The sequence below is a fragment of the Panicum virgatum genome, chromosome 5K (genome assembly GCF_016808335.1).
Source record: "Panicum virgatum strain AP13 chromosome 5K, P.virgatum_v5, whole genome shotgun sequence".
NCBI classification, from domain to species: Eukaryota; Viridiplantae; Streptophyta; class Magnoliopsida; order Poales; family Poaceae; genus Panicum; species Panicum virgatum.
In genome coordinates, this window is record NC_053140.1 from 53,299,600 (window position 1) to 53,354,131 (window position 54,532).

Below are 54,532 nucleotides of genomic sequence, written 5' to 3' on the forward strand. Positions count from 1 at the left end.
CTTATATGTGTGATAAGTATAAACATGTTCACATGTTTTATTTTACTCCTTAAAGTCATAGAAATATTGCTAGTTTATACATCTAATTTTGGAATTAAAATATACCGAAAATTGCCTAGATGTCTAACAATCCAAAAACCTGATTATGTTAATAGGCTTTCGGTATCTAGCTTTGCTGCATCAATCAAACCATCACCTTTTGATGGTTCAAATTACAAACGTTGGCAAGAGCGGCTTATACTGTGGTTAACACTATCGAGAGTGATCCATGTGAAAGAGGGTAAGCCTGAACAATTCTCTCCAGAGGAAGGGAGTGCGTTCGATGAGGCTGATATCCTCTTTCGAGGCTTGATCATTAGTGTTCTCGGTGATAACCTGGTGGATTCTTATATCCGGCTGCCAACTGGCAAAGCTTTGTGGGATGCTCTTGAGGCTCAATATGGAGTATCTGACGCCGGGAGTGAGTTGTATATCATGGAGCAGTTCCTTGAGTACAGGATGGTCGAAGACCGTTCTGTAGTGGAACAGGCTCATGAAATACATACTCTGGCAAAAGATCTCAAAAATTGCAGCAAAGAGTCCCCATGTGTGTTACCCAATAAGTTTGTGGCTGGAGGTATAATCTCTAAGCTGCCACCTTCTTGGAGGGACTTTGCTACTTCTCTAAAACATAAGAGACAGGAGTTCACAATAGATGGACTCATAGGGACTCTTGATGTTGAGGAGAAGGCGAGAGCAAAGGACATACGTGGGAAAGGAGTTGTTGGTGCTTCAAGTGCCAATCTTGTTCAGAAGAACAACTCCCATAAGAACAAGAAAAAGCCACCGCAGAACCAACCAAAGACTAAGAAGACAACCACTTTTAAGAAGAAGAAGAAGAAGACGGGAGCTTGCTATGTGTGTGCCAGTACGGATCACTTTGCTGCAAAGTGTCCGAACCGCAAAGGCAACGACTCCGCCAACATGGTTATTAGCGAGCCTGGAGGAACTTCGGGGTACGGTAATTTATTACCTACTGTTCTTTCAGTCTTTGGTTCACCCGAGTGGTGGGTTGACACTGGTGCTAATATTCATGTTTGTGCTGATGCTTCTTTGTTCTCTTCTTACCAGACCGGCGGGACTTCCTCCTTGCTGATGGGGAACGGATCACATGCGCGTGTTCTTGGTGTTGGTACGGTAAATCTGAAGTTTACTTCGGGGAAGACCGTGCAGCTAAAGAACGTGCAGCATGTCCCCACCATCAAGAAGAATTTAGTCAGCGGCTCTCTACTGTGTAGAGATGGTTTCAAATTAGTCTTTGAGTCCAATAAATGTATCTTGTCTAAGTTTGGTACTTTTGTTGGAAAAGGTTATGAAAGCGGAGGTTTGTTCCGTCTTTCTTTATCAGATGTTTGTAATAAAATTGCATACAATGTTATTAACGTTGATGAAACAAATGTTTGGCATTCGAGGCTTTGTCACGTTAATTTTGGTTGTATGATGCGCTTAGCTAATTTGAGCTTAATTCCAAAGTTCACTTTTGTCAAAAATTCTAAGTGTCATGTATGTGTTGAATCAAAACAAACTCGTAAGCCTCATAAGACCGCGGAGGCAAGGAGCTTGGCACCCTTAGAATTAATTCATTCCGATTTGTGCGAAATGAATGGAGTGTTGACAAAAGGTGGTAAAAAATATTTCATGACTTTGATTGATGATAGTACTAGATTTTGTTACATCTATTTGTTGAAGTCAAAAGATGAAGCTTTACACTACTTTAAAATCTATAAAGCTGAAGTAGAAAACCAACTTGAGAGAAAGATCAAAAGAGTTAGGTCAGATCGTGGTGGCGAGTATTTCTCAAATTTATTTACTTTATTCTGCGAGGAACATGGTATTATTCATGAGAGGACGCCTCCCTATTCACCTCAGTCAAATGGGGTTGCCGAAAGAAAGAACCGCACTCTAACGGATTTGGTTAACGCCATGTTAGATACAGCGGGACTTTCCAAGGAATGGTGGGGTGAGGCTATATTGACTGCATGTCATGTCCTAAACCGTGTTCCTACAAAGAATAAAGAGATAACTCCTTTCGAGGAATGGGAGAAGAAAAGGCCAACACTGTCATATTTACGTAAATGGGGTTGTTTGGCAAAAGTGAGTGTGCCAATAACCAAGAAACGTAAGCTTGGACCTAAAACTGTGGATTGTATCTTTCTAGGTTATGCTATTCACAGCGTTGGATATAGATTTTTAATAGTGAAATCTGGAGTACCTGACATGCATGTTGGTACTATAATAGACTCCAGAGATGCTACATTTTTTGAAAACATTTTTCCCATGAGAGATGAAACAAGTTCATCTAGGCAAGAGTTCATCAAGGATGATGGCTCTGCTGAGCCGATAGAACACAATGAACATACACTTGTAGAAAATCCTGAGGATAACAATGATGCTCCGAGAAAGAGCAAGAGACAAAGGACTGTAAAGTCTTTTGGTGATAATTTCATTGTATACCTCATAGATGATACACCCAGAACCATTGAAGAGGCATATTCATCTCCTGATGCTGACTATTGGAAGGAAGCAGTAAGGAGTGAGATGGATTCTATTATGTCTAATGGAACCTGGGAGGTCGTTGAACGTCCTTATGGATGTAAACCGGTTGGATGCAAGTGGGTGTTCAAGAAAAAGCTTAGGCCAGATGGTACTATTGAAAAGTACAAGGCTAGGCTTGTGGCCAAGGGTTATACACAAAAAGAAGGAGAAGATTTCTTTGACACTTATTCACCAGTTGCCCGATTGACCACAATTCGAGTGTTACTTTCCTTGGCAGCCTCTTATGGTCTTCTCGTTCATCAGATGGACGTTAAGACGGCTTTCCTCAATGGAGAGTTAGAAGAGGAGATCTATATGAATCAGCCGGATGGGTTTGTATCAAAGGGTCAAGAAGGAATGGTTTGTAAGTTGTTAAAATCTTTATATGGTCTCAAGCAAGCGCCTAAGCAGTGGCATGAAAAGTTTGATAGAACTTTGACCTCTGCCGGCTTTGTTGTGAACGAAGCTGACAGATGTGTGTACTATCGCTATGGTGGGGTTGAAGGAGTGATTTTGTGCTTGTATGTGGATGACATACTGATCTTTGGCACTAGCCTTAATGTGATTAAGGAAGTCAAAGAGTTTTTATCTCAAAATTTTGAGATGAAGGATCTGGGAGAAGCTGATGTTATCCTTAATATAAAGCTGGTAAAAGAGATCAATGGTGGGGTGATTCTTACACAGTCTCACTATGTGGAGAAGGTGTTAAGTCGCTTTGGTTATAGCGACTATAAACCTGTCTCAACACCATATGATGCCAGTTTAATTCTTAGAAAGAACAAAAGGATAATGCGAGATCAGCTGAGATATTCTCAGATCATTGGTTCATTAATGTATTTAGCGAGCGCTACAAGACCTGACATCTCGTTTGCTGTAAGCAAACTGAGCCGGTTTGTTTCAAACCCGGGAGATGATCATTGGAAGGGTCTTGAAAGAGTAATGCGCTATCTGAAGGGGACAATGAACTATGGAATTCACTACACCGGGTACCCAAGGGTACTAGAAGGGTATAGTGATTCAAATTGGATTTCTGATGCTGATGAGATAAAGGCCACAAGTGGATATGTGTTTACACTTGGTGGTGGAGCTGTTTCCTGGAAGTCTTGCAAGCAGACCATCTTAACGAGGTCAACTATGGAAGCAGAACTCACAGCATTAGATACCGCCACTGTTGAGGCTGAGTGGCTTCGTGAGCTCCTTATGGACTTGCCGATAGTTGAAAAACCGTTACCGGCAATCCTAATGAACTGTGACAATCAAACGGTAATTGTCAAGGTGAATAGTTCAAAGGATAACATGAAGTCATCTAGACATGTGAAAAGGCGGTTGAAATCTGTCAGAAAATTGAGAAACTCCGGAGTTATAGCCCTGGACTATGTTCAGACGGCTAAAAATCTGGCAGATCAGTTTACAAAGGGTCTTTCACGAAATGTGATAGACAATGCATCTATGGAATTGGGCTTGAGACCCACGTGAGTCATTCTATAGTGGAAACCTGTCCTATCTGACTGTGAGAAGAGAACCTTTGTGAAAAGGGCTCATTCCGTGTATAAGGTGCATTTCTCTTCTAATCTGTATGGCAGGTTGGTCTATACCTTAATGTGTGCCAGGTGGTTTCTTTTAAACAAATGAGTTGTTTTCTTGAAACAAAGATGTTGTCCTACAGAACATCTGAAAGAAACACACCTATATGAGTTTGACCACTGTTCATGGTCTATGAGAATTGGGTATTCTCTAGAAACTCATGAAGGGCCTGGAGTATGACTTATAAGCTCCAAACCGCGGGGATGCTTTTGCAGCCTAGTACCAGTGTAGGGCTCTGGTCAAACTTGTTTGCACAAAACTGGCAATTCAAGGCATAGTCCATTGCACAGTTGTGAATAAGTGTAGCCTTTGTCCTAGATGGAAGTTCAACTTAACAGTCTCTGTCGAATACTGGTATATCAATGAGAGAATGAGGGTATTTCTAGTGTGGCTTGAATTTCTTGGTGGGGATTGTTGGAGTAATGGGCTTGGCCCATTTATTCTAAAGCATTAAAAGAATTTAAAGCCCACTATTAATGCTAGGGAATCAATGTTTAATTCCGTACCGGGAATTGAGGAGGATCTCAACCGACTTAAAAGGTGGACTTCTTGTACACCACTTGTGAAGCCGGTAAGAGGAGGACGGTGAACCACACGCGCGCGCGCTCGCTCGCCTCGCCGAGCCGGGCCGGGCCGGGCCGGGCCAGGGCCGTGGCCGTGGCCGAGGCCGTGGCCGTGGCCGAGGCCGAGGCCGAGGCCGAGGCGCGGCGCGGCGCGGCGCGGCGCGGCGCGGCCGGACGTGCGGTGCGGTGCGCCGCGGCGCGGCGCGGTGCGATGTGATGGCTATTTTGCCGTTGACAGCAATTAATCGTGCGATTAAACGTGCAATTAAATCTGTAATTAATGGCCATAACCGCATCACCTAAATGACTCTGATGGTGTCCAGGTTCAACGATCCTGAGCACCTGAGTCACTATATAAGGAGTGCCATTCCCCTCATCCATTCGGCACCAGAGCACTGAGGCAACTCGGCTCCTCTCTTCTCCCTCTCCAGTTGCAACAACTGAGTTCCCCAACGCTAATTTCTGCGCGCACAGAATTTGCGTGAGCAGGCCTCCGAAACCTTGCTCGCCTTGAGATCCTGCACGGGATAGGCGGGCAATCAGGTTTTTGGGTAACGCTTTAGCGTGACTGCTCAAAAATACTAAGGCTTTGCCCGATTGAACGACTACTTCCTGGTGGACGAGCCGAACGACTACGTCGACTACATTCTGGTGGCCGAACGACTACGTCGACTACATCTTGGTGACCGTTCGCGGGACTGCACTGCGAACTTCTTCCTGCACCGATTTAGTTCGACTACTTCGACTGAGGCCAACCGAGTAGATGTCTACTCCAGTTGGTAACAGCGCAGCCAATGCCTCCGGCAACGGCCCCGCTTTAGGGTACTCCCTGAAACTTTGGTTATTTATATTGTTTATGCTTATATGTGTGATAAGTATAAACATGTTCACATGTTTTATTTTACTCCTTAAAGTCATAGAAATATTGCTAGTTTATACATCTAATTTTGGAATTAAAATATACCGAAAATTGCCTAGATGTCTAACAGATTTCCCTCCCTTATTAGTGTACTTTTTGATCAGGTGCGAGTGGAAAAGAAAAAAAGGGGGAGAAATCACCGTGACATTCTCCCAGGCTGAGAAGATCTACGCGGCTCCGAGAACCGAGGCACGTCGAAAACGTTCGGCCGGGGGGGCTTGGAACCGGAGCGGAAGCTGCCGGGCGGCAAGCTGCACCGGCACGCCGACCCCGGGCTGCGTACGCACGTACATGCCCTCGCGATGCCGCCCAAATCCGCACCCGCTCGAAAGCCGAGGGCGCTGCGCTCCGGCGCCCCTGCAGCCCAGCCCGGCGCGGCAAAGCCGGCGGGCATGCCGACGGGCAGGTCTCGCCGCCGCGCGACAGGCCGATCGAGGAGGGGTTTTTCCGCGAACAACCCCCCACGTCGGTCGCCCGTGCGATCTCGCTTTCGGGAGGTGGTGGTGGTGGCCGGAAGGCGAGAGAGATTTTTGGGCGGGTGCAGAGGGGAGCAGCCGGATCTCTGGGGAGCTGGAGGTTTCGGCGGGTTTGGAGTTTTGGACGCAGCCGCGCTGGACTGCACGGCCGGGCCCCGGCACACTCGTGTCGCGTACGAAAGAGCTAGCTAGCTGCTCCGTCGGAGTGGTGCGTGCGTGCGCGGGTAGTGCTGACGTACCGTGGTCCGGGGCACCGGCTTGATTTTGCTCCAAGATAAGGGTGAGATGCGGCTGCCACCGTGGCACCGTACCAGCCTGGTTTGGAACCGAGAGGTACGTACGGGACGACTGGCTTAGCGTAATCATGGAGTTTGGTTCGCGGTGCAATAATAGCTGAATTGATGTTCGCGTAGATTTGTTTGTTTTTTTTTCATGAGAAGATGCTGGCAAGGAAAGGAACGCGAAGGTACGAGTTAGTATAGCTGTTTATGTTTAATCCAAAATTGAATTGTACGTCTACTCATTAATTCCATCGACTGAGAATCAGCAAGTTCTAAGCAATTTAAGAAATCTAATTCTCCCTCCGTCAGTACATACGACATTTGGAATAGCAAATCTATCTATTATCTTAATACAATAGTGTTAAAAGAAACCACCACGTTTGCCGAGAGGACTTAGAAATTCTCACGTTAATCTAAAAAAGAGAAGGATTTGTACCGTTGGATTTTATGAAGATCTAACGGTCTAAAAAACTCAAGAATCCATATCAAATATAATTAATAAATAGTTAATTTCGAAATTTAAAAATAAGGAAATTAGAACATGACCGAAGAGTCCATGCCCAATACAATTACTAAATAGTTAAATTCGGAATTAAAAATTAAAGAAATTAATAGTCGGCCAAAGAGTCTATATCAAATATAATTAATAAATAGCTAATTTCAAAATTTAAAAATAATAAAATTATAACATGACTGAAGAGTCCATGCTCAATACAATTACTAACTAGTTAAATTGAGAATTAAAACATAAGGCAATTAATAGTTGACCAATATGTCCATATCAAATACAATACAACTAAACAAATAACTGTTTAAAAAACTCAAGAGTCCATATCAAATATAATTGATAAATAGCTGATTTTGGAATTTAAAAATAAGGAAATTAGAACATGGCCAAAGAGTTCATGCTAAACACGATTACTAAATAGTTAAATTCGGAATTAAAAATTAAGGAAATTAATAGTCGGCAAAAAAGTCCATACAAAATAGAATTAATAAATAGCTAATTTCGAAATTTAAAAATAATAAAATTATAACATGACTGAAGAGTCCATGCTCAATACAATTACTAAATAGCTAAATTGGGAATTAAAAAATAAGGCAATTAATAGTTGACAAAAATGTCCATATCAAATACAATACAACTAAACAAATAACTGTTTAAAAAGCTCAAGAGTCCATATCAAATATAATTAATAAATAGCTGATTTTGGAATTTAAAAATAACGAAATTAGAACATGACCAAAGAGTTCATGCTAAACACGATTACTAAATAGTTCAATTCAGAATTAGAAAAATAAGGAAATTAATAGTTCACCAAAAGTCTATATCAAATACAACTAAATAAATAGGAAAAAATAAAAAATTAGTAGCTAATTTGTATAGCCAAGAAGCAAATTAGAAAGAAAAATAGCTAAAGAAATACTATATTCTATGTGTTATATTAGTAAGTGGCTGTTAAAAGAAGACACCACATCCGTTGAGTGGGTCTAGATATTCCCATGTTAATCTAAAAAGAAAAGATTTACACCATTGAATTTTATGAAGATCTAACAGTCTAGACTTATTCAAAGAATCCATATCAAACACGACTAATAATACACATATAAAATTTTATCCAAATAATTCATATAAATTACGAATTATATACATATACAAGTTTAAAATTTTAAAAGTAGAAAAAAAAATCTATCAAATAGAAAGCTAAATTTTGAATTAAAATCGAGTTCCATGCAAGCATACAAGAGTGAGTGAAGACGTTGGCCGTGGTACTTCAGATGCAGAATCAAGCCAAAACCAATCACCACCACCCATGGTTTGGTGACCACACGAGGAGGTGACAAAATATTAAGCGCAGTGGTCAACCTTGCATGCTAGCTTGCGTTGCATGAGGTCATGACATCCTTTGCTGGCCATCGAGACAAGATATATAGGGGCTAAACCTGATAGGGGAAAAATACGGAATAAGATACGAGGAGAGGGAGCGAGATTGAGCTGGTGGAATTCAACGCATCCGAGCTGGTCATATGCGTCGATCGATGTTCTGTGATAAATATACTATGCCAATACCAAACTGACATGCTAGAACAAGAGATGCACATGACTGTTGTAGCATGTATGGTGCTTGATTGGTGGTGATAGCACTCACGCTCAGATATTGGTGACATGCCTTTTGTTTTGATCATCGTCAAGCTTGCAACCGCAAAATTGGATGGTTACTTGCTCGGTGATTTGGGAAGCTAGGACATGAAATTTGACATCTCTGCGGTCGTCGTCATACTGGTAGCTTTTGGCATCTAGACATAGGAATGTCCACAAGTAGTTCAGGGATCTGTTTTGTGGCCAGAGCGAGAGCAAGCAACACGAACGATTCATTTGGCATTCCAAGTATATCAAAGCAGACTTTGGAAGGTCAAAAGCAGATAGATGAATCAGGGTTGTTGGAGTGGCAAACTTTTGGTCAAATGAGTAAGGACAAAAATAGATTCGTGATGAACTAAGTAGAAGTCCCAAATCTCATCTGACCAGAAAAAAGCTTTTTTGTAACTTTGATTTGTTTTCATCTCACGTTTGTGAAGATCTCACAGCAGACCCTGGCAGGTGGCTTGGTGGGTTCATACGAAGTGACAAGGCTCACATACATGCTGTCTAGACACCTATTGGAACATCAGCGGTCAGCCGACCAATAACAACAAAAACATAGTGTGGCTGGGCAACTGTGGTAGTTGCCACATGAAAACGGAGTTTGCGTGGATGCCATATCAATTCATGCCACCGGCCAACTAGGGAGATATATGGTGCAAAAATATGCATGAAGGCAAGGCACAAGTGGCACAATTTTTGTCCTTCACGCTCCAAAAAGAAACTGCGCAATGGAGGAGAGAGAACACCCTGCTGATCATTATATATGGAGATTGGATATAGTTTTTTGTTGCGGCCATAGGGTAAATTAAAGAGGTCGTAAGTATAGGATTCGAAAGAAGCAAGACTTTAGACATGGGATGATCATTACAATGGAAGCTAACGGCTTATGGACTTTGAAATTTTGTTAGCCACGTCCATCTTTCCACAATAAGACTGTAAAATTCCAGTTAGTAATTCAAATGGTAACCATTGTATCTTTCATTTATAAATAATTTAATCATTTTCACTAAATGTTTTGATATGCCAACCCCTCTCAGCAATAAAACATGTAATATAAAAACTGTTTACTCGGCCATTCTTCTTCATAAGATCTAAGCATAATTTAACACCGCAGCTAAGACTCTTTGACTAAAATTAAAATTACAAGATGTTTCTTTATATTCTCTTTTAGCATGAATTCATATTGCACAACACATGATGTGGTGACAAGAGAAAAAAGACCACACCTCAATCCGGACAATTTAGACAAAACAACAGCAATAAATTAACAAAACCAAACTATATAAATAATATTATTTTTTAAAAAAATAAAAAATTGAAACTAGCTGCCGCGCTATTTGCGCGGGTCACTGTGCTAGTTAATTTATACAATAGTGCATACTAGCTAGTAGTGTTTTTAAGAGACATAAATATAGGAATTTGTGAGAAAAATCAGAGATAATAACCAAAATTTCAGGTAATTTATCTGTCAATTTAGGGGTTTCTACTTTATTTTCAATAATAGCATATCCGAACAACCTGCATGCAAATTTGGAGGTTATTTTAGTTTATTTTTAATAGTGGTATACGTAAAATTTTGAAGGTTATTTTACACTATTTTAATAATGGTATACATAGGTAGTTTATATGAAGTTTAGTGTCATTTTAGGTTTTTCATCATAATGACAGAGATGAATAATTTATACATAGACTTAGGGGTTACTTTAGAATAGTTTTGTAACAATAGAGGTGGGTTAATTTTTGTAAACATAATAAATCCAATAACTGCTATTTTTAATGATGATTAGAGGCCGGATAGTTTTTTTTTTATAGTTTTAGGATTTATAATATATATTTTTTGTAGCATGTCTCATGAGGATTAATGTTGACACTCCAAAACAAACATCTATCTAACTGGTAATACTAGTATGCGTTGTACATTCAGTGGTAGGCGACGTTCCCGTCGACAGCGAGGCACATGTGGTGACTTCGTCAATCTCGAGGATTTGCCGGCTCAATCTTCGAAGATGCTCATAGGGGTAGGGTTTGCGTACGTGTGTTCATAGGGAGTGAGTGTGCATGTGTTGTGAGTGTCTGCGTTGTACTCCTGTGTAATCTAAAAAAATATGAGGTTAGACTAATTAGCCTGTTCTAGTAATATCTTACATTTATGGACTGATGGGGCATGTTTAAGTATTGTACGGAATTGCATGGTTTTCTCGTGACTCGAATACACATACATACTCATCGGCTCGTCGCCGAACGCGTGCAGTGCCGTGCACCGCAGCCGCGCCACTGGACAAGTAGCCCCGCCCCCACCATGTTGCCTGCCCCCCCCGCGTGCAGACGCCCGTTGCGTCGTCCATCAAGAGCTCGTCCGGCCCATCCATGCGGCACCCCGCGTGTATCCGTACGAGCGGCACCCGCGCCGCGTCCGCTCGTTCCAGCCTTCCAGCTCCCGCGCCCGCTAGATGCAGCACAGGCATGCGTCCAAGTGCTAGCAACGTGCAGCGCAGTTGGCAGCCGGGGGAATCCCCAGATCAGCGATCGCCGTGTGGAAAACCTTAAACCCGGTGACCTGACCGATTCACCCCGCGCTCGCTACCTGTCCGTCAGCCAGCCAGGCCGCGACGCAGCCGCGCGGGCGAGGCCGTGAGTGACAGGTGGACCCGCGGCGCGCCGGCACGTGCGCGCGGGCAGCTCCAAATCGCTGGAGATGCCGGGGCAGGGGGCCGACGAAGCCGCGGCGAAGCTTCGCGCGGGCTCGGACTCGGAGGTGCATCCAACCGCCTCCGTACCGGCACCGACCGCCTCGCCGTCGTCCTCGTCGTCACCCGCCAGAATATCAAGCACGGTGTTCGAGATCAAATCCACCCGTCGTCTCCCGCCACCATCAGAATACTCCATGGGAATCCACCGTTTGCGCCAGGAGGCGGGCACTATTCTACTTCTATCTATCTATCCGCTCCGCCGCCCCGCGTCTCGCGGAGGAGACTGCTCGATCGGGGCCGGGCCGTGGGCTGTTACATGTGGCAGCGGCCAGCTTGCTTGGGCGACCAACCTGGCGAGATGTGAAGGTGTCAGTGGATTGGCTGTACGCCTGTACACTCCACTGTACTTTACTGTAGGTAACAGCGGCCCGCCGTGTGGCCACCGTCTCTGGCGGCCTAGCTGGCCGTGCGTGGCCGTGGGCATTTGGCCTATAAAATAGTTCTGCCCTGCACCGTGAGGCAGATGAGATGCCCTGTTCTTTCATCTTTCCCAATTTTTCTTCTCAAGCGATAAGGCCCGGTACTTTTGCAATGCCCCCGGATCTCTGGTTCTGTCTCGCGATATCTGGATGTTACTGTTTTGGCTTTGGATATGTTTTAGTCGGATGAGTCTCCTCTGCAGTACTGCAGGGCCCGTAGGTCAGTGGCACCGAGTTCCTCCGCAGTACTGCAGAGGAACTCCGTTTTAGTCAGTGGTCCAGGGACGGGTCAGTGAGAGTGTGGGACAGCATATTTAGGTTCCTGATAAAGAAGAAAAGAAGGAAGCCGTCCTGCGTTTGATGGTTGATGAGACTTGGGAACTGGATTCGTGCGGCAGCGGCGGCACCAGCCCACTGCACGGGTGGGTGCCTTTCTTTGGCTGCACGGGCGTGGCGGTCTGATGGATTCCTGGCGATGTATCTGAAGGAACAGGTAGAACCTACGCACGAGGGCGTTGATGCCCCCATTGTAGGAGCATCGTTCTTGTTGTCTGAGACTTTTGAGCGAAGAGTGATCTGATTCTCGACGCACCATCGGTCCACAACCTCCTCTGTACACGTACACGTACGCAGCGCGCAATCTTCTTCCCATGGTCTATTTGTAGAAAAGGGTGGGGCCCTGGGACGCCTGCCGATAATTGCATTGCTCCACACATGCGGTTGGAGGAAGAAATGCCGCGTGCAACAAGGCAAGGAGCGGCGGCGATGTGCCCCAATGATTTACCAAGAAAAACTCTTCTGAATTCGTCATTTGTAGTTTCAGATGAGCCTGAAAAAGCTGTAGCTCGCGGCGTTGGGAAGCCAAAGGTGGAAAACAATAAGTGCATTGGGACTGCTTGCTTTTTACGCCATATGCTATACCACAGGATACATCAGACCGTGGAACAATCCGCTCAGACAGGAAAATTTTACATGTACTCTGAATTCAAGTGCATACAAGGTTCTCACGGACGACAATTCTGATCCTTGACAAACGCCAATACCCATGATTGTTCTTGGGTTGAATTTCACGTGTAAAGATGCTGTACAGGTTTCAAAATCTCTACTCCTCTGCGAATGTACAAACAGTATTCGCCCCATAAGGGTGTAAAAATGGCTTTCACAATGACGTGACAGTCTTCAAATCTTTGCTCTTCAGAATTTCAGATTTGTCGCTTCACGTCATGCAACGGCTAAGCTTCAATCTTTGCTCTAAGAAGACTTCTCATCTATATGCCTGTACGACTGTATCGTGTACGTTTTGTTACAGAAGGAGCTGCTCTTTGTGTTGTATGGCCACACCAAATTAGGCCACGGCCATCGTGTCATGACTATGTCAAGTCATTTGATTGGTTGGTGCTGTCATCCACATTCTGTACATCTGTTGTGCCACATTCTAGGAGTGGCATTTCAGTTGAGTTTGGAACCTCAGGAGAAGGTAACTCTTTCTTAGTACTCTGCACACCTGTAGCTCGTGCAAGATCGATCCATTGCTGCAAGAAACATGGTGTAAGTAAAGCAAAAAGCAATGCAACTGCTACCATGCAATATGTCTATGGAGTTGGAGACTAGAGACATCAAATCCTTTTATCGTAAGGTTTTGGTTTCCTTCCCTAAAGATATTCAATAGAATTTATCAAGGAAATGAATTACTCAGCTGTAGTGAATACTGATGGCACCCTTTACCTCAATTACACCAGGACCAGCCTTAAGATCAGAAAGAAATGATGAAAAGGATAGGAATGCTTGAGGACTGAATTGCCTCCCATCGAACAGTCTTGGTTAGGAGTATTTCGACAACTAATTATGCCTACAAGTTGGGCCAATTAAGGCCCAGTTTGTTTTAGCTTTGCATATTGTGGATCATTGGAGATCGTTGAGATGAAGCAGATTGTTGGGCTGTGACAATCTGGCCTGTGGATTGTTACAATCCTGTTTGTTTCAGCTTGGAGATTATAACAACCTACAAGGTGCAATCGACAATCTGCAACTGAAAACAAACAGGGCCCAAGTAGTCAGTCAAGTAGTCAGCCACCAATTAATTGGAACTGGAGATCTCCCACTTGCATGTCTTTGGTCATACTATTGAGTTGCATGCATCAACGAATTCAACCCAAAAGCTTAAGCTGGTCGGGAAAGGTGAGCAATTCACTTATACTTCAACACTTTCTCTCACGCGTAGGCTCCGCTAGACCTCAAATGTGGAATAGGAGTCAGCTGCAATTATTTTATTTAATCGCGCCCGCCAGGATTCGAACTCTAGACCTCTAGTTCTGATACCATATTGAGTTGCATGCACCAACCAATTCAACCCAAAAGCTTAAGCTTAGGGAAAAGTGGGCAGATCACTTATACTTCAACACATATGCTAGAAACAAAAAAAGAGTTCTCATTTCAAGAAATAGAAAACTAGTTTGTGCCAGCCATCTTGAGAAGGCAAATTAAATACTAAAACATTAACGGCTCAACGTAAAGTCTAGAAGTGGCAAACCTGTGTTCCCCAGTATGAATTAATTATCCTTGAAACAAAGGATAATAAATTAGCAAGAAGTGGCTGGTTATAGTGGGCCATCAGATCCTCTCCTAGCCGATGCTCAATCAGACCAGCTATGACCTGAAACATGTTTATATCGGAAAAGTTTAACACACTGAGAAAATGGAGGAAATGATAAGCTGCATTTACTTGGAAATAATACTTGAGAAACACATTTTAACCATCACTAGCATGCGCCCTGATCTATGCATCAAATGGAAAAATAGCTCTTCATAACCAACCACCACTTATGTAAACAGAGAGATGCCCTTGGCAAACTACCTGATATCGCAGGTTGGCTGACGTTCCAAGGAAGCAACTATAAACAGTTGCTGCTTTCCAAATTGGAGATCTTTTGCACCCCACTTCCATGCTTGCAGAAGGTTTCAGAATTTGACGAGCACCATATAAGACATCTGAAGCAACTCCAGCTCCAATACTAGAAATGAATCCAACACCGGCAAGTTTAATACCACCCATAAGCACTGATGCAAATCTCTGGTTAATGCTCCAATTCTGCCCTACAATACCCTTTTGAAATGCATTATCTGGCAGTGTCCCTAAAAGTCCTTTCAGAAGCTCCACGCTCTCACCAGAGCCATCGTCGGCAAAAGATAAGAGTGAAATAGTAGGCGCAGGAAGCCACACTGTAAAGAAGTCAACAACAGAACCTCTAATTGTATCAGTGAGAACATAGTCGATCTCTTCAAAAAACTTTCCCTTCCGTTTTTCATATTGCGCTAGAAGAGTCGTAGTTATTGATATGCCCTCTTCAATAGCTAATCTATGCAGAAACTTGGGATCTGCCAGCAACCTTTCACGGAAACCCTGCAGAAAATGGCCAATGTTGAGTTTCAACAATTTAACCATGCTTATTGTCATACCAGCATCTCGAACCATTTCTTGAAGGGGAAGAAAGAGTGAGAGATAAAGAATACAGGAGCTTCTTACTTGGAATCGGTGAATCAATTCAGCCATAACAGGGTATTTTTCAAGGTCAAAAAAGTTCTGCAATATCTCAGGAGAAACTACACCGAGATCTATTCCTTTCTGAAGATCCTGTCATAAAAATACAGAAAGTTCTGTCAGATCCAACATAAGAAAAATATGACTACTTATCATAGCAAGCAGACTTAGAAAAAACAAGCAGACTTAGAAAAAATTATCATACTAACAATCATTTTCTGTTTCTTTAGTTGATATACAACAATTTCAGTACTGTTTACATTTGCCTCTAGACCTAGACTAATAACTATTCCCAACATATTACACTAAGCAAGAGATATATAGAACAAAGACCAAGTAAGAGCTAGTGATTACCTGAGGTAAAGCTTCACGTCGCCTACCAGCAGCATTCATAACTCTAGCAATTTCAGCACGATCGAAGCAATTTCGACTGCATGGCTTGGCAGCAGAGTACCATAAGAAATCAGCTACAGGGATTTCACCTTCTCTCCTTATACTTTGTCTCTCAGGATCAAGAAGTATCACAACTTGGTTTTTCTTTTTCATCTTTTTAGATATTCTAGCAGGAACACCAACTCCTCGAGGCCCGTACATAACATGACTGGCACCAGTTACAACAACGAGCATCCCTGAAGGATCGCCATTAGTAATTTCTTTCATTATTGTCTGGGACATGGTATAATCATCAACTACTCTTGCCTGTGCCGATAAATATGAGCTTGGGCCAAAAGGGGAACCACGAGTTGATGAAATTTTGTCTATCAATGATCGGCCTGAGATGGATGTAAAGCCAGAAATGAAGCCTGAGCCAGCTGGAGGAGCATATAGCTTTCTTTGAGCTTTTGAAAGGCCTCTAATTCCTTCCGCTAGGACAGTTCTTACCACCTAGTCAAGAAAAGCACTAGATAATTTAACCAAACAATGTAGAGAGTAGAGTAAGCCAAGGTTACATATTAAATATACATCAGATCAGAGATTTACTAGGGAAGGGCTCAAAAAGGATGTAACGGAGGTTCTTAAGCAGGAGAATTAGAATACATGGTAATGGTACAAGAAGACACTTGCCCATTAGAACAATGTAAATCAATTTCAAACTATCACAATTTTACGATGTTAACTGTCCACAATTCAGAAGTATAAATGAGCAAGATTAATGACGATTCAAATATATGCCTGAATCGCATACAGTTTTGCTGGGGACCATGTGAAAATCAATTATAAATCACCTCAAGTGGAGTTCCACAGGCAACAAGCTTTATTCCATTATCACGGCAGTAGTTCAGAAGAGGTTCGTACTCCTGCCATCGCTCTGGTGCCCAGTGAGATGTATAAAGCCTTAAGGTGTTGCCATCAATTCTGCATAAGCAAAGAATTGTTACAAGATCATCCACAATAAGCATTCAAAGGCTTATAAAGTTTACTGTCCACACCTAAAAAGATAAACAAACATAAGCAAAAGAGAGTTAACATAGGACTTTGGTGAGCTTATCCTGTTTGGAAACCTACAGTCAAAATAGTAGTAGTCTAGTAGATACAAATAATTCTAGCAAACCCTCGATGACGAATATACAACTTACAAGACAATTTTAGCTCTTCTAGCAAAGAAACAGTTTTTCTCTTGCCAGAAGCTATACTCCAATCCTAATTCTCCACATCTATGAAAGGTGCAAATAACAAGCACTGATAACTCAACTTACATTTGAAGTTAACAGGTTAAAACTCAGTATCTCTAAACACAAAATTATAGCACATCAGGGCAAGCAATTAATTTATCATCTACGTAATGTTTCTCAGCTATATACTTGTCATAAATACCACTATACTAGCAAAGAAGTAAATTCGTTGTCTCAACCTCCCGTCCATAAACCGGTTGAGCTGCTCCTGGAGGTCGCAGGGGAAGGCCTCGAACGCGAGCGAGATGCTCCTCCCAGCCTCGGCACAGCCGGCGGCCAGCTTCCTGACAATCTCGAGCTCGAGCGCCCTGTCGTCGCGGTAGGGCACGAGCTCGGCCTCGCCGAGGTACACCACCCGGGCCGCCATCAGCTTCTCCCACACCCTCCGCCGCGCGTCCTTCCCCACGGCCTGCGGCTCCCCGATGACCGTGGCGTCGTAGACCCTCGACAGCACCGGCTCGTCCGCGGGAGCCGGAGCCGGAGCCGCGGGCGCCGGCGGAGGTGGGACCGGCTTTTCATCGCCTGCCTCGGCGGAGGCCGCGAGCGGGAGGGACTGGAGGACGGTGGACGCCGCGACCAGCGAGGGGACGAGGATGAGAAGGTTGCGGCGCGAGGAGGCGGAGGCCGAGGCGGGGGTGGAGGTGGAGGCGAGGAGCGGCGGCTTGGCGGGGAGGTGGGGTTTGAACCTGAAGGCCCCCGGGGCTCGGGACGGCGCGTGCGGCAGCATTCTCCCCCTGCTGACACGACGACAGAGGCGCGCCGCGCCCGCGCCGCCGGCGCCCAGTGATGGGGGAGAAATGGAGGGCCTCAGAGAGGCGGAGCAGTCTCGGTTGTTTTTCCCTTTCAACAGTAGTCATCAGGGCAGATAAAGCATGTTCCTATCAATTTTTTTCATCAAATTCAAATTCATCAGCCTATTATTTCAAAAAAATTCGTCAGCCTGAACAAGCCTAACCTACGGCGGACATTTTATCCAACTGTCACTAGTGAACAAGCAGAAGTGTGAGTTTTCACCAGCAACGAAATCCGTTGCGTTTGCTCAGGCGACACCACAGCGAGCTCCAGCAGTCAGCACAGCCGCACAGGGTTTAGATTTTTGGGGAATTTCTTGCAGCCGCACGAACGGCATCAGCGTTCGGTCGCTGCCGTTGTTTCCATTTGTGGTGTGATTTGTAGCTTGTGAGCTGGAAGAACTCGAGGAAGGCCCTGTTTAGATCAAATCGTGTAAACTCCGTAAACACAAAAAATGTTACATCGAATATTTGGACACATACATAGAGTACTAATGAAGTCTATTTACAAAACTTTTTACATGAATGGGTTGTAAATCGCGAGACGAATCTAACGAGCCTACTTAATCCATAATTTTGCAACAGTGATGCTAAAGTAACACTCCACTAATTATTAATTAATCATGAATTAATTAGCATTATTAGATTCGTCTCGCGATTTACAATCCATCTGTGCAAAAAGTTTTATAAATAAATTTTATTTAATACTTCAAATTAGTAAGATTCTATGACAAAATTTTTTGACTTTCATCTAAACGAGGCCGAAGAAATCTCAGGCGAACGATCAGAAGTTACAGGGTCGAGACGGGACAAGAAGATACGGAGTGCATACGTGGACAGGATAAGCACAGCAGTGGTGTTGAAGCCGGTGGCCGCAAAAGGGGCCACCAAGGTGCCTGTCCAACCACTATTAGGTCCTGTTTGATTTGCGCTGTGCTATAGTGATATTTTGACCGCTAATTATAGTGTCAAATAAAGTCAGTGGACAAAAACTAATTTCAGAACCTCGCGCCAGGAACCTTGAAGAATCTAATGAGGCATTTGACCGTGCGATTAGAGAATAGTTACTATAGCATCACTGTAGCTAATTATCTATTAATTACCGTCATTAGATTCGTCACAAAAAGTTATACCCATCCCTGAAAAAAATTTACAAATTGATTTCATTTACTTACTTCATGCATAGAAAATTTTCCCGTAGCATAGCATAGCAGGAACCAAACGGGGCTAGCTCACGGGCATGTCCACTCAGCGACAGCGTGTTGCAACACGAGTGGATCACATTCTTGCACAGGCGTGGCCTTCCGTGCGTGCCTTTTTTTTTTTGAGGCAACCGTACATGATGCGTACACATACAGATACAGACATGTGGGATACAGAAGGAAGCTGTCCCAACCTTTTGACGCAAAGGCCCCTAAGAAAAAGAAAAATTACATTAAGACCTCTGGAACCTATGCAGACCTCTCGATTCCGCCGGCGGCGGCGACCACCGCTGGAAGCTTGTCGCCGCCATCCCATGGTCAGACGAAGCTCCATTGCCTCAAGGCGTTGAGAAAAGCCGCACAAGACACCCGCCGTCACAGACGAGTTGAAAGCATCGCTGGAAGTCCATTGGCCGGGGAGCACCCCAAACTTCAACGACCATAGATCCAGGCTCACCGTCGACGAACAACGCCGCCACGAGCAAGATCGAACCTGCTCCACTCTCCCATCTTCCACAAGACCCGAAGCTGCCTTCTCATCCCCAAAAGAAAGAGGCCGACATACCTATCTCCCTTTCGGGCCAACGGGTTGCCGACGGTCTACTCCAGAACAAAGCTTGCGCAGGGAGACCAACCTCCATGGGCTCGCTGCCAGCGCCGGAGCGGAGCACCAACGGGGCGAGGAAGAGTCCGAGAGGACTTATTCCGCCACGACGCCGCCGCCGTCGCCTCGCCGACGTCGTCTAGAAACCTAGACCTACACCCCCTAGAACTAAAGCTATAGAAACCTAGACCTACACCCCCTAGAACTAAAACTAGACCCTACCCCGCCTACCAGCAAGAGACAAGCGGTCTCCACCACCTCGCGACGGCCCGCAGGCCATCGGAGATGGAGGAAACCGCCGTCACCGGCGGCGGCGACCGAATCGCCTGTTTTCCCCTTTTGCAACTGTAGCAGGAGAGGCTTAGAGAGGAGTCACTTCTGTGCGTGCCTTGGCCCTTGGCTAATCGTGATTCTTCGGACCCACTAGCACCAGGCCACAGTATCGAGCTTACCAGCACCAGGCCACAGTATCATCGACTTCAAGCCTTGCACGTCAACAATACCTTTAAGGCCGATTTGGAGATGTGGATTTTACAGCACATATTCAATGTACACAAAAAAGGATCAGCAGAAGAAAAGTCAGCTGATCCGCAGCCCTCCAAGAAAAAGATTTATCAATGGTAAAAGGAAACAACAAATGAGGATATTGTAGAAAGAAATAGGAAAAAAATGATGTAAATGCAAGTGAGCAACAGTTCAGGAAGACAATCTCATGTATCTGGTTATCTCGGGAGGCAACAAATTCACCCAACTGGTGCCGTGTAAATATACAGAAAAAAAAACTCAGCAATACATGAAGCCCGGGTTGAGAAAAATAGACCAGGGAAAATTGTTGTGCTATGCTTCCTGTGAATTTTCAGGTGCACAACTGGCGTTACAAATCCCTAGAAAAATCCTCCGACATGCGTCCCTTCCCTTCAGGAATGGAAAGAGTGATCCTGTCTGAGTACAAGCCTAAACGGTCATCACATGATTCTCAATTGTGTAGTCCATGTTCATGCTGCAGAATAACAGCTCAGTTTCACCTATATATGTACATCCTACTTCAACTGGTTCTGTTCGCATATCCTTTTGTATCTTCTGCTACCTTTGTCCATACACTAGCAAAATGGTCCGAATATGTAGCCTGAACACAGCAGCAGGAAAAAGGAAATCAGCAATCCAAATTTCAATAGCTTTCCTTGGTCAGATTGACTAATTTGACATGCATCTTTGATGCCACCTATTTTGGTGGGTGTTTTGCAGGAAGAAAAAGAGAGGAGATTCAAAGGTACTTGTCCCAAAATGGGAAATTGTGCACACATATTACTGAAAAGTTTTATACCACTGTCAAAAGGGTTGCGAAACTAAAATGGTCATGATGTGCATCGTACTGAGTCAAATGGCCAACAGATTTGATTTGGTGATTCATGCAAGTAGCGAAGGCGTTCGTGGCGTCGACGAGGGTCAAGGAAAGGAGAACCTCTGCGCATTGAGGGAGCTGACACAAATGGGGATGAAGACCGTTCGAACTGAAGGTCGCCCAACTGCTTGAAGCCTGAGGCTGAAGACAAAAAGGTGAAAGACGTTTTCTACTGCTGCCAACGATGTTCATCCAGACTGTGTTTTGCCTGGTCATTTTTCTGTGCCCCTCATGGCGGGATGAGAACTTATCCCACCATGGCCGCCCTGAATCAAGAGCGGACCCCCCCCCCCCCACCCCACACCACACACACACACACACAAAAAAGTTTCTCGCTCTTCTTACTTTCATCTCTCTAGTCTCCTCTTGGAGGCCAGTCTGGCGGTCTGGCCTGCTGTCCTTGAGAAACATCTTGTATTTCCGTTGTTTTTTAATGCAAACGGGGTACGCCCTCATGTAGGAAAAAAAAAGAAAAAAATGATTTGGTGATGATTGTCTAAGGGAGATTGATTAGAACTCGAATGTTGTCTACCATATACAAAAGGACACTACATCTAGGTAATTCAAATGGTCTTGCAAGTCCTCATTGGAAGGTTTCCCGGTATATCTGCCAGTAAAGACTGCACTGGAAGGTTTCAAGTTCTGCAACCTGGCTGTTCCCCTTGAATGATAATGAAGAGAAGATTGTTTCTACCAATGTACTTTTGCATAAGGAAGCCTCATGATATTATTATCATGAAACATGTGATAAATAAGCACAGCAAACCATTAAATCTGCCATCCACACAAATACAACCAATTCACATGAAATTTCCTTTTTCAAGAGCAATGGAAGGACCTCTGCATCTTGTAAAACACAGCTGACATTGCATGGATACAGGTAACATTTAGCACTCATGTTTTTTTTCTTTGGTGAAATAACAGCAGTTACTATTATCAATTTTGGAGGTGCAATTTACAGTAAGAACTGCATCATACTGCTTCTTTAACTGATTAACTTAATATTTTGATTTACTTAGAAAAATTTAAAAAATAGTGCCAACTGTGCACCCCCCCCCCCCAAAAAAGGAAAAGAAAACAAAAAATGTAACAAAGTTGAGAGCTTGTACCTGATCTGATACAAAACCTTTCAGCATTTCCACCAAATCATGGCGTCTTTCCTTGTTAAATCTTTTAATTTCAGTAATGTTGTTTTCCTGCATTATCAGAAAATAAAAACACTGCAAATACTCCATGCCAAATTGTAATGCAAACGATTGGGGATTTCAATTCAACAGTGTAACCATGTCCCAAGCTGTCGGTACCCTGTAGCAGGGATACCCACTCCTACTGCAGCAAGGCAGGACTCGCGTGGTCATCCATAACTACGCACTAAGGGGCGGAGCAGCCGGGCCCTAGGGGTCAGGCTCTTACCTCACCGGGCCAACGGCCCCGGACCCGCTCCCCGCTCTGGGACGGTCCGGTGGCGCCACATGTCCTTGAGGAGGGGAAGCTCCGCGCCAACAGCCGAGGGCCCGGACCCCCCATATGGGTCCGGGACCTCCCCGCGTCCGTCTGGACCTCCCACGCGCGTAGAACCAATATACCGCCGGGGCGGGGTCCGGGGGCACCACGTGTCCCGTAGGCGCAGGCGCGGGCACGAGTCTTCCACTGGAAGACTCGCCCACCCACCGCATTCAATGCGGGTGGTTGAGGCGTGCTCTGCCGCCGCGGCACGCGGGGCAGCTTTTGTCAGGCCTCACTGTAGACCGCATATTACCGAGGTACACAGTGCAGCCGCATCCGCACAGAGCCCGTCTGCCGCATTAAATGGATACGACGGCACGACACCCTTTCATCATACCGCCTACGCCGCAAGCTACACGGCCTGTTCAGCTACGTGGCAGGCTACGCCGCAAGCTACGCCCTGGCGCCGTTTCGACAAGACAGGGCATGGCTATGCTGGACGGGAAGATTCCCACGGGCAAAGCAAGGAAATCCCGGAATAAAATCTTTCCCAGGCGTAGCACCATAATAGCGCTAGGCCATTCGTATTAAATACAACATCGTTGGGCCCACATGTCGGAGACTCAACGGCCATGTACGTGCCTCCCTTGAGATATAAAGGGGAGGCGCTCGCTGCACACGAAAGTCTCTCGGGACTCTCTGGAGACTCTCTCTACACTCTCAAAACACAAGCTCGGATTCACTCCGAACGAGCCCGTTCTCAACCTCTTGAGAGCGCAAGCAATACAACACACAATGGACGTAGGGTATTACGCTCCGGCGGCCCGAACCACTCTAAACCTGCTGTGTTCAACGTGTTCTTGCATCTAGATTGGACTAATCCTAGCTAACCCCCGAGTACTCACCCTCTGGGTTTAGGCGGGTGCACTACGCCACCCGGCTGTGGGTTTGCACACCACGACACAAGCGCTTCCAAGAATTGCTACTATGATTCAATGACTCTGCGAAGGGACAAAACAGTGTTCTTGACTATGAGTTGAAATCTAAATGTAGATGTTGCTATGCATCCTAGTAGTTTTATGTTCACCTGAAATGGATGCAACCTTATTCTCAGGGTTGAATAGAAATCTTTTGCACTGTCTAATACTTTAACAAAAGCAAAAATTCTCAATAAATTTCACCGCACCTCAAACATAATGATAGTTAGAAACAGACAATCTGGACTCCTGGTTATTTAGCAACATGTCAGCTGCTATCCCCATGCTTCAGGAAAGCAGCTCCAAATTCATTCCGATTTTTTGTGAGCTTAACTTGGAATAAATGTTAGCTAGAGTTCGTCAAAAGAAGTGCCCACTGATGAGAATTTCCGTAGAACAAACAACTATAATAAATAGCTTTAATCATAATGATTGAACAGATGGTCCAGATCCAAGTTCAGCTAGGCGTTAGGCGGATTCTAGGCGGTGACCCACTGCCTAGCGCCTAGGCGGGATTAATCGCGCCTAGGCGTTTTTCTAGGCATTATGTATATATACTAATATTGCATATATTATCTTCTAAAGATAAAAATAAACAGCTAAATAGTGAGCCTAAATAGATAGAAATGCTGGCCTAGATAGATAGAAAGGCCCAAGAAGCAAGGGCCCAACCCATCTCCCCACTCCAACCTTATCCATCCATCTCTGGTTCCAGCCGCAAGACTCACGCCTGTCCTCATCCCGTCCTCATCGTGCCTCACCCGCACTCACCCCGGAGCAGCAGCGCAAGGTCGAGAGAGCTGGAGTAGCCGGCGGACGGCACTCACCTCCATCCCGGAGACGGGGGATCTCGCGGCGGCGGCGTGGTATCCGAGGCGGGCGGGCAAGCAGCCGCACGAGCAGGGGAGGCTCCCTCTCCGGCGCAGGGGAGCAGCCGCACGAGCAGGGGAGCAGCCTCAGGTTCCGCTCCCTCTCAAGCGCTGCCTTCTCCCTTCTCCTCTGCGCGCCCTCCGTCGCCCGCGCTCGCTGCGGTCCGCGCGCGTCCGTAGCTCCTCCGCTGGACGCCGCTCCACCACTACTGCGCCCTTCAACACCACCTAGTCCGCCTAGATGCCCGCCTAACCCCAAATCGACACGGTGCCCCTCCGATTAGCGCCTAATCGGCGCCTAATCGCCGCCTAGTGGAACTTGGGTCCAGATATAGTATATAAGCTAGTATTAGGTACTGTGTTACAAAAGAACCTAAACAATATCTCTAGAGTACTGCAAACCGAATGGACTATTGATCATATTACGTATCCAGAGTTCCAGACTATTGCTCCTTCCAAAATAGAGAATAATGCTTATGGGTCTGTTTTAAGTTATTACCGTATTTCAATTGAATTTCTCACAAGAACGTATAAGAATTTCCTATGCAACTAACTAAAGAATAATTAGGAATAGTAATTCAAAACATTTGTGAGCTAGTTACATAACTTTTGATATGTTTGGATGAATTACCTTGATATTTTCCAAAGCTTTTAGCGCATGTGTTTTTGCATCTTCTGTAGCTCTTATTGTTTCTTTCAGCTCTTCTATCTTTTGATACCTTGATCTCTCCTGATCCATTCCTCTAGATGATACAGCTTCAAGCTTCTCCACCCGGGTATGCAGGAAATATAGATCCGCTGACAAATTTTGCACACGAAGCAAAGCGCTGGAACGATCAGCAAATGCATTATGAACAGCAGCCATTGTCTCCATGTATTCGTGGATAATGCCCTGCAAAAGCAAAGAATATATCAAAATCAAAAGGGGAAAAAGTTATCCTAACAGCATATGACCGAACAAATATTCATTTAGTCAAGTCACCCCACTTACAAGATGTTTTACAATTTCAGCATTTAATTTTGTCTGCGATCTGCTAACTCTAACAACAGCATTTGCAAAATTACTGATATCAGCAGCTCGTCTTTTCTGAGAATCACTCGTAGCCTTCTCCTTTTCAAACTTGGCCAGTTTGATGAATGACATTCCCAAGAGACCTGTTGTTGCTCTAAGATCATCATAAGATTTGACAAGCACCTCTGCCTACAAATGATGCACCGTTAGCAGATTAGTTAGTTTACCTTGCACTATACACAGTACTGAAAACTTATGATGCACAACATGTACACGAGTAGCAAAGTGTACGCTTCTCCAAACAAGCAATCATAATTTAATCACAATGACAATGACATCACTTATGCAGAACAATCAGAGTGACACAGCATGGGAGCTAAATATTGCAGAAATGCTCAGTTACCTGCTGAGATGCTGTCACCAGATGCTGCTCCAAGTCCTCGAGCTTGGCTTTGTGTGCAAGGTACCTGGTGTCAGTCTCCTCCTCCACTGCAGGCGGCCTCACAGCCACCCACCCATTCGTCACTGTCTGCTTCAGGTCCTTGAACACCCCAAAGAAGTCCCTCCCACTCTTGGTAGGCGTTGCTGGAGCAGCAGCAGCCATGGACGTGGCAGCACTCATCGCGGGGCTCCACCTAGGCGAGTCGCCGTCTGAAGTGGGGATGCCGCCAGGCTCGGTGAGGAAGGCGTGGAGGTCGGCGCTGCGGCCGACGACGGGGTGCGCGGCGAGGCGGCGGAGGTAGCGCTGGATCGTGACGCACCGCTGGTTCACGAAGTCGTGCCGCTGCATGACCTGCCCCTCTACGATGCTCTTGTCGGGCCGCGCGGGGACGAAGAGGCCGCGGTGGGCCTCCGCGAGGCGGTCGGCGAGCGCCACGACGTCGCGGAAGCGCCGCCGCACGCGGAATTCGCCGCCATCGGACGCCCGGGTGGCGACAAGGTAGGACACGTAGCTGGCCGAGCCGGGAATGACGCCCACGGCTCCCGTGGCGGGCTCCGCGTGCTTCCTAGGCTCGGAGACAGTGATCTCAGCGAACACCGGGGACGCCTCGCGGGGCGTCGCGGCCGCCGCGCTGCGGGGAGCGGGCGCTGGAGTGACGCCATCCGCATCGCCGTCCTCCTCCTCCTCGTCCTCGTCCCCGAACGGGCCGTGGTTCGCGTCGGCGGTGGGAGAGGAGGTGGCGGACGAGGGGGAAGGAGGCGGGCGGAGCAAGGGGTCGGTCGTGGCCGCGACACTGGAGGAGGAGGAGTCGAGGGGTAGGGTTTCGAGGTCGGCGGCGGCGGGGGACTGCCCCGGGGACAAGGGCTCGGTGGCCATCATGGCCACCGCCGGCGGTTAGGGTTGGGGGCGGAACGAGATCTGGCGGGGAATCCGCGGCGGAGTCAAGTCGGGGAAGGAGGGAGGTGAGCACCGTGCCGTGATTCGGCCGCGCGTACGCGTAAGCGAAAGCAAAGCCGTTTCGTGCTGTGCACTCAATGACAGGTGGGCCAGCTCATCTCTTTCATTATTTTTTTAAAGTAAAATCATCTCTTTCATTTGACTCTGTAAACTGCGTCCACTCCTGGCCACGAGCATACTAGAGAGTTGCTCAGTGCTGCAGCTAAAACAAAAAAGTTCAGAACTTCTGAACAAGTGGAAGGATGATCTGCACTTGTACAGAGAGAACATACACGGAGTCATTAACAAAAGCGAGTCTACATAAAAGTTGCCCCTGATAAAAGTTTGATTGCAGCATACTTTAAGCTAAAGGATCGTCTCGATCCCAAAGTCCACAGCAGATATCCTAAAGCGCATTCGCAGAAACAGACGGCGAAAAGCATAAGCTCATCCAACCTTGACTGAACTCAGGACACGATCTTGGCTGCTCTTATCGGAGAATTAAAAAAAAAAAGCACATGTTACTTGTTACATGTAGCATGGGTTCTAGAGCTGACGGCAATCAAGTGGCGATTCCGGAAACGAAAATGATTAGATGGATGCCCACGCCCAACCACCCGCGCGCGATGCAAATTCCGATCCGGGCGATAGGAACTTCGCAGGGGGGATCGAGGTTGTTGGTCCCTGCCAATTTTGTTGTTCCCACCTGCCGTTCCTAACCCCGGGAAGAGCCTCGCCGGACAGGTATTCTGACGCAGCTCAGGGCGGGCGTGGGCCGCCGGAAGGGCTCGGATTCGCCAGGTCGCCAGCCTACCTCATGGTTGGGGTTGGGTGGTCGTTGGTCCAGGACGGCGAGATGCAGAGCTGGAGAACACCACGCTCTCCGATGTTATTTTTGTTCAGAGTTCAGCGTCCGTGTGAAAAGATACTCAGAGTTTAGGTGGAAGCGTCGAGCCCTAGCTTGGGTCTGCGACATGTACCTGTTAATTGATTGCACAACTCAAGGTGCCCATGGTTACATATATAACGTGGAGAAAGATTGACCAGTTCTAATCTAATCGGCGACAGATTGTTTAAACCGAATACAACAAGAGTCCTATTGATTAACTACCAGCCAATCTCCTTCTCGTAGCTATCTTGTTACAAGAGGATACTTTATCTCTGACACCCCCCCTTAATCACAGCTTCCCAAGTTGAGATTACGCCTGAAATTTTCGAGTCTTCTAACAGCAAGCGGCTTTGTGAAACCATTTGCAAGCTGATCATGTGTAGATATAAATCGGATCTCTAACAGCTTCCGAGCAACTCGCTCTCGTACAAAATGATAGTCAACTTCTATATGTTTTGTCCGAGCATGAAAGACTGGATTTTGTGACAAATACTTGGCTCCAAGATTATCACACCACAGCCGTGCAACAGGTGGGTGTGGAATCCTTAGTTCAGCTAACAATGTCTGAATCCATATTACTTCTGCAGTTGCATTTGCCAACACTTTGTACTCAGCTTCAGTGCTTGATCTTGCAACTGTAGCTTGCTTCCTTGCACTCCATGAGACCAGATTTGATTTTAGAAAAACTGCAAAACCACTTGTAGATCTCCTATCATCAAAATTTCCTGCCCAATCAGCATCAGAGAAGGCACTCACCATCATAGATTTGCACCTTTCAATCTTTAACCCAGTTCCAGCCGTGTACTGCAAGTACCTTAATATTCTTTTGACAGCTGTCCAATGACAAGTTGTTGGAGCATGCAGAAATTGGCACACTTTGTTGACAGGAAAAGATAAATCTGGTCGTGTCAAGGTTAAACATTGTAAAGCACCAACAATGCTCCTAAACCGAGTAGAATCCTCCTGTCCTAGTTTTTCACCTTCCTCAATAGATAATTTTTCTGAAGTCGACAATGGAGTGTTTACCGGTTTACAATTGTGCATCCCTACTCTTTTGATTATGTCCGAGGCATACTTTTCTTGACCAAGTAAAATGCCATTGCTAATTTTCTTCACTTCTATACCCAAGAAGTAGTGTAAATCACCCAAGTCCTTGAGAGCAAACTCTTGTTTTAGATCTTCAAGTAACTTGGTAATAGCTTCCTGTGATGAACTAGCCACAATTATATCATCAACATACACAAGTAGATAGATTGTAATCTTTCCTTTGTTGTACAAGAACAATGAAGTATCTGCTTTGGAAGCATGAAAGCCAAGTTGCTGTAATTTCCCACTCAAACGTGAGTACCAAGCTCTAGGCGCTTGCTTAAGCCCGTATAACGCCTTGTCCAATTTACATACATAATGCGGCACATTCTTCTCTCCATAACCAGGTGGTTGCTTCATGTAAACATCCTCCTCCAGAACGCCATGAAGAAACGTGTTCTTCACATCAAGTTGTCGAAGACACCATCCCTTAGAAATAGCAACAGAAAGAATGATCATGATCGTAGTAGCTTTGACAACTGGACTAAAAGTGTCATCATAGTCTATTCCATACCGTTGCTTGAAACCTTTAGCAACTAGCCGAGCTTTATATCTGTCTATGCTACCATCAGCTTTTCGTTTTACCTTGTATACCCACTTACAGTCAATGACGTTTCTGCCACGCTCAGGAGGAACCAAGTGCCATGTTTGATTTTTAATAAGAGCTAAATATTCCTCATTCATTGCTCTCTTCCAGTGATCATTAGCCAGTGCTTCTTCAAGATCATGTGGTTCATCTGTAGCCAAAAAACCATACCTGACAGTGCCATCAGTATATATTTTTGGTCGTCGTATACCGTGCTGCAGTCTTGTAACTGGTCTACTAATATTTTGTTGTTCTTGTGAATCAATTGGATCTGCCTCCTCCGCGACCGGGACAGTAGTAGCAATAGCATCGCTTTGCAGCGATTGGCTGCCTGTGCTCGCTGTCGCTCCCTGTTGCTGTCGATTGGACATGCGTCGTCTGTGTCTGATCCGAGTTTGATTCACCTGGTACTTGTACAGCTGCAGGTATCTGATACTGATTCACCCTCATGTATTGTGCCTGCGTCTGTTTGTTGTGCCTGCTGGTGCCATGCGATTTCATTACTGCTTTCTCCACCAGAAACACCATTATTCTCCAAATAAACAACAAAATCAGGATTAGTAGGAAAGTTAGACAAGTGATCAACTGTTACATCCCCCTCTTGATCAATACTAGTGTTTGGAAGAAGAAGAAGAGTTTCTGGATGGAGACTAGCACCAGTATTTTTATGAAGGGAAGCAAAAGGGAAAACTCCTTCATCAAACACTACATCACGAGAAATATAGACTCGGCCTGTAGATATGTCAAGACATTTGAAACCTTTGTGGAGATTACTATAACCCAAGAAAGCACATTGCTTTGATCTAAATTGAAGTTTCCTGGAATTATATGGCCTCAAATTAGGCTAGCATGCACAACCAAAAATGCGCAAGAAGGAATAATCTGGCTTTTGCCCAAACAGGAGTTCTAGGGGAGTAGAGTTATTTATAACTTTGCTAGGAATTCTGTTAATCAAATATGTGGCAGCTAGGAACGCCTCGTCCCAAAATTTCAGAGGCATGGAAGCATGAGCTAAGAGAGAGAGAGAGAGACCAACTTCAACAATATGGCGATGTTTACGCTCAGCTGACCCGTTTTGCTGATGTGCATGTGGGCAAGAGACATGATGAGAGATTCCTATTTTGTTGAAAAAGGAGTTTAATTTTTCATACTCCCCTCCCCAATCAGTTTGCATGGCAATGATCTTTCGATCGAATTGTCTCTCTACTAGTTTTTGGAAATCACAGAAAACTTGGAATACTTTAGATTTATGTTTAAGGAGGTAAATCCAGGTAAACTTGCTAAAGTCATCAACGAAGCTAACATAGTATTGCTTTCTGCCAACTGATTCAGCGGCAGGCCCCCAAACATCAGAGAACACAAGTTGTAAAGGAACGGTGGAAACACTGGTTGAAATAGGATAGGGGAGTTGACGACTCTTTTCTTGTTGACAAGCATCACAAATAGAATATTTATTTGGTTCACTATCACATGGGAGATTATTCTTGCTAACAATTTGATGAACAATAGAGAAAGAAGGATGGCCTAATCTACTATGCCAAACATTGGATGAAGGTCTTATGGCAGCACACACTGTCTTCCCTGATTCCAACGAGCTTAGTGGGAGAGGATATAGGCCACGTTTACACTTTCCTCGAAGGAGAACCTTCTTCGAAGCCTGATCCTTGACAAGAAAGAAATCAGGATGAAACTCAAGATAAGCATTATTATCAGTAGCAAGTCTATGGACAGAGATCAGATTTTCTGAGGCTTCAGGTACATGAAGAACATGTTTTAGGGTAAGATCACGAGTAGGGGTATATGTAACAGATTGACCAATATGTTTAATTTCCATACCTGAGCCATTGGCCACATGTATCTGATCACTGCCATTGTACTTTTCCCTCATGGAAAGTTTCTCTAACTCGCTGGTGATGTGGTCGGTGGAGCCAGTGTCTGTGTACCAATTTGTATCAACATTGTAGGAGGAAGCAGCAGCAGCAGCAACATATCTCTCATCAGGTACATAATCCTCATCGAATCTGTGCCAACATTCAACTGCCGTATGGTTGGGCTTGAAGCAGACTTGACACCTTGGTACTGTGTGTGCGTCTGGCCCCATTGTTGTTGGATCGATTTCCATTGTTGGGGCCGCGGGATGCACCGCGTCCTCCTGGGGTACGACCACCACGAGATCAACCGCCGCGATTTCCACCACGGTAGCCACCACCACGACCACCACGTGATGCACTGTTCGTCGAGGAGTTTGAGCCTCCACTCAGTAGATCAAGGCGCTGCTCAAAACTTAACAGCTGGGAGTATAATTCATTGATAGAAATTGACTCAACACGAGCAAGAACAGCAGAAACAATAGGGTTGTATTCCATGTCCAAACCAGCGAGGACGTACTGAACCAGTTCTTCATCTCCTAGGGGTGTGCCTGCAGAAGCCACGTCGTCCCCTAGGGTCTTCATCTTCCCGACGTACTCAGTGATTGTCAGGTTCTCTTTTTTGGTTGTGGCGAGGGCAATTCTGGTGTTGACTGCCCTGGCTCGGGTCAGGGAGGCATATATGTCTTCCAGCGTGCTCCAGACTTGTGCTGTTATTACACAAGTAGATACCGCCGACAACACATCTCGTGAGAGCGTCGATAGGAGGTAGCTGAGGAGGTTTTGATCCTTGGTCACCCACTCGGTGTACTCAGGATTTAGCTGTTTCCCTTCTTTGCCATCAATCTGGACGGGAGGAGCGACGGTCTTGCCATCAAGATAGCCTGTCAATTGAGCACTGCGCACTGCATGTAGAACCTGAAGTTTCCATAGGGCATAGTTGTTCTTGGCGAGCTTCTCGGTGATGGGATGACCCAACACAGATGCAGCTAGCCCTGAGGAAGAAGAACTCACCATTGTAGATGTATGGAGGAGTGGCTCTGATTACCATGAAAAGATACTCAGAGTTTAGGTAGAAGTGTCGAGCCCTAGCTTGGGTCTGCAACGTGTACGTGTTAATTGATTGCACAACTCAAGGTGCCCATGGTTACATATATAACGTGGAGAAGGATTGGCCAGTTCTAATCTTATCGGCAACAGATTGTTTAAACCGAATACAACAAGAGTCCTATAGATTAACTACCAGCCAATCTCCTTCTCGTAGCTATCTTGTTACAAGAGGATACTTTATCTCTGACACCGTGTCCAATTGTCAACTGCTGAGGCGCAGGCGCAGGCAGGCGTTGTTCCTTCTGTTCGATCATCTTGCAAGTTCAGGAGAGGTGCAATCAGATTCAGTTTCAGGGATTCAACCTTCAAACGATCAAGCAGCCAGTACGATGCAACTTCATCAATTTTACCCATTTGGCCAATTCGTAAACAGGGGAAACGTTTTCCTTATTTGTTTATGGGCAGTAGAAGTGACGGTCTATTTTCGTGACGACTGCTCTGCTGCAAGCGCACCCTTAGCTTCCAAGCTCATCACAAAAAAGAAATCAAAACCAGAAGCGCATGTGGGATCTAAAATTTCGACTGAGCAATCAGATTTTGGTGCCATCGTTCCTATCACGAGACTGTTTCCCAAGATTTGTTGGAACAAATATTGACACTCGCTGCAATATTGGCTACCAAATCCACCTCCTCGATAGCTTCCAAAGTCCTTACAAATGACTTCTCATAAACAGAGCCCACCAAAAGTCGACGCGCCAGATTTTTGCTGGCCAACGGTCCATGCGTAGGGCAGAAAACACAGCACCCAGTACTAGAAAAAACGTCACGGTTGACTCCTCATCATTGTGCGCGTACGTCTCGAAACCCAAGTTCCTTTGCCCACAAGTTTCACCAAAACTATGATACGGAAACGGCCATGCTTTTCGCCGTAGCTAGCCGCATACGATAGCTGCAGAATAACTAATAATCCACCGCGTGGGAGATGGTCAACAAACACTCCTCATCACCTCTATCTCTATGCCGTTCGAAACCGAAGATGCGTAACTGGATGCACAAGAGCAAGTCACGTCCCAATTACTGGAACGCAGTAGTAGCAGATCACTGATCACAGCTGGAAACAAAACTACCGTACCTAATAATTTGCGTGAAATGGTTTGCTTCTTGGGGATTTTTTTTCCTCCCCTGAATCTAACTGTTCCATGGACGCAGATGCTGGTGTTTTTTACAGACGGGTTGAAGTTGAAGAACACTCGAATGCATCAAAGAAGAAAGCCGTCTGAACTCTGAAGACGACGGCAGATGAAATAACAGAACGACTTGACAGCTGCAGAAAGCTCGGGGCACTGCTCTGGCAGAAGCGTGTGGGAGAAGAGGAGCCGCCTCGTGTCCTGTCCTGTGGAATCGCCGCGCTCGCCAAAGGGGGCAGGCCAGTGGGTGCACCAAACCATCTGCACAGTTGAATGATCGATCACGATCGCGCGCGGCGGGCGACGGCACGAGACCGGCTTGGGGCTTCAGGCGCCTGCAGATTGCGATGCCGATGGATGATGGCTGCAGCTGCAGCTGCAGGCGACATTTGATTTCCCCCATGCTGGGATTTCAAAAGTTCGAAACCTAATCGACCAACCACCCAAGTTCACAAAACGGGAAAAGAAGAACGGGGCGACAGGCGCATGGAGCCGGCCGGCCAGCACGCGGCGACGAGCGCTATATATACCATGCGTGCCCGGTGGCGAAGCCTCTGACCCCAAACTCGGAAGCCTTCAGCCGAAAGCCGCCGGCCGAGAGCAGCTCGAACTCGGGTTGCAGCACGGTGCGCGAACGCCGAAGCACAGCGCGCGACGCTCGCCATGGCGTCGTCGTCGTCGTCGTCCCGGATGCTCTGCCTCCTCTCGTGCCTCGCGCTCGCGCTGCTCGCCGGCGCCGAAGTGCACCACCATGAGTTCGTTGTATGTGATCCCTTGCATGGTGCACCTGTGTTTTAATTAGTGTGCATTATTATCGATCTGAAGCATTTCGTCTGATGAGCGAGTGTCAATTTGCGTTGGGTTCGCCAAGGTCCAAGAGACGCCGGTGAAGAGGCTGTGCAACACGCACAACATCATCACGGTGAACGGGCAGTTCCCGGGGCCGACGCTGGAGGTCAGGGAGGGCGACACGCTCGTCATCAACGTCGTCAACCGGGCGCAGGACAACGTCACCATCCACTGGTACACATACATACATCTTGTTGTTGTCTCCCTCGTGCTATGACGATCTGGGATGGGATCATCACATCGATCGTGTGCTCCAGTGCTCCTTGCTAGTGATGACCTTGTGCTTTCTCGGTTCGTTCTGCACAGGCACGGCATCCGGCAGATGAGGACGGGGTGGGCGGACGGGCCGGAGTTCGTGACGCAGTGCCCCATCAGGCCCGGCGGCAGCTACAAGTACCGGTTCACCATCGAGGGGCAGGAGGGCACGCTGTGGTGGCACGCGCACAGCTCCTGGCTCAGGGCCACCGTCTACGGCGCGCTCATCATCCGCCCCAGGGAGAACAAGGCCTACCCCTTCGGCAAGCCCTCGCGTGAAGTCCCCGTCATCCTCGGTCTGCCACACCCTCCTCCTCGCATCACATCTAATCTGACAAATGAAAATTAGTATATATGTTAAGTAGTGATGACAACTACTGATCGAAACTCTTGACGGTGATGGATGGACAGGCGAGTGGTGGAACGCGAACCCGATCGATGTCATCCGGGAGGCGCAGAGGACGGGCGGCGGACCCAACGTCTCCGACGCGTTCACCATCAACGGCCAGCCCGGTGACTTCTACAACTGCTCCCAGGAAGGTAGGGTACTACCTGATCGATCTCTCGACCACCTGCTCTCATCTCTTTGCTTGGGTGCATCACACGCAAACCCCTGGCACGAACACGCTCAAACTCCATGCGTCTTAATTTGATCTGATGATCGGCATCATGCACGCTGCAGAGACCACCGCCATTCCGGTGAAGCCCGGAGAGACGGCGCTTCTGCGGTTCATCAACGCCGCGCTCAACCACGAGCTCTTCGTCAGCATCGCGCAGCACAAGATGACGGTGGTCGCCGCCGACGCGTCCTACACCAAGCCCTTCACCACCTCGGTGCTCATGATCGCGCCGGGCCAGACCACCGACGTCCTCGTCACCATGGACCAGGCGCCCACCCGGTACTACGTCGCCGCGCGCGCCTACGTCTCCGGCCAGAACGTGGCCTTCGACAACACCACCACCACCGCCGTCATCGAGTACGACTGCGGCTGCGCCTCCGACTTCGGCCCCAAGATCCAGCCGGCGTTCCCGGCCCTCCCGGCCTTCAACGACACCGCCGCCGCCGCCGCCTTCGCCGCGGGGATCAAGAGCCCCGGCAAGGTCAAGGTCCACGAGAACGTCGACGAGTACCTCTTCTTCACCGTCGGCCTCGGCCTCTTCAACTGCGAGCCCGGCCAGCTCTGCGCCGGGCCCAACAACAACACCCGCTTCACGGCCAGCATGAACAACGTCTCCTTCGTCTTCCCGCAGCACGACTCGCTCCTCCACGCGCACTACTACAAGATCCCCGGCGTCTTCACCACCGACTTCCCGGCCTACCCGCCGGTGCAGTTCGACTACACGGCCAAGAACGTGAGCCGGGCCCTGTGGCAGCCGGTCCCGGGGACCAAGCTGTACCCGCTCAGGTTCGGCTCCGTCGTGCAGCTCGTCCTGCAGGACACCAGCATCGTCACGCCGGAGAACCACCCCATCCACATCCACGGCTACGATTTCTTCATCCTCGCCGAGGGGTGCGGCAACTTCGACCCCAAGAAGGACGTCGAGAAGTTCAACTACGTCGACCCGCCGCAGCGGAACACCGTGGCCGTGCCGGTGAACGGCTGGGCGGTCATCCAGTTCGTCGCCGACAACCCGGGGGTGTGGCTCATGCACTGCCATCTCGACGTGCACATCACCTGGGGCCTGGCCATGGCGTTCCTGGTGGAGGATGGGTATGGCAAACTGCAGTCCCTGGAGCCGCCCCCAGTTGACCTTCCGATGTGCTAATGACCAGGAGAAGATACCGTTACCTTGTTGAGGAATTGGAAGGCTGTTCACGTTGTATGTTAATTGTTACTTTTTTGGGGTTATTTGTGATCTTCAATTCTAGGGGAGATGATTTTCCAGCTTGTTTTGAACTTTTCCCCTGTATAAATCTGTGTAAGTTTCAATGACATTCTGCATATTATTTGGGAATAAATTCTTTTTTGTACCAATATGAAGCAACAAAATTGAAGCACTTCTATCGAACCAAAAAAAAAATCAGCCTTGATGACTGCAAATACAAGGTATAACCCACTTACGTATTAGCAAAAAAATGCAGTTGACACCGCCAGCTCAGATAAAATAAAATACAGTTCTACTCCTAATAACAACTCAGAAACCTGATGACGGTATAACAGAGAGCTCCAGTCTCCACGTGTTGCTCAAACTCCCAACATATACAAATACAAGCCTCTATTGCAATTTGCAAATCGTGGCAATGGTCGAGGGAGCTCCAGATGTTAACATACAAGCCTCAATTGCAATTTCACCACCTGTACTGGACTACTGGTTCAGTAATACTGACCCTCAACTGAAAGTGATCTTCAGAGTCAAGCCGCCCAGCCACCAACTTTCTTTATCAATGAATTAGACATCACCCCTGATTCAATCAGGCCATGCAGTCCAATACTCCATACCGATGACTACTTCCAAACTGCAAATTCTTTGAAAATGCAAGAAACAAGACCGAAATGCTATCTATTCCGAAATGCTGTCATCTCTCAAACTTTTCATGTTTTCCATTGTTTTTTGGGGGCTCTGGAATTTACGTAACAAAATGAGAATCGAAGGGGTGTTCCCACGATCAGCTAATGCGGTATTGTACAAATGTTTCTATCACTTGCAGACCTGGCGTATCCTACTGAAGCCTGCTGATCAAGCCATCCTGGACGACCAGATGTCAAAGCTGAAGACGTGGATGGAGGACTTCACTCCGCTAGACTATTTTATTTGATAGCTCAATGTATCTCTCGTTTCAGCCACTACTTTTTGGCTTCGATGCAGTAGAGTAGCTCAGTTTCGGGGGTGGTAGTCTGGGTTCTTTGAGGGGGAACGGTTCAGGTTGTTTTGTTTCGCTGCTATTTTTCTGCGCTCTTTGGTTGCTGGTAACCCCAGCTGTGCTGTACTGAAACACTCTATATGGTTTCTATAAAAGCAGGGTGCCCCTTTCTTTTTTAAAAAAATGTTATCTCTTACCTGAATCTCACTACAGGTACTTAGGTTGGCAATCAAATAGTATACTCCATGATCCAATATAACATAAGCAATGGTGTAAGAAGCTAGTCTCAAGTCTCATTGGACATTTTTGATGTAGCCAGGTCAACCACCACTGAAATCCTACAGCACTTTATTCAGCATCAATATCCGATTGTGTACAACAAGCAATCTTAAACGTCCAGTAACTTTGAGATTTGCATATAAAAATTTATGGTCGTGGGTAGTTTAAACACATATGAATCATTAAACCACCTTCACAGGTTGACTTATAAAGATCAGGCAGTCTTTTTTTTTTGAAGCAACAGGAGGGGATGCGCATCCCCTACTGATTATTATATAAATTAAAGATCAGACAGTCTATTGTTTTTTTTTTGAGAGGAAGAGTACTCTATTACTCTTCTGTCACAGCTGAATCGCTGGACGCCACACCCTCAATCGATTGAGGTACAGAGTCCCAGGTGGCGGAAGTACCACCGGGTAGCTTACAACCCATAGCAGCAAGTTCGTGCGCTAGCTTATTACATATACGGGGACGTACAAAAATTCACAGGACACAAACTCCAGAGCCTTTAGGATTTTTATCTCTGTGATTATACCACCCATAGATGAAAGTCTGTAGTCTTCTCCTTCAATTGCAGCCTTCACCATTGTTGCATCCGTCTCCAGACTCACCCTGGGCATCCCCAAATTGGCTGCGATCCTGAGCCCCTCTCTGCAGGCGATCAGCTCTGCGTGGAAAGCACTTTGTAGAACTTCTTCACTGCCAACACCTGCAGCTCGAACCACCCCATATTCATCTCTAATCACAAAACCCCAGCCACCTGTACCGATTTCCTGTGAAAAAGCACCATCGACATTAATTTTCAGTGTTCCTTCAGTCGGCTTGATCCATTTTTTCACATGACTAACAGCCGCCCCATGGCTTAGTTCTGCAGACTTCTTCAAACTGTCAGCACGCGCAGCTACTGCATATGCTAAGATCCGGCCTGATCTCCTTTGTTTCTCTTCTCTCCATCTGTTCCGTTCATTCCACCAGAGCCACAGGAGTGTAACCACAGTGATTTGTTTTTCTACTGGTAGATCCATAATCTTTGTCATCATTTGTATAGGTGAGCATTCTTTTATCAATTCAAGCCGAATGCCCTCCAGATGAAGCTCGCGCCATAGTTCTTTTACCTCCTTACATTTCAACATCAAATGTGCACCGTCCTCCTCCTGCCTCCCACACATGCAGCAACGTGAATCTATTTTCATTCCCCTTCATTTCAGTACAGCCCTCACCGCCAATGTATTATGACACATCCTCCATAGAAAATGTTTGATCTTTGGATAACAGTCAATCTTCCATAGCTTTCTCCAAAAAGGATCATCACCTCGGCTTGTACTTGCTCCACCTGGTTTGCTTCCTGCTTGTGCCCGCAGAATTGCATCTCTATGAACCCTGTATGCCGATTTAACTGAAAACCTCCCCTTCTTGTCAAAATGCCAAGCAATCATATCTCCCATCTCTACATGGATTGGTATAGACTTGATAATTTTAACATCCTCTTCCCAAAAAGTCTGATTCAGCAGTTGGTCATCCCATTTATCAGAGACTGGGTCAATCAGATCTGCAACTTTCCTCAATAGAGTTCGGCCTTTTGGAGTGATCGGCCTGCGGGTTACTTCTCTTGGGAGCCAGGGATCCTCCCATATATCTATGCCTTGTCCATTGCCTACTCGCCATATAATACCTTCCTTCAGAACATCAACTCCCATCAAGATGCTTCGCCATGTATAGGAACACCCATCCCTTACCGAGGCCTTTAATAGTTCAGAGTTTTTATAGTACTTTGCCTTTAGAATTTTGGCACACAGCGAATCCGGATTTTGGATCAGCCTCCATCCTTGTTTGGCCAGCATTGCCATGTTAAAGGAATGGAGATCCCTGAAACCAAGTCCCCCCCTCTCCTTCGGGAGTACTAGCTTTTCCCAACTCAGCCAATGCATGCTGTTGTCTTTATCTTGGTTATTCCACCAATACTTTGCAATCAGGGTGCTGATTTGCCCACATATCTCCTTTGTGATATCGAAACAGCCCATAACAAAAACTGGGATAGCCTGCGCCACTGCCTTGATCATGATTTCCTTTCCTGCTTTTGACAGTAATTTCTCCTTCCACCCCTGTATTCTTTGCCACTCTCGCTCTTTCAGGTAAGCGAATACTTCAGTTCGTGATTTGCCAACATATACCGGCATGCCCAAGTATTTTTCACTTCTAGTCTCAGCCCGAATGCGTAAAATCTCTCGCACTCGTCTTCTACTGTTTCCCCCCGTATTAACACTGAACATGACAGCTGACTTATCTGTATTTATAGCTTGACCTGAACATTCCTCATACACCTTAAGTAGTTCTTTCAGCTTTTCTGCTTCTTGTTCATTTGCCTTACACAAGATCAGTGAGTCATCTGCGAAAAGAAGATGTGATACCGATGGGGCCCCTCTGCATACTCGGATGCCATGGATTTTGCCCTCCTCCTCCGCTTTCTCTAGCAAAGCTGAGAAACCCTCTGCACATAACAAGAATAAGTATGGAGAAATTGGGTCTCCCTGTCTCAAGCCACGCTCCGGGGTGAATTCATCCGTCAGTTCTCCATTGACTCTAATTCGGTACTTCACAGTCGTTACACATGTCATCACCAAATCAACACTAATGCAGTATATTTATGCAGCACTCTCTGCACCCAAGAGGATTCGTCCATAACGATACACAATTCCATCTGTCAAATCTCGGTATTGGGTGCGTTTGGATCCGCTAAAAGTATGCGTGGGCTTTATACCAAACTTGGCGCGGGGCCGATGTTGGACCGTAGGCCTTCTTGGCAGCCCATTTTCTGTCATTGCGCGTGCGCATTCCTGACCGGGCCCAATATGTGCATCCAACATGTGTGAGACATGAAGCCGATACCATAGAATCCCATGCTGTGGCCCCACCTGTCATCTTCCCCTCGACCGCGAGGGCCGTTGCGCTGCTTTTATGCTCGCCTTCCCCCACCGGCCCACTCACTGATCCGCCGCACCGGCCCCCGGACCCCTATATCCTCGCATCCACTAGACGTCGCGAGCTAGGCCACAGTGTGCCGGACTGCCGGTGAAGCCCCAAAAAATTGGGCCCACACAGCAAAACCAGGCATCGAGTACCCAGGGCCGCTCGCCCGCGCTGCAAATCATTGATCCGTCGCCTGAAGAAGTTCCGATGTGGGTCGTAGTGTGAATTCAGCCCATTAACAAATTCTCTATTGGTCTGCTGGCGGGCGGTGCAATTTTTTTTGTTTCGGCTCGAAACTCCTATCTGCGAGATACGTGCCACAGAAAACCTTTTCCCCTCGTGTTGTACATTCCACCCCAACCTGATCTCACGTGTGAGCTCAAGGATGACAGTGATGTGCTCATTCGTACTATTTTTCTATCATTTTCGTATAACCGTATGTTTTCTTTCTTTCATTTTTTTTTCTTTCGTGTTGTTTTCTCTCTTTTAACATATTTTTTCTTCGGTTTGCTTTTTTCTTTTTATTTTCAGTTTTCTTCCTTATATTTTAAGTTGACTTTTCTAGATCATATTTTATCTTTTTTAAGTTATTTTATATCCTAACTTGTCCCGTGAGTACTAACTTTTAAATTTATATTATTTTTAATAGAAAAGTTAGTATATTTTTCATTACTTAGTATATTTCTTTTCACATGCAGATTTAGCATCTTGATCCGTTCCAAAATGCTATTACTAAATATATTTCTTTTCATATGAAGATTTATTTTTTTGTATGATTCATAAAATGGTGTGTGAAATGATTTATTTCGTTTATATGCTCACTTTTTTAGCACACGTATATATGCTTATAAAAATAATTGCTTACATGTGAATTTTTTTTGTTATTATATATATATATATATTTGATTATATTGTAGATGTATTTATCTTCATGTAAAATTATGTATCTACATGTAACTAATTTGTTCGCAACACCAAATTATTTGTTCGCTTTGTAGATTAAATTGTTCCATGACGTTGATGCATTTGTTCGTGATATTTATTTTTTATTATTTATCCTAGACAAGTAAATGTTCACAAGGTGTAATATTTTGCTCGTTGTACATTATTATTTGTTCGTTATGTTTAACTGTTTGTTCGTAGAAAATAAAATTTGTTCGTTTTCTTAAAATATTTGTTCTCAGTTTTCAAAATTAAGTATTTAGTATTTTAAATATATATTTTTAAAAAATTCATGCAAACATAGGCAAATGTGGTCTTGTTTTGAAGATCTTGTCATAAGAAAGATAATGGTGAAATTCAAATTTAATCTGGATACTTGATTTAATGGTTATAGCTTTTTTTTTAGTTTTTGATTTGCATGCATGTAGGTGATGTCAGCATTTTTGTCTAATTATGCATGCATGCACAGATTCCCTTCTATTTTAGCAGGCAACATGGGCAAGAGTCTAACCTAATGGGCCGGCCCAAAATAATATTTTCATAAAACCGTACGCTTCGAGTGATGTTTTGCCAGTTAATACGGTACGTTGGTGGATTAATCATGAGTATCTTCAGGTGATGGACGCGGAAACCATCGCCTCAAGCGATAAATAATCGTGCCCGCCCAGGGCTGCAGCGTGATGAAAATTGTGGCATCACTTCTATCTTGAAACATGATCCCACGACAAAGTAAAATATACGTTCTCTGTCACACCCTGAAATTTTTGGATTTCAGGATGTGATTAAAATTTAAAATAAATAAATAATTTTCTCATAGTTTTAAAATTTTCTCAACATTTATTTTTCTTTACAGGGAATTTAGTAAAAAAACAAAATAATTGGTTGTCTTCAAAACTAATTGAGGTTGTTTTGTTTGTGTTGCATTCATGCTGAACTGCATTGTTTTATTGCTTGTTGTTCAATTTGAATTTGAATTCTCTGAATTTGAGTTTGAATTGAATTGTTTAAATCAATTTCAAAAATGCAAAGCTGTTTCTTTTTCCTTTTCTTGTTTTCAGCCCAAAGCTCCCTCTCTCTCTTTTCCTTCCCCTGCGAGCCCAGCCCAACTTCGGCCCAACTCCCTCCCCCGCTCGGCCCAACCCAGCCGGCCTAGTTGCTCCCGCCAGCCCGTCTCGCCTCCCCCTCCTCTCACGCCGCCGACGGGTGGGGACCGCCTGTCGGGGCCGTCTTCCCCGCGTCGTGCTCGGGTGGGACTCCGCCGAGTCCGCCTCGACCCCGCGCCGCCGCGGCTTGAGTGGCCCGCACGCCAAGGCGCCCGTGCCCCCTATATAAAGCGACGCCGCGCGCCCCCTAGAACCCCAACCCGAGCCGCAGCCGCCGCCAGTTCAAGTAAACCCTAGCCGTCGTGCCATTGACGAGCTTGGAGCTCGGAGTCGCCATCGCGCTGCCGTTCCGCCGCTTCTTCGCCGCTCCCGAGTTCCACTGGGGCTTCGCGTTGAGGTGGGGATGCTCTACAGCTCGTTTCCCCTCTCCCCCTCGCTCTGCATCGCCAGGGACCACTCGCCGGAGCCCCGCCTCGCCACTCCGCCGTCGCGCGCGCCCTTCGCCGCCTCCGCACGTCGCACAGACCCCGCCATCGAGTTCGCGAGGCCGTACTCGTTCTCCCCGTCGGCGCCGCGCGTCGAATCCACGCCGGACGACCGTTTTCGGTCTACGCCGGTGATGCGCCGCCGCCTTAGCTCGCCGCCGGCTGCTTGCGCCGCCGCTCGCCCCGATCGATCCTAGTCGTTCGATCTAGATTGGGTGGTCAAGATTAGATCTAAACCTAGTCAAAAACCAAGGTACTGGTCAACCCTAGGATGTTTTACAAAAGAGACCCTCAGTTTATTCAAAACCAACTCGCGCGTCCTGCTCTATTAAAAAATAATTCTGTTTAAGTCCTTTTATTTGCAGAAAGCACCCTGCATTTTTACAAAATAGAACCCGCCGTCCTTAGAGCATAGTTTTTCTAGCTAGCCCTCGAGTTTAGGGTTTATTTATGTTTTAGCCCCTGGTTTCTTCAGATCTAGCCCCTGGAAGCTCTGTTTCTTCACAAATAAGCCCCTGAAATCCTGTTTTAGCCATAACTTCTTCGTTTTAGCTCCGTTTTCATCGATTCTTGCGTTCACGTGATCCTTGTGATGTGTGCAATAGCTTTATAACCTTTTTATCCTCTATGAGCACACTTTGTTGTGTCTCACAAATATTTTTTCCATTAGTCCTAACCCTTTGGTTAATCGCGACTAAATCATTACTCATTGTTTATCCCATAGTTTCCACGTCCTAGCTCCGTTTTTCGTGTTTCTTGCGCTCTCGTAACCGTAGCAGCGAGCTCTATCCTTTCGTATGCTCTTTTAAAGCCTTTCTTTTGTTCTGGTGTATTGTTCTTAAATATATCTTGTTGTTTGCTTTTTATGTTTGCCCATGATTGTTTCGAGTAGAAGGATCGCTGTTTGAAGATTGAAGATCAGGAATCCCAAGTGAGCAAGAGCTGAAGAGCAGTGAAGAGCAGTAGGAGTAGCTTTTCGTTGGTGAAAGGCAAGTGACCCTAACCATACTTCTATCTATGCTTTAATTACAAGATGATATGATTTAATTGGAACAAGGAGAACCACCCAAGAAAACCGTACAACCACAATACTATATGGCTCTGGTCTTGGCTAAGTAATTAGATGATCTATATGTCGTGCCTGGGGCATTTGATTGGTGGATTTTGGGTTATCGATATTTGAGGAGCGGGTGAAGGAAGCTTCGTCTTCTGAGGTACCGCAGAAAGCAAGGGACCAGTGCGTACATATAGTGATTCTTTGTAAAGGCCTAGTAGCGTCCCTATGCAATCACACCTCGGAAGTGTGGTATTGTGCCTGATCAGCACATATGCGTGGTTGGGTTCAAAGTTCTTCGGAACTTTTACGCGAATTGTGGTGAAAGTGTACAACCTCTGCAGAGTGTAAAACTGATATATCAGCCGTGCTCACGGTCATGAACGGCTTGGACCCTCACATGATTAATAAACTTAAAGATGGATTTAAATCACTTTCTGGTTATTTCTTATGGCCTTGCTGAGTACAAATCATGTACTCATCCTTGCTTACTGCTGCTCAGAAGGAGAAGGTTTATGATGTTTTCTGAAGATGTTGCTGAGTTCTAGGCGTACGCAACCCCCAGTCGATTGCCTGTGAAGTTTGAAGTCTCCGTTTTCAGAATAAGCTGTATAACTCTGATAGTCTTTTGTTTGTTGTTTTTTTCTCTTTTACGTGATACTGTTGCTGATTATTCACTTATAATGTCACTATATGTATGAAATTTGATCTTGGCATACATATAGTTATGCATTCGGTTTTGTTCTTAAAACCGGGTGTGACATTCTCTCACTACTGTGACTATCGCCAGTCCCGTGACATGGTGCTGTATTTTGAACGTAAAGAATTATTGTTTTTTTAGATAAGTAAAGAATTATTGTTTAATAATCTGCCATAGGTGCACGTTGCTGCCTCGCTCCAGTTTTTTTTTTTTGGCATCACCTCTAGTTGGCTTCACTTTGTTGCAGTGTGTGGACCGATGCCTAAACTTTCTCTCACCTATTTAGGGTTTAGGCATCACTCAAAACATACATTGTGGAGGGACTAAGTGGTGCCCGAAAAGAAATAGGCACTATTTTCACCACTGCAGCCACCGATGCATGTGCTAGAAAAATGAGAAGCAATGCAAGTAGAAGTAGATGCACCGATGCCATCTCTTAAAAAATATTTCTTTGACTCATGTGGCGTGGGAAAGAGCGCGAGAAAACAGAATTCATCGGCAGCTTGGAGTATTTATTATGTGGGTCCTGTTAGTGATGCCTGTAGTGCTGCCCATTGTAACGGTTGAGGAGCGATGCTCATTTTTTTGTTGTGGGGCTTGTTTTTTTACAGGCTTCGCTCCACAGTGTGGAGGGTCTTAGGCGTTACTGCCGAGTTCTCTGCCACGGGGATGAGGGCATGGTTCACGAGAACTAGGGAGTGGAGCTGGCATTTTTCACCGTCCGATGAGGGTATTTGGATCCCCGATTAAACTTTAGTCCATGTCATATTAATTTTTTTACTATTTAGAAGTATTAAATAAAGTCTAATGATAAAATTAATTGCATAGATTGGTTACTCTAGCAAATTATGAATTAATCATTCTCATTAGATTCGTCTCGCGAATTAACACCTTTGCAAAAAAAATTATAGACATATTTTAATTAATATTTCTAAATGATAAGATTTTTTGTTGATGTGATGTTGACTAAAGTTTAGTCTGACGATCCAAAGTCCAAACACCCGTGGGCCCTCTCCCCCGCAGATTCTCAAACCTTAGCCTAAAATCTCACGCAGATCGACGGGAGGGGAGAAGCGTCTGCTTTCAGTTTTCAACTTGATGTATTAATTGAAAGAATAGTCAAAAGAGTACAACCTCCACGAAATGACACTTCGTGGTTGTGTTGTTGGATGTTGCTATCCTAACGTAAGCTCGTTGTGACTTGTACCCACTGACCCTCCGACGACTTAAATAAGTAAATGCTACGTTTTTGTCCGACCTATTGCACTTCGTACATAATAAATGGTGGTCCGTTGTGACCTTAACTCATTTTCATGGGGATCAACAAGATTAAGATATACCTAGGTGTGTCATCTGGCACTTGGAAGACAAAAAAAGTTCTGCACATCAGTTTCAGAATTCGTCTTCTCTGCGAGGTATGCTTTTCGCTCTCAAGTTCTTTCACGGTTTTGGTTCGAACTATGCAGTGCTTGAACTGGTCCATTTTTTGCCAGCTGAAGATGATTCCACCCTCTTCGATGGCTTGTACTGAGGACTCAAGGAGTGGCTGCTTGTAGTTCTAGCATTGGCGAAAGGCATGGAGGATACTCTGCAAACACTTGACGACTTGATTTCCCAGTTCCTGAGCTTAGATCGGCCCCTCTGGTCCAGTTCTGATGATGCTGATGCCTTCTTAGAAGCTGTCGATGAGCTAACTTCCACCATCCGTGGCCTTGAGAACACCTCAGAGGACCATGTGCTCCTTGAGAGCTTTGACCTCCTTCTGGAGCGTTGTTCCATGAGGCTTAAAGATGAGTTCCAGCGCCTGATTGCTACATCTGGCTTCGATGACAACCATGGTGGCCACAATATCAAGAAAAGCCGCGATGAAGATGACAGCCACACCTTCGTAGCACCTCCGATTAGAGACTTCGATATCATTGTTGATGCCTTACCAGATGGTGTAGCCACTCAGGCAAATAGAATTGCAAGAAGGATGATTGATGCTGGTTTTGGTGATATTTGTGCGGAGACCTATGCTTCTGCGCGCCGCAACTTCATCGATGAGAGCATTGCTCGCCTTGGTGTTCATGCTCACATTGCAGAAAGGTTCAAGTCAGCATCACGGGAGGAGCTTGAGACTCAGATCATGCGCTGGATACCTGCAATCCGTGTTGTGTTCCGCATCTTAATCCCCAGTGAGCGCCATCTGTGCAATTGCATTTTTGATGGATTTGCATCTTACAGTGACCTTGCCTTTGCCACTGCATGCATACCATTTGTTCAACTCTTGTCATTTGCCAATTTTATTGCTGCTGCTGGACAGAACCCGGAGAGCCTCTTTCGCATCGTCGACATGTATGATGCTTTAGCTGATATCCTTCCTGTCGCTGATGAAGCCTTTCATCATGAGATAACTGCTCTTCGTGAATGCCTTGGATTGTCAATTAAGGGAATATTTGTGGCTCTAGAAAAACTGATACGACATGATTCAAGTGAGTCTGCACCAGCAGATGGTGGAGTACATCCCATAACAAGGTATGTAATGAACTACCTTATGGCAGCATGTGCATCTCGCCATATTTTGGAAGAAGCGATGCAATTGGAGTTTGGTTGTACTGAAACAAGTCTGATCAATCCTGACCGGCCAACATCATCGCTGGCTGTCTGCTTTGCTTGGATTGTGGATGTGCTCATAGAGAATCTTGAGGCAAAATCCAGGATTTATGGTCATGTTCCTCTCGGCTGTGTCTTCCTGATTAACAATGGGACCTATATAATCAAGAAAGTCAATGGCTGTGAGCTTAAGGTCTTGCTCGGTGAGGATTGGACGAGGGTAATATCTGCAAAGGTTCACCAATGGGTGTCGGAATACCGCCGGGCTACCTGGGGGAGGGCCATCATGATACTTGAGAGGGATATAAGGTCTGGGAGCAGTTCCAGTATTGTGGTAGAGAAGCTGAACCACTTCCATAACTTTGTGAAAGCAATTTGCCAGGTGCAGTCACGGTGGGTACTGGTGGAGAAGCAGCAAGCAATGGATTTGAGCACTATGGTGGAGGATCTGGTTATTCCAGTCTACAGGGATGCAATTGAGATATTAAAGGCAACAGCTGTAGGGGCTTCATATGTGCGACCTGAGGATGTGAAGTTGCAGATTCAGCAGTTGTTCAAAGCCATGGCCAAATTTTGAGTGGTCCTTCTGGCTGCCGCATGCTGATTAGCATTTCATTTCTCATGAGAGTAATGTAAGTTGTGTTTTTATGTCTCAGTCGCCTCTATTATTTCCATATTAGTAAGTTACACTGATTTTTTGCTATCCAGAATCATGTGAACTCCTGTAGCAACTGGGTATGCTATTCTAGATTAGTCCTGTTGTCAGTTAAGTCCTATAAGTCTGTTAACTGTAGATCAGTTCAGTTTGCTGCTTAACTTGAACTATATGCGGTCAACGTCTACAGTGATTAATATGAGCATGTTTTACCCAGTATGTTATTCTTCACTACTTGTATTATAACCTTTTCATGCTGAACTGACAGAGCGTTACTAATTGGAGTCAATGAATAATATCTTGGTCGCGCCTTTCAAGCAACTCGTAGATGAACATACAATTTTTTCTGTTTTGCCATGTAAAATTATTACAAAGTTCCTGTCATTCTGAATATACTAATACTATGACACATCACAATTATATCTTGCTTTAACTGTTCTTGTAAATTGAGTGCCTGACTGCTTGCGGGCGACCAACTCATTTAGCCAGTGTTCTGAAATCCACTGTCACGTAATCCAGTGAGCAATCAGATGTTATAACGATAGGTGGCATTGAAGGAGCTCTTACATAAGGACTTAAAGTATGAAGCCAAAATAAGATGTGTGCATTAATACAAGGAGAAAACCTTATATGGATATGTGATTAATTAAAACTGTGGAATAACATTTTTCACTATGTAGTCATTTACTAACATGTATACCCTTTCTGTTGGGTGCACAGCATCGTAAAATACATAGGACGACACATTTTTGCAGATAGGAGTGAATGCATTGCAAAGCAGGGCAACCTCTCTGAGCCCAGTCCCGCAACATCCTCGTGTTGTTTCTGTAAATCCTGTTATAATGGCAGACCTTTGTCAGAGTAATAGAAAGGACTAAAATACGATACATATGAATTTTGCAGTTGACTTCTCAAAGTGTTTGGGCTTAGTTCGAGAAAAAAAAAGTGTTTGGGCTTCTGCCATCCTCGAATTTTTAGCGGCCTGAGTTTAGCATCATGGTGTCCAATACTTTCTATATTGTCTAGGATTTAAGGCGTTCCCTCTGGTTTTTTTTTGTAGAAGTCTAAGTGATTAAATTGCAAGATAGCTCTAGCCCCTAGTAGATAAATTAATGGGTATTGGCATTAATAGAAAACGTTACCATATTTCGCGGGCTCCTCAAGGATCTCCATGAGAGCCCTGTATGCATCTAGGTACACAATTTTGCTTCCATGGAGTGAGCCTTGCAATGTTGGAAGTAATTCTTGAAGTTTAGAGTTGTAGACCTGAGCATCCCAGTTCTGCTCATCCACGCATGCCCTGTCAGGGTCTCTGCTCAATGTGATTTGGATAGGTGTGCAACCAAACGGGGGAAGGCCTGCCAAGGAGAATTGGCGGCCCCCAAGGTCATATAGTTCCTGCATTCAAATTTAGGGAATTGAAAGTGGATTTATGCCTAGTTTCTGAACTGGAATGGAAGAATTCATAATAAAGAAGGCAACTCAAAAAGAGGAAATAAATGCCTATTTTTACCTTGACACGAGCTTGTACCATCTGGAGAACAGTATCTTGGTATTCACCAATGTCCATCTTCTTCTTCTTTGACGAACGGTAGTAATGTGAGAAATCATTGGTCCCTGAGCTGACAAAAATCAGGGAGCTGGCAATGATCCTGGAAGCGTTCTTATCTCCAACAATGTTCCTGAGCCGGATGAGGTAGTCCCTGAAGAGGTTCACCTGCTTCGACATTGGCAGGGTATTGGCCAGCTGCGACGTCTTGTCATCGAACCCTGAACCCGCAGACGCAAAGTTGACCCCTGTCATGATGTCGTTGTTCGACAGCTTGGAATCCAGGTATGGCGGAGAGAATTCCTTGAGCTGCAGCCTCTGATTGAGGAGGTCTGGAACGAGCCGGCCATTGGAGAACCTCCCTGTCGGCTTCTTCCCTGGGAAGTCCCTCCCGTAAGGAACATGGTTTGCCAAGGCCACCGTAGGGAGACGATTGTTGTTGCCGGTATCAAGAACGGAGTCGCCAAAGTAGAAGATGGCCGGAAACTTGGGCTGGATTCTCTTGGAGGAAGAAATTGCAGGGGAAGAGAGGAGGAGCACCAGGAGAAGAGCAGGGTGTGCCATCAGAACCATCTTCTTGTATGAGTTTTAATCTGCTCCTATCGGTGCTTATTATATTCTGGAGGGCCCATACACGCCTAATAAGTTTGTGAAACATTCAGATGTTTTTTTTTGTAGCTAAGTATATCTTCTGATAGCAGTTTTCATAAATGCCCTTTTACTTATTTTCAGATGATTTTCTGTAGCCAACCATATCTACTGATACTAGTTTTCATAAATGCCTTTTATTTATTTTGTAGCTTATGGTTTTGATTGCCTTTTGCAGAGCTGAAGCCTTTGTAGCCTACTACTGTTGGTGGAAAGCGTACAGAGCATGTGCAGGTTATTGTGCAGAGTGCAGCATTTGGCGCAGAACAAACATGCATGCTGAACATTGTATGGTAGCACTTTGATATTAGAATGACACCACCGTTCTGAAGTTTTAAATGGTTCTTATCTCAGATTTATGCTGCGTTGTTCAGATTCTACATCAAGCATGCATGCTGAACATTGTATGGTAGCACTTTGATATTAGAATGACACCACCGTTCTGAAGTTTTAAATGGTTCTTATCTCAGATTTATGCTGCGTTGTTCAGATTCTACATCAAGCATCCCAATGTGGTTTTGCTCCAGTCAAGTGATATCAATTTTGTTTTTTCATCCCAATAATACAGACATTGATGTCTCTCTGGAAGATTAAAAAAAATGTCTGTACTCTCTCTCTCTCTGAAATATATGTGCACAAGAAAACGATGTACAGATCAATATGTTTCTCACTTTCTCTGCTGATGATTGGTGTCTGTCGGGAGTCAGGACAAGCTGCGTGCTCACGAGATGTTGGAAGAACTTAGAGACGCCTTGCAGAATTTTGGCGGGTGGGACTGGACGGAATGGGATCTTCCAGCTCCATTTACCCCCCCCCCCCCCCCCCCCCCCCCAACATGACACGGCCAATCTGAACTCAGGCAGATGCCCCTGCCCGCTGCTAAGCTAATCTGTGTGCTAGCCCCCCTTGTGCCGTCTGAATCCAAACAGACAGGCCAGAGGGGTAATTCACGCAGTAGTGCCTATGCCATGTCGCTCGTCGAGGAGGTCCGCCTGATAGATTAGCAGCCGTTGTGCTCATGTCGCCATGGACGCGGCCTGCGGCCTGCTACCGCATACGAAAAATTCGCCGCCATGGACGAGACCTCTGGTTTGCTGGGTAGAGGTCCCGAGCCACCACCAAAGGATGATCGGAGCGACGAATGCCCGCAAACAAGTGTCGCTCGGCGCTCACGCCGCCGCCGGTAGCCCGAGGAGGAAGACGCTTCCTGCCATGTGCCTAATCCGAGCCGTACAAGTATAATCGGACGGTACTTGGGCACCCAAGGGGCGGACGGTATTTGAGATACCGTCCACCCGGACGGTATCCGGAGACCGGAACAACGTCCGCCCCTGAGGTCGTCAGAAAAACCGGGATGTCTCTTGCTTCACGCCGCGGGCCGAGGCTCGCCGGAGGACGGAGCGCCACCGCTGCCTTCCTGACATCATGTCCATCTTCTTCCTCCTGGATGCCTCTCTTCATGCGCGCTTCTGCGTGTGGTGACGCGCTCGCGCGCTGCGAACCTTGGCTCGCCGTTCTGTCGTAGGGGAAGGGCCGGGCCGGCTGCTGGGCATGGCGCATGGCGGGCACGGTGCGCGCCAGAGCATGCAAGGATGAGGCCGCGAAGGGTGGCCACCTGCAGCGGCGGCGGCGGCGGCGGCGCCAAGCTCAATCTCGGCTACCAGGTCGCACGAGCAGCTGTTGAATGGCACTTGGCGCTCTGCATCCACCGCATCGAGCGGTACAGTTTATTCAGTATTTGGCCAAGCAGACAGGAGGAGCCCAACACGAACAACACATGTGATTCAGGTCACGAGCCGATCAGTTTTGGGATCACCGATCATCCCGGAAGAGTACTAAATCGAGCTCAGAACAGTCGCCATGGACGCGACCTCTACGCTATGCAGCTGCCCTACGGGCTGCGTCGGAACCAGCCCCGCGCACCCGCGGAGGCCGAATGGGGCGGCGCATTTCCACGAACACGTGTAGGTCTCGGCCCCTCAGCCGCCGCCGCCCCGCCATCGCTCGAAGTCCGGCAAGCGAGCCATCCTCTTCTTCTACGGTCATCGCGCGCCGCGCGGCGTGGCACCATAGCACCGCGGCCTCGCGTGGAAGACGCCCCCCGCCGTAGCTCTAATCTCGGCCGTCCAAGCTCGATCGGACGTCGCGCAGGTACCCAGGGGCTGGACGGTATCTGAAATACCGTCCACCCCTGTGGCCGCGAGAAACGCCGCCTCCGCTTCACGCCACGGCTTGCCGGGCCTCCGCCGGCCGCCGCTGTCCGAGGGACCTTTGCTCCCTCCTCTTCCGCCTGGATGCCTTGTTGCCTGCTACCTCTTGCATCTAGCGAGGCCATGGCTCGCCGTCCGTCAGTCGGAGGTGAAGGACCGGACCGGCTGCTGCAGGCATGCATGGCGCGCGCCCAGGCTTGCAGAGTACAGCAGACTGCGGCATCGACATGATTGTTTCTAAATATAAACAAGCTTTACTGAAGGTCATCTGGTTTGGCTGACAACACAATTCAGCACTGTCAGTTTCTATTGCCGGATACAGTTTCATGTTTGACTTAAGTTGTTAGTATGGGCATATGTGATAATATTAACTAGGGATTTAGGGAAACTATGGAAGTTTCATTCATTTTCCTATCTCCGAATCCTATTCCCCATATTTTGGGTTGAAGTTATGGGCCCTGGTCCGGTAAACATGACGGGCTGAACATTTTGATTGGAACGCACCTAATGCACTTGCCGGCGGGCGCGATTAGGTGTCGTTTCAAGCGATGTTTGCCCCAACTGTGGCTTGAAGCGCGATTAGACCAACTGAGATGTTTTACGCGCGCAACACATTTCACAGTAGAAAAAATCTATCAGTTGTACATTAATCATTACCATATGCAGCAGATTCCATTGTAGATAAGTCTACCAACTATACGGGTAATTATACGGGTAATCATTACCATATGCAGTGCGTGCCCAGTCCAGTGAAAGCGACGTGTAGCAAAGTAAAAAATATAAAATTGTGACTCAACGAACAAAAAACGTTCAACATAAAAAAGTCATAAATTCCAAACCGAGTATCTAAATTAAATTTTGATTTCACCATAATGTTTCTTATGATGAGATCTTCAAATCAAGATCACACTTGACTATGCTTGCACGATATTTTAAAAAATATATTTTTAATACTATATAATTAGTTTCAACTACTGGAAACAAATATTTTAACAACACGAACAAATAATTATTTTTACGAACAAAAAATGTACACATAACGAACAAATAATAATGTATAATGAACAAAACATTAAACATCATGAAAAAATGAGTCAACATGGCTGAACAATTTAATCTACAGAGTGAACAAATAAATCGCACACCTCGAACTATTATATTATAAGCAAATAACAAAATATAACTTTCTATAAAACATAAATAGATAACCAAATTGAATAACAAGGAGTAATAAAAAGTTTTTGTATATGCATTCTTTTAGAAAAAATAAAAAGTAAAAATAAGATGATGGAAAAGAAAAAAAACAAAGAATGGAAAAGAAAAAAGAATAACAGTCAAATCGCAAACACGAGCTATATGGCTACATAGGTTAGAATCAATACGTTTGCATGGGTGCACACATGCATAAGCTACATGCGCACGTGCATAATAAATCAAATAGAGAATCAACACTCCATGTATAGCTGCATTCATACATAATAAAGCATCTACGGAATATGAGAAACGAAGACAGTTCGGTGCACGTGCAACCAAAGGTGGATTAGAAAGATAAAATAAAAAATAGAAAGAAAAAAGTGGAAGGAAATAAATAGCTTGAAAAAATAAGCAAAAAGGGAAAGAAAGAAAAAGATAAAATAGCATGGGATCGTGAGCCCCAGCTGTGTGTTGGTGCTGGAAATAAAACAACTAAACATATAATAAGAAAGTTTAAATAAGTAAATAAGAGAAAAAAGAAATAAATAAATAACTAAATAGATTAGCAAGATACAAAAGAAAAAATAAAGATGGCGACAAGAAAGAAAGGGCGGAAGAAGATGGAACTATTAACAAAGGAATAAAAAGGAACGAGAGATGAAGAAAATAAAAGTGAAAAAATAGAATAAAGCACGTCACGTATACATGCAAACAACAAGATGCCGGTGGTTAGGTGGGTCTCGAATGTGGCTGGATAAACATTTGGAGTGATTGGCCACGTGAACAAATCGAGAAATTATATATTGGGCAGAATTTTAGATAACAGCCCCACCTAAAATCTTTCGGACGATGGATTACCACTTTGTAGCCCGGGCGATATATAGCCACGGGCCTTGCCGGCTGGCTATTTTTGGATAGGCCGGATCAAGTACGAGGCCCATCAAGTTGGCTCACCTCGTTTAGTTTTTAACCAG

At 45.8% G+C, this 54,532-nt stretch overlaps 4 protein-coding genes and 1 non-coding gene across 7 annotated transcripts; 2 read left to right on the forward strand and 3 right to left on the reverse strand.

Annotated features, from left to right (window-relative positions):
- Positions 1-12,652: 12,652 nt before the first annotated feature.
- LOC120710242 (protein RETICULATA-RELATED 5, chloroplastic-like) lies at positions 12,653-26,638 on the reverse strand. Its single transcript, XM_039995890.1, has 12 exons — positions 25,630-26,638; positions 25,206-25,415; positions 24,846-25,106; positions 22,032-22,118; positions 20,571-20,646; positions 17,103-17,763; positions 16,477-16,606; positions 15,605-16,135; positions 15,236-15,343; positions 14,567-15,112; positions 14,243-14,365; positions 12,653-13,244 (listed from the first exon to the last, which is right to left on the reverse strand). The coding sequence occupies exons 1-12, from the start codon at positions 26,545-26,547 to the stop codon at positions 13,083-13,085; spliced, it is 3,813 nt and encodes a 1,270-aa protein (XP_039851824.1). The 5' UTR covers positions 26,548-26,638; the 3' UTR covers positions 12,653-13,082.
- Positions 26,639-31,440: 4,802 nt separating this feature from the next.
- LOC120710871 lies at positions 31,441-31,579 on the reverse strand. Its single transcript, XR_005690042.1, has one exon. It is a non-coding gene; the product is annotated as a small nucleolar RNA Z247 (small nucleolar RNA).
- Positions 31,580-33,805: 2,226 nt separating this feature from the next.
- On the forward strand, positions 33,806-36,350 carry LOC120708522 (laccase-3-like). The gene is made up of 5 exons (XM_039993817.1): positions 33,806-34,032; positions 34,142-34,293; positions 34,426-34,670; positions 34,786-34,914; positions 35,057-36,350. Exons 1-5 carry the CDS (start codon positions 33,934-33,936, stop codon positions 36,139-36,141), a joined length of 1,710 nt encoding a protein of 569 aa, XP_039849751.1. The 5' UTR covers positions 33,806-33,933; the 3' UTR covers positions 36,142-36,350.
- A 9,611-nt stretch (positions 36,351-45,961) lies between these two features.
- LOC120708523 (exocyst complex component EXO70B1-like) lies at positions 45,962-50,813 on the forward strand. 3 transcript variants are annotated; one of them, XM_039993819.1, is made up of 4 exons: positions 45,962-46,122; positions 46,201-47,934; positions 50,333-50,439; positions 50,556-50,813. In XM_039993819.1, exon 2 carries the CDS (start codon positions 46,284-46,286, stop codon positions 47,877-47,879), a length of 1,596 nt encoding a protein of 531 aa, XP_039849753.1. In that variant the 5' UTR covers positions 45,962-46,122; positions 46,201-46,283; the 3' UTR covers positions 47,880-47,934; positions 50,333-50,439; positions 50,556-50,813. The 3 variants fall into 3 exon arrangements, with proteins under 3 accessions (XP_039849753.1, XP_039849752.1, XP_039849754.1); XM_039993818.1 differs by having other exon boundaries at positions 50,333-50,813; XM_039993820.1 differs by lacking the exon at positions 50,556-50,813 and having other exon boundaries at positions 46,201-50,085; positions 50,333-50,493.
- On the reverse strand, positions 48,469-50,298 carry LOC120708524 (GDSL esterase/lipase At1g58430-like). The gene is made up of 3 exons (XM_039993821.1): positions 49,471-50,298; positions 49,100-49,355; positions 48,469-48,791 (listed from the first exon to the last, which is right to left on the reverse strand). Exons 1-3 carry the CDS (start codon positions 50,077-50,079, stop codon positions 48,604-48,606), a joined length of 1,053 nt encoding a protein of 350 aa, XP_039849755.1. The 5' UTR covers positions 50,080-50,298; the 3' UTR covers positions 48,469-48,603.
- Positions 50,814-54,532: the final 3,719 nt, after the last annotated feature.

What these genes read in the sequence shown, in the direction of transcription:
- LOC120710242 (XM_039995890.1), bottom strand. Translation starts at nt 26,547, where the DNA reads ATGATGGCCACCGAGCCCTTGTCCCCGGGGCAGTCCCCCGCCGCCGCC. An exon ending in AATTGATTCACCGATTCCAA is followed by an intron (nt 15,113 to 15,235) that starts GTAAGAAGCTCC and finishes CATTTTCTGCAG; the next exon opens with GGTTTCCGTGAAAGGTTGCT. An exon ending in CAGCCAACCTGCGATATCAG is followed by an intron (nt 14,366 to 14,566) that starts GTAGTTTGCCAA and finishes AACATGTTTCAG; the next exon opens with GTCATAGCTGGTCTGATTGA.
- LOC120708522 (XM_039993817.1), top strand. Translation starts at nt 33,934, where the DNA reads ATGGCGTCGTCGTCGTCGTCGTCCCGGATGCTCTGCCTCCTCTCGTGC. An exon ending in GACAACGTCACCATCCACTG is followed by an intron (nt 34,294 to 34,425) that starts GTACACATACAT and finishes CGTTCTGCACAG; the next exon opens with GCACGGCATCCGGCAGATGA. An exon ending in TGAAGTCCCCGTCATCCTCG is followed by an intron (nt 34,671 to 34,785) that starts GTCTGCCACACC and finishes ATGGATGGACAG; the next exon opens with GCGAGTGGTGGAACGCGAAC.
- LOC120708523 (XM_039993818.1), top strand. Translation starts at nt 46,284, where the DNA reads ATGGAGGATACTCTGCAAACACTTGACGACTTGATTTCCCAGTTCCTG.
- LOC120708524 (XM_039993821.1), bottom strand. Translation starts at nt 50,079, where the DNA reads ATGGTTCTGATGGCACACCCTGCTCTTCTCCTGGTGCTCCTCCTCTCT. An exon ending in TGGTACAAGCTCGTGTCAAG is followed by an intron (nt 49,356 to 49,470) that starts GTAAAAATAGGC and finishes ATTTGAATGCAG; the next exon opens with GAACTATATGACCTTGGGGG. An exon ending in TGAGGAGCCCGCGAAATATG is followed by an intron (nt 48,792 to 49,099) that starts GTAACGTTTTCT and finishes CCATTATAACAG; the next exon opens with GATTTACAGAAACAACACGA.